The sequence below is a fragment of the Talpa europaea genome (assembly GCF_964194135.1).
Source record: "Talpa europaea genome assembly, chromosome: 7".
Taxonomy (NCBI): domain Eukaryota; kingdom Metazoa; phylum Chordata; class Mammalia; order Eulipotyphla; family Talpidae; genus Talpa; species Talpa europaea.
In genome coordinates this window covers 99,484,830-99,544,223 of record NC_140074.1, presented here as the reverse complement: position 1 = coordinate 99,544,223, position 59,394 = coordinate 99,484,830, and the positions used below count along the sequence as shown (strand labels likewise).

The 59,394-nt window shown below is 52.5% G+C and overlaps 4 protein-coding genes across 6 annotated transcripts in view; 2 read left to right on the top strand and 2 right to left on the bottom strand.

Moving 5' to 3' along the window:
* B9D1 (B9 domain containing 1) overlaps nt 1–8,805 on the bottom strand; it is a gene marked incomplete at both ends in the record, with an annotated part of 11,977 nt that extends 3,172 nt beyond the window's left edge. Inside the window, 5 exons of one of the 2 annotated variants that reach the window (XM_084236854.1) lie at nt 1,082–1,144; nt 2,257–2,353; nt 4,574–4,685; nt 7,552–7,620; nt 8,743–8,805. In XM_084236854.1, the coding sequence (XP_084092980.1) occupies nt 1,082–1,144; nt 2,257–2,353; nt 4,574–4,685; nt 7,552–7,620; nt 8,743–8,805 (404 nt within the window). The remainder of the gene's footprint in view (nt 1–1,081; nt 1,145–2,256; nt 2,354–4,573; nt 4,686–7,551; nt 7,621–8,742) is intronic. The other variant, XM_084236855.1, reaches the window with a different exon arrangement.
* A 12,681-nt stretch (nt 8,806–21,486) lies between these two features.
* On the top strand, nt 21,487–25,774 carry MAPK7 (mitogen-activated protein kinase 7; the record flags this gene model as incomplete). 2 transcript variants are annotated; one of them, XM_084237673.1, is made up of 6 exons in its annotated part: nt 21,487–21,718; nt 22,333–22,498; nt 23,106–24,184; nt 24,286–24,968; nt 25,344–25,477; nt 25,621–25,774. In XM_084237673.1, 6 exons carry the CDS (start codon nt 21,487–21,489, stop codon nt 25,772–25,774), a joined length of 2,448 nt encoding a protein of 815 aa, XP_084093799.1. The 2 variants fall into 2 exon arrangements, with proteins under 2 accessions (XP_084093799.1, XP_084093800.1); XM_084237674.1 differs by lacking the exons at nt 21,487–21,718; nt 22,333–22,498 and having other exon boundaries at nt 23,110–24,085.
* A 1,205-nt stretch (nt 25,775–26,979) lies between these two features.
* On the bottom strand, nt 26,980–29,483 carry MFAP4 (microfibril associated protein 4; the record flags this gene model as incomplete). The annotated part of the gene is made up of 6 exons (XM_084237549.1): nt 26,980–27,227; nt 27,596–27,778; nt 27,858–27,954; nt 28,437–28,591; nt 28,881–28,959; nt 29,442–29,483. 6 exons carry the CDS (start codon nt 29,481–29,483, stop codon nt 26,980–26,982), a joined length of 804 nt encoding a protein of 267 aa, XP_084093675.1.
* Nucleotides 29,484–52,545: 23,062 nt separating this feature from the next.
* Nucleotides 52,546–57,513, top strand: RNF112 (ring finger protein 112; the record flags this gene model as incomplete). Its single annotated transcript, XM_084238516.1, has 15 exons — nt 52,546–52,722; nt 52,831–52,977; nt 53,160–53,200; nt 53,914–54,199; nt 54,362–54,568; nt 54,690–54,818; nt 55,003–55,107; nt 55,477–55,527; nt 55,820–55,876; nt 55,956–56,030; nt 56,165–56,282; nt 56,439–56,605; nt 56,691–56,744; nt 56,881–56,955; nt 57,043–57,513. The coding sequence occupies exons 2-15, from the start codon at nt 52,924–52,926 to the stop codon at nt 57,511–57,513; spliced, it is 1,890 nt and encodes a 629-aa protein (XP_084094642.1). The 5' UTR covers nt 52,546–52,722; nt 52,831–52,923.
* Between the last annotated feature and the right edge of the window lie 1,881 nt (nt 57,514–59,394).

The following is a 59,394-nucleotide window of genomic DNA, read 5'->3' as shown; positions in this document are numbered from 1 at the left end:
CCTCAGAGAGCTCGGGTGGAGCTGTGGGGTGTGAAGCAGCGCGAACATTCCGACCAGACTTCAGTGTCCATCACTGTCACTGCCCCTTGCTTCCCCGCAAGCCACCGAGGTGGGTATCATCCCCTCTAGCTTACTCGAGCCCAGGGCGTCATGGCAGCCTCCTAGAGTAGCTTCTAGGGGCAGTGGCACCCAGAGTGTCCCCTCACTAGGCCTCAGAGCTCAGGTCTGACGCCGTCCCTCCACCCAGCAGGGCTCTGGTCAGGTCTCACCCCTCACACTGGCCAGGCTTGCAAGGGGCAGCTCGCCAGCTGCTGACTGGGACCCAGGTCGTCCTCCATGTCTCCCTCTTCCCAGCTTTGAAGGGAGGGCTCAGGGCTCATCCCTGGCTGACCTGTGAGGGAGCAGCAGCGGCTTACCGATCGTCTGAGCTGACTGGGATTTATCCTCCAATCCTGAGTCAGACAGCTGCGCCAGCACTGGCCCTTCAAGCTCCTATTCCAGCTCAGTCTCCCCCATCTGTCCATGAGTACTCCTGCCCACCTGACATCTCCCCACCACATTCCCGTTGCTCATCACCTATGCACCGCACCCCCCTCCTGGCTCCCAACATGCAGCTCATGCTCTCCTCAGGGTCTCACACATACTTTTCCTGCACCTGGGTCAGTCTCCTCTCAGATCCCCCACACTGGGTCCTTAGCTCCATTCTACTCTCTTCTCAGATGCCACCTCTGAGGCTCCTGCATGTGAAGTCACCTAGTAACGGACAGGATCAAGAACATTTTCTCATCTGATACGAGCTTTTCTTCCTCTCCGTTTGACACAAAGACTTTTAACAGGACAGGGTAAAACTACATGGCCTTATGCTTCTGGAACAGAGGCTGAGGGGGAGCCAGGACCCTCAGCAGCCCCACAGGACCTGTTTCCATTTGTCCCCAAGACTCAGGGAAGCTTAAAGATCCGGCAAGGTTACCTGGCACAGTAACTGTGTGGGGCGGTGGGGTGGGGGAGTGTGGTGTCCCTTCCGCCACTCCCTCTACCCAAGTCAGGAGGAGGACCTGGGGGTTGGAAATAGAAAACTTACCTCGTAAACTGCTGCAGTTTAGATGTAGATTCTGGGACAAACATGGGGATGGTCTTTTTGTGCCTAAAACAAATGCCACAGACAGAGGTGCTGAGTAAGAGAAGTGATAGAATGTTCTGAGTCTCAAGTGGGCAGAAACACAGATCAGGTTGGTGCCAATCAGAGCCAAGGCCAATCAGTCCAACCTGTACTGACCACCACTGTGCCCAGACTCGGCGCTCAGCTCAGGGAGCAGGCAGTGGACACCCAGGCTGAGTACCGTCAGAGTCTTGTTTATCTGAAGGGTCAGAGGATGCTGAGGATTGCCAAAAATCAAACCTGGGTCCCATTCCCACTGCCCTTCAGACAGGCCATTTTTCTCCAGCTGTCCAAATGCCCGCCATCTCTGAGGCCTACTTTGGATACCTTCCTCCAGGAGGCTCCTGACAACTCCCAGACCTTATCCCTGTTGTGGTCACCTGCCCTAGGCTGGTCCTTGGAGCCTGGGGTCCAGCCCTTCACTCCCTGGATCTCTCTCTCCACCATCCCCTTGAACTCCCATCTGGCACTTTCTGTTTCCATGAAAAAAACTCAGAGCACTCCATACACCTGCTTCCTTCTCCTTCCTTCACCTTCTCCAGACAATCTCCTAGGTGTTTAAGGCCAGCTGACCCTGACCCTCCCCTGTGCCTCAGAACACCCCATGTCTATACCCAGTCACTATGCTAGACAAGAGAAAATGTGTCTCTCCATCTGTATCTGCTACTCTGGGAGCTTCTGAGACGAGACCATGTGGCCATACCTGCACCTGAACATCCGTGTGCTCCGATGCCAGCACAGAAGGGGCATCGACGAGAGCTCACAGGATGGGCAGGGACAGGGGAGCAGGCAGAGAAATGAAGGCATGAGCTCTGCAGTGGGCCAGATCCCTCTCAAGAGCACTGAGATGATCTCTGGTAGGCCCCCCAACACTCTTGTACCCAACCTGGTGTTTGGTAGTAACATCAGCCTCACCCATGTGGGTTTCCTCCCACATTCAGGCTGCACCCCGACACATTCCCAGCCTAAGTCCAAGTTGGAAGAAGAGATGAAGTCTGTGCCAGGAAGAGCCCTGCTGAGGTGCCCTGGTTCCCAGGCCAACAAGGCCCAGCGAGGACAGACTGTGGCCCAGGGACAAGTTTAGAGCCAGAACCTACCGGCCGGGTGAGAAAGGAACGTGTACTGCCCCATATCCTCGGACCACATCATTCCCGAACACATCCGGTCCATACACGCTGAGCACAATCTGGGGCCCTTGGGGAGGATAAAGCAGGAGGTTAGCATTTGGGGAAATTTGGAGAAAGGGGGTGGGCAGAGAGCAAAGAGGACAGTACTCAAAGCCTGGAATAGTGGGCAGGAGCTGACATGGGACCTCCCGCTGTAACTCAGGCTTCTGCAGACCCAGAATCCAAGGTGGGGGTTGGAGGAGCTGTTGGACAGGGAGCCACAGAGTCTGCCATTTGCAAGCACAGAACATGCCTCTGACCCAGCTGTGGACAGAACAAAGGGCCACTCTTGGGAGTGAGTTTCCTTCTGGGGAAAGTGGTCAGAAGATCAGTGTATATTGCAAGGACTCAGGCCAGAGAGGGGGTTCATTGGGGGTGGGGGTTCATGACTGTGGGAGAGGTCAGAGAGAGAGCAGAGACCTGCCATGCTCATGCTTCTCCTTCTAAGACATGGACGAAGACACCTCCTCCCGTCAACATTGAGGCACACCAGCTTTCTCCAGTACATTCATTGTCTGGATGTAGAGATCACCACCCACAGGACAGGGGATGAGGGGTGAGGTGGGGAGGCCCAGGTGGCCAGGCTCTGATCCCACTCCCCCTGGGCCTGCCTGAGCACCCCCTCATTGTGCCCTTGGGTTCCACATCTCTAAGACACTAGACAGTGCCTGGCAGTGTTGGGGGACAGATCTATACCCTTCTTGTCACTGCTCCCAACGGAAACCACTATTTTGATTTTATGAAACCACTTTTCTTTAAGCTTCACCATCAAAGAATGCATCCCAAACATGCTACTTTGTAGATAGTCTTTATCAGATTAAGGGAGTTTCCTTGTATTCTCAGTCTGCTGAGTGTCGTGAGTGGATGTTGAATTTTACCATGTTTTCATTTATGAGATGATCATGACTTCTTCTTTTGGATGTGGTGAATCACACCGATTGATTTTAGACGTTATACAAGCTTGGAATTTCTGGAACAAACACTACTTGCTGATGATGTACATTATCCTTTTCATATCCTGCCAGAACCAGCTTGTGAAAATTTTGTTTGGACAGCTGCAAACAAGCTCAAGGTCTGCAATGTTCTGGAGCCGAGCTGCAGCCATGGGGCTGGCCTGCCTCTGCTGCTCCCTGCTCCCCGGGCACAGCTTTCTGAGGTGCCAGCCTAGGGGGCAGGGGCTTTCATGATTCTTGTACCGCTAGCCCAGAAAGGCTGTCGAAGTCTGACTCAGCCTCTCAATCATCCCTACTGGACTCAGCATATACTCCCAGGGTGATGTGGTTGGGTCACATCTCTGGATTTGTTTTTCTCCTGGATCTTAGTCTGGTAAAATGCCACGACTTTGCTAGCTCTCTGATGCCTTCAAGTAAATTGCTTTTTAAATATTTTATTCACCTCTCCCATCTGTCCTCAGCAAGAAGAGGCCCAGAAAGGGTTCCAAGCAGCCCCTGTTTCAGACCTTCTGCACCCAGGAAGCCTGAGCCCAGACCATATGCAGGAAGACCCTGATTAAGAAATGTGATGGACCTGAAACCAAACTCGTACTTACAGATGTACAGCTAAAGGCAAATGATATCACTTTTTGAGTCTCAGTTTCCTAATACGGAAAAAGATGTGGAGAGGACTCTATCTGCCAGATAGGATTAGGAAGCTTGGATAAGTTACATAGGGAGAGTACTCATAGCTCCTGTGGTGCTAGCCCCAGGCTTTTGCATAACTCGGTGCTTACTAAGTGAGAGTGAACAACTAGAACAGCTAATAACTGCCAGACAAAGCTTGGGGGAAAGCTCAGAGGTAAGATGTGGGAAGGGCATCCAGGTAGAAGGAACAGCATGAGTCAAGGTTCAGAAGAGGAGACTTGCTTAGGCCAGGCGGCTTGGATTCTGGAGGGGAACACTAGATGGGAAGTTGAGAGACATCAGGCCAAACTGCTGTAGCCCCAGCTACCAGGCTCTATCCTTTCCAGGTGTAGAACTATCTGGGGTTTCAGGTGGGGTCTCACTTGATCCACTGACCCTCCATAAAGTCACCTACACAGCACAGGGGCGGACTTAGGTCAGTGCGGAGGAGGAAAATGCGAAGGGAAATGTCAGGTGGAAGGAGAATACATTACAAGTCTGGTGTGGGGCCCTAGTGTGCAGTGAACCTCTAAGTGGAGATTGAAGTGTGGATGATGGTGGGCAGAACGAGGTGGAGACTGTCCCGGCTGCCTCCCCATCCCCCAGCCCAGGAGGCCATGCGGACTCACAGCCATAGGGGTTAGTGCTTTTGAAGGTGACGTCAATGGGGAAGTTCCACACCAGTGCCTGCCGCACATCTTGGCTCTTGGATGTGATCTGGGAGATGCCTTCCTCCAGACCCTGTGAGCACAATGACAGTGACAGCGAGTGTCCAGGCTCCAAAATGCCAAGCCCCTACTTACCTGGGTAGACAGTTGGGAGGGCTGTTTTCTTAACTACCTCTGCTAAGACACTAACTTCTAGACAATGGGAACCATTAGGTCTTAACATTTAATTCCACCAAAGCTTGATAACCTTGAGAGCCTCTGCCTGTCCCCTCACCATGTTGATGGAAATGGTTGCAACAGTCTGTTATTCTCTCTCCATGTCTACCAAGATCATCCCCATGGCAGTCATCTAGAGGTTATTTTCTCTATTACAAAGCATCACTGACTCCTGTTCCTCTTACCATCAACCCATCCTTTGCTACCCTTTAGAGCAAAGCACCTTGACAGCTTTGTAGATACTCATGATTCCAATTCCTTCTCCTTCTTTCATAAACCTACTTTTCTCTGATTTCTGGCCCCTACCCTACCAAAGTGTTTGGTCAAGTAACATCAATGCCCCTGGTATTTTATAGCGATGGTCACTTCTCTCTCCTTACTGTACTTGGCCCACCAGCAGCATCTGACAGAGAGGGTCACTTCCTGAAATCTCCTCCGCTTGGTTTCTGGGAACCCCCTCATATCTGTGGGTCTCTCCTTCTGTTCCATTACTCCTGTGTGCTTCCTCCTTCATGTGGGAGCATCCTGGGGCATTTTCCATCTCAGCAGTCTCAGGACATTCCACATGTATCCCCAAACTCATGTCTCTGGCCCGGTCCTTACCTCTGAACTACAGCTGTCCCACAGCTGATGCCTCAGCTCCATCTGACACCTCGTGGAACCTCGACCCTCATACATGCCAGGCTGAGTTGGGGAGTTTGCCTAAACTCTGCTATAGCCAGTTTTCTCACTGAACAACTTTAGCTAAAAAGCTTGGCATTAGGGCCTCCCTGGTGGCGCAAGGGGTTAAGCACCGCACTATGAAGCAATCCACAGCCTCTGCAGCATGATTTTGATCCCTGGCTGGCCAGGGAGAAACCCACATGGTGAAGCAGACCTCTCTTGTCTTGCCCGCTGCTCCCCTCAGCAGTGTATTTCATCAGTCTGCCTGTTCTGTTCCCCGCTCTGTCTCTGGTGGATCCTCTCACCTGCCACTGCATCTCTGTGCCCCAGCTCTTGTATGCATAAATAAATAAATCTTAAAAAAAAAAAAAGCTTGGCCTTATTCTTAACTACTCCTTTTCTCATGCCCCAGGTATGCCCGGCAAGAAAAACTGTTGGCTTTTTTCAAAATGAACTTAAAATTCAACTGCCTTTCAGTACACCCCCCTGTTGCACCTGGACCATGCCACCTGTTTGCTGTAATAGTACAGGGTCTCCTTACTTTGGCCCTTGCCCCTCCCCCCACGGTATACTATGAACACAGAAGCCAGAAGGCTATTTTACTTTATTTTTTTAAAGATTTATTTATTTATTTATACAAGCACTGGGTACAGTCAGAAGCACGGAAGGGTGAGAGAATTCACCAGAGCCAGAGCGGGGAGCAGAACAGGCAGACTGACGAAGTACACGGCTGAGGGGAGCAGTGGGCATGGCAGGAGAGGTCTGCGCGCCATGCGGGACCCTCGTGGGTGGCCAGGGATCGAACCGGCCCTGCAGAGGCTGCGGGCAGCTTCACAGCCCAGCGCTCAACCACTGCGCTGGAGAGGCCCCAGAAGGCTACTTTAAACACCTAAGTCAAATCTTTCAAAAATGCTCTGAGGGGGTCTAGTCCCATCCTGGGTAAAGGTAAGTAAGATCTACCCCATCTCCCCCTTCCCTGCTTTTCCCTTGCTCACTCTGTTCCCAGGCCACATGAAGTGGCCACATGGCCTCCTAGATGTTCTGCCAACATGCCAAGTACACTCCTACCTCAGGACCTTTGCACGCTCTGTTTCTTCTGCCTAGAAAGTTCTTCCTACAGACTACCACATGGCTTGTTCCCTCACTTCCCACAGGTCTTTACTCAAAAGTTACCTTCTCAGTGAGGCCATCCCTGGCCACCTTATCTAGATTGCAGCCTCTCTCTTGTCCTTCACCCTCCCCTTCCTAAGTTAACTTTCTCCTCAGCATGCATTACTAGCTAACACACTAGAACATTATTACTCATTGTGTGTCTCCCCAACAAGAATGTGCACTCCAGGCAGACAGGGACTTTTGTCTGGCTTGGTTCACCACTGGATCTCCAAGATCCAGAAGACATGTAATGTAATAAGCAGCTATTCAATCAATGGGTGCCCAAAAAATAAGTATTGTCATCTCAATCATAAAGATGAGGATGCAAGCTCAGAGAAGTTAAGTAAGTTAGGCCTCCATTTCTTCAACTTCTACAAAGATTAAACAAGTACACTGCAAACAGTAAAGTGTAGAGTAGGCCCAAGGTGTCATCAAATTCCCTCTCCTGGTAGAGTCAGGCTGCCCCTTGAGAGGTTGTGGAAGGAAGGGTCCTGTCTGTCTTTTTGACTCTCCAAAATTTTCTCCATGGGCTGGGGAGACGCCAAACAATGAAGGAACTAGCCCGGAGTGTCTGCAACTTCTCTGGGGCCTGCCTGCTTGGCCTGCACTGACCACACATTCCTCTGCTGCCCTGTGCAAGCTGAGGGGTAGGTGCAGCCTGTGGGGGGTGGGGAAAGGGGGCGAGGGAGTGGGGATGGGTTAAGGCAACCGACTTGGCAGCATTCTCCCTCTGCTCCAACTTTACCAGTAAGAAAATCATGTTTGCCTCCCCTCCGCCCTCCACCCAAACTTGGTATATATTTCTCTGTGAGTTTTAAACTGGGAGGGAAGAGTTGTGATAGACACCTCCAGAAACCCCAGCAGTCAGGAGGCTTTGAGTAAGGGGGGCCTAAGAGAGGTCAGCTTACCGCCGTGGGAGCCCAGTCCTGGCCGTACACAAAGCAGTACTTGCAGTAGAGATCATCATACTCGGGAAACTGTGGAAACAAGCACAGGGAGTCTGTTGATGTGTTGAGGCCAGCATGTTGGTCAGGCAGGTAAAGACAACAGGAATTCTGAACATGAGGCACTAGGGATGGGGCTGAAGAGACAGCTAGGGTAGTGGGCATGGAGTTCAGTAGACGGGCTGGGGACTGACATGAGAGTCAGAGGGAGAGTCCAAGGCTGGGCTGCACACTTTGCTCAGGCCCTGCCTTCTATCTGACAAACCTTCCCATTCCTTCATCTGGCAAACTCCTGCTCAACCTTCGAAACTCATCCTTTAGGGAATCGTCCCTAACTTCCAGAGTAAGGGGCCATTACTTGGTTTCTTCAGCCCCTCGTGCTTCCCTCCATCCAAGTACTGACTGCCTGCACATGTTTATTTCTGTCAAAACCCATTAGACTTAGAAAAGGGAACAGGTTTGATGCCTTTCTGTGTCCCAAGCACCTGACAGAGGGAGGCAATAATAAGAAAACAGTGCTGACGTGATGGCTGAGGCATACACACACACACACACACACACACACACACGTGATACACACACACATTACTTAATGTATATACATATACATTACAAGATACATATATATTTTCTAATGTATCGGGGGATGGAGAGTAGCATTCCCTTCCAACTCATAGACACACTCTCCCTGAATCATTCTGGCCACCACCATCGCTGGATCCAGTCAATCCAATCATCATTCTTACCCAAGTTTAAGGATCTGGGGGTTTAGAGAGCAGAGTACTCACTGCGCACAGGACATGGCCTGGACCCAATCACTTTAGGATGAAGCCGGTCACCAGCATTAAGCTCCCGGCCATGACTCAACCAAGTGCACATTCCAAGCCCGGGGCCACAGTCTTGACCAAGTGTAGCGACCCCGATATTAGTTTAAACTCTAGAGGTCTGTTTCCACACCGGCAAGTCGAGGCTAGAACATTCCCAGCAACCTCACGCTAAGCCTCTCGAATGCTGGTCGCCCTCTCCCGCCCAACCGAGGGCCAGAGCCCCAAGGAATGACAAGCTTCTCCAAGGCCAACACCGCAGCATGGGAGATTGTGGGACGGGCCCCGGAGGACTCTGAGGCCAGCGGCGGTGGGATCCACGCTCGCTCACCTGGGCGCTCTCTACCTGTCCGTTAACCATGAGTAGGAAGACGCTGGGGCTCGCGGCCGCCATGGCAGACGAGGGGGAGCGGGTAACCCACCCAAATTGCGCGCACCGTGAATAGGAGGCTCTGCGGTTGCCCTGGAAACAGACGGCGTGGCGCGAGGGACACATTTCAGGGACGTGGGCTCTTCGCGAAGGCGAGGGCCGGAGAGCCGCGCTGCGCAAGTGCAGTCGGGGCCGCTGCCGTGAGGGGCGGGGCCGGAGACGCGGCTCGGCGGCCCCTCCCTGCTCCGGGGACACAGCGGCCCTCCGCGCCAGGCCGAGGCGGAAGTGTGGGCCCTTGGGGTACAGCCCGGCCCCATCGCCCGATCCTGATTCGGTTACACCCTCCAGGAGTGTTTATCCACTCGAACTCGGACTCACCCGGCTCCAACACGCGGAGGTGCCGCCCTGACCCTGGCCCGCCGGCGGCCAAGCGGTGCAAATGGCCCTCGGCCACAAGATGTCGCTGTGGCGCCGTCGGGAGGCCGGGGCAGGGGGCGCGCAAGGAGGAGCCGGCGGGGCGCTGGCAGGGGTTAAAGCCCTGAGGCCAGGCGCGCAGGACAGGGTCGGGGCCGTCTGGTCTCTGGAAAGCCGCTCCCTCTCTGCGTCCCATCAGAGGACATGCGCCCTTGTGGTTTTTGAGACCCTCGCCCCCCTCTTTATTAGACACACTTGGTAGGCACTTCAAGAATCCTCACATCCAAGCCTTTGCTCTTCAAATATGAAGCTGGGAAATGGAGGTCCAACTGAGCAGCACCTGGCATCCCAGTCACCCAGCTGTTGGGGGAGGAGTGAGCCAGAGCCCACGGCTCTGTCAGGACTCCGTGACTCCCTGGTCACCCCAGTAGTTCATTTCTATTAACTTCTATTAACACATTGATCCATTCATTCCGCTTAGCACTCCCCATGGTTTATATTTGCACGTTTTTTATTGTCATAAATCAGGCTAGTGCTCTCCTCCCCTCTGCCCCCCAGACTCCAGGGGGCCAGGTGCATCTTTAGCACTGGTAACAGTTCGTTGGAAGAAGGAATAGTTGAATACATGTCCATAACACAAAGGAGGAAGCAGGGTCGGAGAGAAGAGGCGATCCAGACAACCTCAGGTAAGTAGCCGAGCCAGGATTCAGATCTAGAACCCCACAGACTAGACCTTCACTGCTTTCTCTACCTGGTTCTAGGTCTGGCTAAAGGGTGCTGTTTGGCTTTGGTGTTGAAGATGGTATCAAAGACCTTTTCCCAGATTCAGAAAAGGAAGCCTTGGCCTTGGTGTTGAAGGTGGTATTAAAGACCTTTTCCCGGATCCAGAAAATGAAGGGGTACACAGGTGTGTAAACTTCAGGGAGGCCAGGTCCCAAACAGGGACCCCAGGTCATCACACCCTTCAGCAGCCAGCGGCTGGCTTGCAAACAGACCAGGGGGGTGCCATCAGATACCTGTGCAGGAGAGGGAAGGAAGGGTCACAGCCATCCCAGACACAGGGACCTCCCCATCCCCAGATGAACAAAGACCTAATTAGGGGAGGGGGGTTATGGACACCCAGGCTTGCCAGGGTTGCCAGGTCTGACTGAGATGGCAGAAGGGTGGGGGCTTGAGCACAACAATCTGAGCTTGTGGAAACTGCTTATCTCCCTAGGGCCTGGTCATACTCCCTCTCACACCCTTCTTTCCAGTGAAAAGAAAGGTGTTGGGAGGACATAGGACATAGGAGGGGTGTCTTCTTAAGGGGCAGGAGGCCCAGGGGTGGCTACCAGGGGCACAGATAAATCAGTTACCTGGGTGTTATAGAGTGGGAGACCTCGGGTAGGGTGGGAGAGTGTCCAGGCCTTGCTCTACCAAGTCTGCTGGCGTTAGGAGGGATTGTGGAGGAAGGAGTACCTCAAGCTTGCTTAGGGCTGGCTAGAATCCTCACCACCAGTTCAGGTGGGCCCGCTGGGGGCCTGGCACACTGGGAGCCCTTAGGCAGGCTGACCTTCAGGTCAGGACAGTCAGGTTGAGTACGAAAGGTGTCTTTGCAGGTGCTGAGGTGCAGTGGTTTCAGCAGGACATGGTGCAGCTCTCGAGGTGGGATGTAAGGATCTGAACGGGGGTGGGAGGCGGACCCTCAGCCCAGGTGGCACCCAATAGGTCAGTGCACATCTGAAATTGGTTGTTAACTTACTGCAAAACTTCCCTGCCTGCCCAAGTCCTGTGGCCCCAACACTACCGGGTTTCTGACTTCCCCCAGCACTCTTTATCCTTACCTCCCTGTTAGCACAGTTCCATCTTTTTGAATGCACTTAAGTCTGAGACATACTGAGCTGTGGGAGGAGCTGGGGAGAGTACTCTGTGCCAGTCATAGGGCTGGGAGGAGCTGAAGGCTGATTCAGACATACCAGGTAGTTGGTGCCCACTCTCTACCCTGAAAGCCCATGTCCCTGATACTGACCAGTGGCTGGTGGGATCCACGTTCGCCAGGCCCGAGGCGGAAGTGTGGGCTGTTCTCTGAGAGCTGGATTGTTCTCTGAGACCCAGGGACTCCAGAGCCGTGAGCTCCACTCTGGCTCTCGCCTTACCCAGGACAATGCTCCCTCTGCAACCATCCCAAGTTTCTGTTCCCATGCTTACCAAAGTCAGGCTCAAACCCTTGGGCCCAGCAGAGCTGCCATGGGAAAAGCGGTTTGGGCTGGGTGGCCAGAGGGACAGGCTGCACAGCACTGCTGAGAGGTGGTGGGCTTGCCAGCCGTGCCAGGGCCAGGCCACCAGACCCTCCTGGAGACAGAAGCAGCTCCTTTACGCTTGACTTGTTTTTATAAGTGTCCAGTGCCAGTCGATCTGGACCCAGGGTCACAGTGAAGCGGGACAAAGGCCAGCTGTGGAAAGCGGGAGGTGGAGAGGCTGAGGCTTCCCTCCCTGAGCCTATATCACCCTAGGTCCCCTACACCTACCTGCCAAAACAGTTGGCTCCTGTGAGCACCCACTCTTGGGAGACGAGGGCCCCCTCGCAGCGGTACCGGGTGTCCATGAAGATGCTTGCCTGCCAAGGCCACGTGGCTGGCGCCTTCTTGCTATAGGCCTCAGCCAGCTTGGGCCCTGTACATCAGGATTGAAGTTTCAGAGCTCAGTTCTGGGTCCCGTTTCATAGATGCCATCCTGTCATCTCTTTCCAGGCCCTGGCTAGCCTCTGCAGCCCCAGCTCCCAACCCTTACCTCTCCAGCTTGAATCCCACCTGCAGGGACACCTGGATGACCTGGAGAAAGCTACTCAACCTCTCATGACCCAGAAGGTTGTTGTGAAGATTAGAAATGATAGTATAGGGCCTCTCTGGTGGCACAATGGGTTAAGTCTCTTACTATGAAGCTATTGGCAGCCTCTGCAGCATGAGTTTGATCCCCGGCCAGGGAGGTGACCCACATGGCGCAGCAGACCTCTCCTGTCTTGCCCACTGCTCCCCTCACAATGTATTTCAGTCAAGCTGCCTGTTCTGCTCCCCACTCTGTCTCTGGTGAATCCTCTCACCCCCTGTCACACACACACACTTATACCTCTAGCCTACACCCCAGCTCGTGTATGCATACATAAATAAAATAAATCTTAGGGGAAAAAAAAGAAATGATAGTATGTGTCAGATACTTCGATGGAAGCACAATAGATTTATAGCTATTCTTATTAAAAGTAGTTCTTGGGGGGCCTCCCTGGTGACGCAAGGGGTTAAGACGCAGCAATATGAAGCTCTCTGCAGCCATTGCAGCAGGAGTTCGATCCCCAGCTAGGGAGGTGACCCACATGGTGCAGCAGACCTCTCCTGACTCGCCTGCTGCTCCCCTCAGCAGTGTGCTTAAGTCAGTCTGCCTCTTCTTTTCCCTACTCTGTCTCTGGTGAATCCTCTCACCCCCCATACCTCTGGCCTCTACCCCAGTTCTTGTATGTATAAATAAATAAATCTTTTTTAAAAAAAGAGTAGTTCTTGGAATACTCATGTTTGACCATGCTTCTAGGTTTGACCATGCTACTCCCTGTACCAAGATATGATCCCTTCCCTTCTCTGCCTGGAGAACTCATGTTCAGCCTTCACAGCCCACCTAGGTGAAGTCTTCCATGGAATTCCTCTCTCTAACCCCCCACAACCTGTACCCTGGGAAGATTCCCTCCCCTTTCTGCCCAGAAGCTCACTATAGGTGCATGTCCAGCTCTGCTTACTTTTATTTTAAGACAGAGAACTGGGCCTCCTTCAGCTGCCTGCCCTGTTAATCTGGTGGACACTCAGGATCTTCAAAGATCAGGCCTCATCCACATGGAGCTCCTCCCTACAGGTAGACACCCCCACTGCCTTCACCTTCTCTGTCCTGCCTCAGGTTCCTGTTATTTGAATCCAAGATAGTTATTAATTTTAAGAGAACCTAGACTTTCAATTCTCAAGGGTTGGGTGGCCCCCTTCTGCAGCAGCTCCGTCACTTGCCCCGTTTCCCAGGCCTCCTACCCTCAGCAGCTCCTTACCAAAGAGCAGCAGTAGCAGCAGGGACAACATTTGTAGAGCAGGCCTGGATCTCATCCCTATGGGTCTGGCCTCCTCCCTTCCACCCAGGAAATTTAACCTCTCCATGTTCCCTCCCCACCACTCCCTTAGCCCACGTCACCAGACAAAGGGGAACTGAACTGGGGAAGAGGAAGCTGGTAGGGCCTGCTCCCGGGCACATGGCAGGAGACAGGGGTCCTGCTGACAGAACTTGGCCCGTTCTGGCTACAGGGGATTCCTAGCCATGCTCTGCCTCCTGTCTCAGGTTAGGGGCAAGAAGGGAAGCCAGCCAAAACATCAGTAAATATAATCCTACCTATGTCTTTTTATATCCCCCAAAGCTCTGCAGCACCACATTACAGGAGGTGGAAGTTAATAAGTCTTTCATGAGGGACAAAACTACAAAGCTCAGAGATGGATAGGGTCTCACCAAAGTTGCACAGCACGTGGGGAATGTAGCTGGATTGGCTAGTTCATGGGAGGAGTAGCCTCCAGGGTGGGAATAGAAGGAATAAGCACCTGGGATAGGATTCTCATAGATTTATTGAATTATTGAATTGCTCCAGCCAAGTGTAAAACATGAACACCAAGGTCAAGAGAGCCAGCTACTGAGGCTAGAGTTATCACTCACTCAGCATGTCTTTTTTGAGTACCTATTGTGTTCTAGGCACTGTGCTAGGTGTTTGGGGTAAAGTTGAAAACAAGACAGACACACCCTCGTGGAGTTGACTGTGATGGGAAAGACAAACAAACAAACAGATATCCAAAATAATTGCAATAGCGATAAGTGCTCTGAAGAAAAGAATGAAGCAGGGAAAAGGGCTAGATTGTGGGAGGGTGATTGTAGATGGTGCATGAGGAAGGCCTCATTGAGGAGACTGAGGCAAGTTCCAAAAGAAGTGGAGGAGGGAATCATGCAAGGAATAGGGCTGAGCTCTTCTAGACAAAGAGAACAGTAGGTGCAAAGGTCCTGAGGCAGAATATGCCAGTGAAATGGAGAGGCAGACTGGAACTTGCTCACACTGGCTTGCCTTGACTCATAAGAGATGATTGTGTACAACTCTGCCATGGTGATATAATTTGGGTAGCTTAAAACCAGCCACAAAGGGAGTTTTTACACCATGGAAATTGACAAAGGCTAAAATTAAACCTTTGATTTTTTTTATAATTTTTTTTTTTCAGAGAGCCATTTTTATTAGCTGAGGGTATGAGATAGGTTTAGAGAGTTCACCAGGCCCAGATCTCCCAGGGACTCAGAGGGGCTAGTGGTTTTGAGCTGAGGAGGGATGTGAATAGACTTGACAGGATCTCTCTGGCTACCTTGAGGGGAAGAAACTGTGGAGTGACCACCACAGCAGAGGTGGTCATTGGGCAGGGTTGCCAGATTTAGCAAATGAAGATACAGGATGCATGCGATATTTGTGCGTAGCTAAAGAATTATCCTAAAATAACTGAGCGTCCTTATTTTATCTGGCAACTCTACCAGTAGGTGCCAGGTGAGAGAAGGGGGAGGCCCACAAGTGCTTCTGTTTTTGCCCACACAGTCCCTGGGAGGGAGTCTCCCTCTGGCCCTTCCCTCCTGGGGTGATCAAGCAGGGTCCCTACCTACCCTTACCCTAGCCCACACCCCAACTACCCCGGCACCTGTGCACACTCCACAGACAATTCCTTAGCCTTTTCTAACATGTGAGAGCGGATGCGGGCAGGCGGCAGACCACTGTTGGTGAAAGTGATGATCTCACAGGAAACGAGACAAAGCTGGAGTTGCCGCCACACCCTGGATTCAGCCTCAGGCCTCAGGGAAGTTGGTCTCTTCAACAACTGCCTTATACTCCCCCCCCGCCCCCCCCCCCGTCCCCCCAATTTCCCTTCCATTCTTCATGCACAGGGCTCTGTGGGCCTGAGTGATGGACTTTATTCCATGAGATGGGGTTGCTAATTGGGGACACTATCTGATCTGTGTTAGTTTTTTTAAAATCTATGCTTTTCAACAGGGCATTCTGGCTGCTGTGAAAAAAATACATTGTAGGAGTAAGAGATGAAGTCAAGAAAGAGGCAACTGTGACAACCCTGGTGAGAAATGATGCCCTGCCTCAGGACCTTTGCCCTGACTGTTCCCTCTACCTAGAATGTTCTTCCCTCAAGTCTCCACAAGACTCATCGCTCTCTTTTTTCGAGTACTTGCTCCAGTGTCACCTATCAGTACTTCCCACCTCTGTCCCCTGCTTTATTTTTCTACATGGTCTTATCATCTTCTGAGACACTGTATAATTGAGTTGCTGTCTCCCAACCAATATCTGACTTGCTCAAGGACAGAGCTTTTTTTTTTTTTTAAAGATTGATTTATTTATGCATACAAGAACTGGGGTACAGGCCAGAGGTGTGGGGAGGGGGGTGAGAGGATTCACCAGAGGCAGAGTGGGGAACAGAACAGACAGATTGACTGAAATACACTGCTGAGGGGAACAGCAGGCGAGACAGGAGAGGTCTGCTGTGCCATGTGGGTCACCTCCCAGACCGGGGATTGAAATTGTGCAGCAGTGACTGCGGGTAGCTTCATAGTGCTGCGTCTTAACCCCTTGCACCACCAGGGAGGCCCAAGGACAGAGTTTTGCAACTGTTTTGTTCACTGCCAAATCCCCTGCACCTGGAATGGCGCCTGGCATGTCTTAGAGGCTCAGTAATGGTGTTTGAATGACTAAAGTTTTGATTTAGAGGTTGGTAGAAGACATGGTAGACGAGTGAGGGAGAGGGAGGTCTGACAGTGGCCCCGGGCACTTGGCTAGGAAGGAGGTGCCCTTTGCTGAGATTACATCCCCGATGACATCCATCCTGTGCCAGTGTCCCTAGTAGACCCAGGATCTCTCAAAGTACAGAGAGCAGCACAGGCAGCATGGGCAGGCTGGGGTGTGCAATTCTAGGATGGGCAATGGCAGCCTCAGCATGTTTGCTTTGCCACTGTGTTCTTTTGGGACCACAAAGGACGGCAGAGGCCACCCCTGCCCTGCCTGTTCATGGTCTGCCTGGGTGTGCTGCCTGAGGGAAGCAGGAGTGAAGAAAAGTGCTGAGAAACCACAAATGGCCCCAAGTTGGAGGCATCTGGCCATGAGGTCAGTCACCCACCCAGGCCTCTGGAAGCCAGGGACAACCACTTCCCAGCCAGCTTCCTGCTGACGCCCCACCAAAACCACACTCGACCCGGCGGGAGTGCTGGGATGTAAACACTGCTAGCTGGACCCAGGCCCGGCTCTGCCCCATCCTGTGCCTCATGGACACGTGTGCCCCACTCTCAAGCCACACGGCCTTGCTGATGGGCTCTGGGCAGTGGTCCCCTTCTGGCTCCCTCAATTTGGAGTTTATTAGCTGTGTGCCTTGCAGCTGGCCTTGCCTCTGTGGGTTAAGCATTACCCACCCAGTCTCCTGCGTGTAAGGCACTTTCAGACAGAGTTTGTTCCTTCTTATTTCCCTCATGGCCCAGGGAGCTGGAGGCAGCTTGTCCTTGACCATTTTGGGCTCTGACCACTGTGGAGGAAGGAAGTTGTGTGTGCGTCTGTGTGTGTATGTTCCCAAAGTGTGTGTCTCAACAGTTTGTGTGTGTCCCTGTGTCTGTTGTTCCTGCATGTGTATGGCCCTGTGTATGCATCTATGCAAGTATCTGTGCATGTTTGAGTAAAGCCCCATGTGACTGTAGCGATGTAAGAGTAGTCTGTGTGTCCCTGCTTTTCCACGTGTGCAGAGCAGTGTCCCCATATATTTTGTGCTTCCCTGCATGGGTGTGAGCAGGTCGTGTTACTGGGAACGTGAGTGCTTCATGGTAACTGCCAGTGTGACTGTGTGTGCCTGTTGGGCTTGGCAGTGCTGGCTGGAAACGGGAGTGGCAGGCCGAAGCTGCCACTGGCACCTATAATGACCACACTGCAATGACTACCCTGACCACACTGTCACTAGAAGACACTGGGCTCTGGGTCAAGTGAGACCTTGGCTCCTACCACCTTTTGGAAAGAACCCAGGAGCCCCCAGGGCTGGAGGAGACAAGGGTGGTCTGTAGTATAGACACCGTGGACCCTGCATGGGGGAATCCAGCCCTCTTCCCAATGCCCCAGACCACCAGCCTGCAGGCCTCCTTAAAAGAGGGCTTATCTTGATCTTGGGCACAAGGACACTACCCACCTGCCCTCTTAACCAGTATATCTGGCTTTAGTTCCTGTTGCCTGTGAGCTTCCTCCTCAGTATGTCTTCCACTTGATTCTTTCTAACCCTATTTGGAGGACAGTAATGTGCCCATCTAGGCACTTGATTTCTGAGTCTCCTTGCAGCTTGGGGTACAGCTTAGCAATTTTGTCTAAGGAGAAATAAGTGCAATTATGCTGGGAGCCACCAGGAAGATGTTTGCCCTTGTGGTGACAAGGGAACAAATAGCTCCATGTCCTTTTCTCTCCGTTATTATCCTGTCTGGAACATGAATATGATGGCTGGAGTGCAGCAGCCATCTTGCAGTCATGAGCTAAGACAGGCAAAATGTCATAAAGATAATGACAAAGTAGAAAAATAGAGCTGTAGTCCCTGACAAGCATTATAGAACAGCTTAATTGAGGTCAACAAAGTTCTTTGGATTTATTACAATGAGAGACATATAAATTATTGTGTGTTTAGGCCTGGTTGGTGGGTTTCTATTACTTTCAGCATTATGCAGTCTTAACCGATAATCCCAAATTGGGGGCTGGAAGGATTGACAGCTTTTTCTTGCCTTGCACTTGGTGGGCTCCTCCCTCCCCGCTGCTCAGGGTCCCACCCACTCCTAGCCCCTGCTATTTGCATGGTTAACAATAAGATCATGTTCAAATTAGGCCCAGAACCAGTTATCATTTAGTCCAACTTCCCATTTTCAATCTTGGGGAGACTCCTTGCATGACAGGGGGTGCGATCACCATTTTAATATATACGGGGAGACTGAAGCTCAATAAGGGCTGAGGCTTGTTGAAGGTTGTAACCTGAAGGAATTACAGCTCAGCCCTTAGCTCTGTGTTGGGATCTAAGGACTCACAGAGGGAGTTCTTGCTCTCCTTTTCCTCCTACAACCTGTCCCACTGGTGCCTTAAATGTCTGAGTTGAGAACAATGTCTTCTGTGACTTCATCTGTTTAACTGGCCCCCTTTGGGGAGCCAGTCTGATAGGAGCAGGATCAGGGGGGCTAGCTGAGGAAAGTGGGGAAGGATCCAGGAAAGGGGCCCTCACAATTGACAATTGCCTGCCCTCACAAGATTGGCCCCTGGAGCTGTGATTTGGCCACTAGGGCTTTCTCCCTGGATGCCCTAGCCACTCACTGGGTGACTGAACCATATTAGTCAGAGAGGTAAGTCTGTGCAAATAATGGGAACTGTTACAGATGTCCCCCACATACCTCCCACTGAGTCCACTTTTTCATTGGTAAATGGAACTCCCTCTCAAAATGTGGTGAAGGAGAAATGTGTAAGATGTAAGATGTTGCTTAAACACCTTCAGGTTGCGGGGGGTGGGGGGGAAGGAGGGGCATTCAGGAAGGAATTCCCAGTTAGTAATCTCAGCACCTCTGAAGGGCCAGTTCATTTCTGGAATCCATAAAACAACTCAACCAGGTAGGCTTGAATATCCCACTTTACAGTGAGGACATTGAGATCAGTGTTGTTTAGTCCCGGCTCCCTCCAAGGCCCTGGGCTTGTGTAGTTAGGTCTCTGCCAACCCCTCAGGCCCCATCTCTGTGTGTGACCCCTCCCCACCACTTCCCTCTGGACGTATCATACTCTGCTAACATCGGCCCCTTGCACATACTGTTTCCTCTGCTTATACCCCTTCTCTCCATGCTCCTGGCCTCTTCGCCTGTTTGCAGATGCTTGTCCTCTAGCTCCCAACTTAGATGTCCCTTGTGACTTCCCAGGCTGGTCTGAGCCTATCCTCACTCCCCATGCCCAAGAACCAGCCCCATGATGCTATCAGAGGAAAGCAGATCCCTGGATAGTAGTGAGAGAGTGGGCTGGGACTGTGCATTCACAGGTATGACCCAACACATAGCACCGATGTGGTGTTAGAAATACTGTGATATGATAGTGGTGTGAGAGTAAAGGAGACATGGTAGGGTCTGTTTCTGTTGACTGAACTAAATTTATAGTTCAATCTTAAGTGAAGAGGCCTATATAATCATATTGTAAGTGTCTAAAGTCTAGCTAGCTATCCATTTGTCCTGGGGCTGATCTGATACTACTAAATATATTTTTCCTTATGTTAAATTTTTTTTTAAATGCAGTATCTATTTTCTATTTTAATGTATGAAGCCCAATGTCTTGAAATCCAATGCCGAAAAAAAAGGGGGTAAGAGTTAGCAAAAAATTTCATGTCATTATTAGAAAAGAAAGGACTTCTAAGGGGGTGGTAATTTTTTTTTTCTTCACCTGGATTCAATACATTGCAAGATAAGTTTGTGAGACTTGAGCTTTACATACGTGGAACTTTCTGTATGTTTTAATGGAAAAAACAAAAACACAAGTGTGGGGTATATAGGCAAAAATCTTAAAAAAACTTAGGTTTCCCAAATTCGTTTCTGGATGGAGCAACTTTGGCCATCACGTTGCTACTTCAGAACAAACCCTTAAGCCGGCACTCAGTCTGCTACTCACTGGGTTCCATCCTCAGCTCCCCGGGGCATTCACCCGTCATTATCAGGGCAAAGGAAGACCAGCAGGGCCTGTGTTCCCCGGCTTCCCGGCCTCCATACCACTGCCTGCTTCCCCAGCACCAGACCTCCAGGACAGTCGTCTCCGGAGCCCCCGACTCCAGGAACGTTTCCTTTACAGCCCTGCCTCGAGATCCCCGGTGGAAACCTTTCCTCCCGGCCCACACTGCTCATTATCATATTGGGTCCTAGAGGAACGGGGCTCGAGAAATATTTGCTATATGAACGATCAGGTTCTGGCCTGGGCCAGGGCACCAATGCGGGCTCTGCCCTCTCTGGACTCAGCTAAAGCTCGGATCCGCGGAGTCAGAGCCGAACGGCCTCGGCCGCTGCCCACCTCAGTCCCGCCACAGCCCAAAGCTCAAGGGCGGCGGGACCGGCGGGACACACCACCGCGCGGAGGAAACAGAGGCGAAGCTAGCACGCCGCGGGACGAGGGGAGGAATGCCGGAAAACCACGCAGAGCTCCGCCACCGGAAGTCAGTCAGTGGCGGCTGCAGGCTGGACGCTCTGGCATCCCGGAGGACCCGGATCTCTGTGGTTAGACTGAGGGCTTGTCCTAGACCTGGGATGATGAATTCGCAGAGCTGGGGTCCGGGGACCGATCGGGAAAGTGGAGGACACAATCCCCGCAGCCATGGGGACGAGTGAGGAAGCGCGACCATAAAGGGATTTTATGAGCCTGCCGCCAAGGGAACAGTCCCGGGCATCCCGGCTCCGCCAACTTCCCGGGACTGTGGCGGGGATGCGTGCACGTGCGCGCGCACGCACGGGGGCTCGGCTTTCCATTCACTCGGCGCCTGGGCTACCAGCGCGCATGCGTCAGGGGAGGCGCCGGGCCGCGAGCTTACCCTAGCCTAGCGCCCGAGCGCCTTTTGGGCGGCGCCCTTAGGCGAGCAGAACAGAGGGACGCGCGCTTGGAGGCGTGGCTTTCTCAAAGTGTGGACTAGGATTGGACGTAGCAAAAAGAAGGGGTGGGAACCTCTGCGGAGATCGTCCAGTGATTGGCTGGAGCCCGCGGGGAGCGTGGTCTTGGGAGGCGGGGCGGGAGGGCCGGCGGGGCCGGGCGCGACGCTGAGGTGGTGGCGGCGGCCTTGAACAAGTGAGCGGCCGGCTCTCGGAGTTCCGTTCCCCCGGTGCCCGGAGCCCGCGGGGCGTCGGGGGTCTCCAAAAGCACTTAGGCGGCGTCGGGGTGAGGCGCCATTCGGTGAGTGTGGACCGAGGAAGGCGAAGTGCCCCGCCCCTCCCTTTCTTCCTGGACCGCGCCTCTCCGCACCTCCCCCACCTCCGACCCCGCGCTCTCGCCCGGACCCGAGCTCGGGGCCGGAGCCCCGGTGGGGCACGTCCGCTCCGTGCCGGCCGTTCTCTCCAGCCCCCCCACCCAGCCTCCGTCGGCTGAAGGAACTTGGATAGCCCAGGTCCTGCTCCCCAGCCTGCAGAGGGGAAATTGAGGCCGGGGCGGGGCCGGGTGGGTCATTCATTTCTCACCAGCGTCTCTGCACAGACGCCATGGCCGAGCCTCTGAAGGAAGAAGATGGTGAGGACGGCTCCGGGGAGCCCCCAGGGCCGGTGAAGGTGGAGCCCACCAACACCGCTGCCTCTGTAGCAGCCAAGAACCTTGCCTTGCTCAAAGCCCGCTCCTTCGATGTGACCTTTGACGTGGGCGACGAGTACGAGATCATCGAAACCATAGGCAACGGGGCCTATGGGGTGGTGTCCTCGGCGCGCCGCCGCCTCACGGGTGAGCTTCCCTCTGGATCCCTCTCAGACGTGGAAACCGTCTCAAAAGAGCCAGGGAGGAATGCTGGAATGTGAATTCCGCCTGTAGGTCAGGTACCCTCTGGGTGCCAGGCTCGATGTTGGACACAGTTCTTTGTAACTCTGGCATGATGGTTTTGCCATCACATCAGCCAGCTTCCTTCCTCCTTAGAAAAATGACCACCCCGGTTAGACGGGAATGGAGGTCCTGCCTTTGGTTTCTGAAATAAGTGTGTTCTGGAGCTAGAGACTGACACAAAGGATTGATGGTAGGATAACTGGGTTTTAGATGAAGAATGTAGGAAGGTAGAATCAACTCAGACATTAGAATCTAGACTTTACCACTAGCTGTGCACCAACAAGTTATTGAGCTAAGTTTCCTCATCTCTAATTTTTAGCATTAGTAGCTGCCTCAGGATAGATGTAAAAGGAAAATCTGATAATATATGTAGAGGACTTAGCGCAGGGTTGGCACATAGTATTCAGTTTATAGTAGCTGATACTTGGCGTCCAAGAAGGGAGGTGTTGAACAGGGCCTGGTGTCACCATGCAGCTACCCCAGGACTTTATGGTATCTGCCTCCTCCCTGCTTCCTAGGCCAGCAGGTGGCCATTAAGAAGATCCCTAATGCTTTTGATGTGGTGACCAATGCCAAGCGGACCCTCCGGGAACTGAAGATACTCAAACACTTTAAACATGACAACATCATCGCCATCAAGGACATCCTGAGGCCCACTGTGCCCTATGGGGAGTTCAAGTCTGTGTAAGGAGCAGGGATGGGAGAGGGCAGCAGAGCAGTCTGGGGCTGTATTGCTAAAGTTCTAGAAGGCCAATTGAATTTAATGTAAGGCAGGCTTGGAAGATTCCCATGATTCTGGGACCAGTGTTCCATTGGGGCTTTCCCAGGGACAATTAATTCCTCAAGAAGAGTACATATACTACAGTTTTATAGAATCTCAGTATCTAGGATTTATACTGTAATTGCACCCTCTATTCTCATAGCTGAAATCACTAACCATTCGCAAAACACTTCCTACAGAAAACAGACAAGGCTTTGCAGTCTCCTCATAGTCCTTTAAATAGTTACTACCATACAACGGAAATGTCCCCAAAACTTCAGCCTATTGGTCAGTCCTGGGTTTATTCCAACCACATCTTTTCTCCAATGGGAAAACTAAATCTGGAGAGGAAAGTGATTTAATGTCACTTAAGTTCTTGGAGGAGTTGTAGAGACTCTAGAATCTTCACCCCATGCTGCGGGCCCTACAGAGTGAGGGTAGCACCTTACCTGTCTGGAGCTGGGAGGGGAATGGTGAGGGGGCTGAAACGTGGGTGGACTAGCCCACACTTTCCCCCCCTGCCCCTTGCAGCTATGTGGTCCTGGACCTGATGGAGAGCGACCTGCACCAGATCATCCACTCGTCACAGCCGCTCACGCTGGAGCACGTGCGCTACTTTCTGTACCAGCTGCTGCGGGGCCTCAAGTACATGCACTCAGCTCAGGTCATCCACCGCGACCTCAAGCCCTCCAACTTGTTGGTAAATGAGAACTGTGAGCTCAAGATTGGTGACTTTGGCATGGCTCGTGGCCTGTGTACCTCTCCCGCTGAGCACCAGTACTTCATGACTGAGTACGTGGCCACGCGCTGGTACCGTGCCCCGGAGCTCATGCTCTCACTGCATGAGTACACACAGGCTATTGACCTGTGGTCCGTAGGCTGCATCTTTGGCGAGATGTTGGCCCGGCGCCAGCTCTTCCCCGGCAAGAACTATGTGCACCAACTGCAACTGATTATGATGGTGCTGGGTACTCCATCACCTGCTGTGATTCAGGCTGTTGGGGCTGAGAGGGTGCGGGCTTATATCCAGAGCCTACCACCCCGCCAGCCTGTACCTTGGGAGACAGTGTACCCAGGTGCTGACCGCCAGGCCCTCTCACTGCTGGGGCGCATGCTGCGTTTCGAGCCCAGTGCCCGCATCTCAGCAGCTGCTGCCCTTCGCCACCCTTTCCTAGCCAAGTACCATGACCCTGATGATGAGCCTGACTGTGCCCCACCCTTTGACTTTGCCTTTGACCGAGAAGCCCTCACCCGGGAACGAATCAAGGAAGCTATTGTGGCCGAGATTGAGGACTTTCATGCACGGCGTGAGGGCATCCGCCAGCAGATCCGTTTCCAGCCTTCCCTACAACCTGTAGCCAGTGAACCTGGTTGTCCCGATGTTGAGATGCCCAGTCCCTGGGCTCCTAGCGGGGACTGTGCTATGGAATCACCTCCGCCAGCCCCACCACCATGCTCTGGCCCTGCACTGGACACCATTGATCTGACCCTGCAGCCACCGCCACCCACCAGTGAACCAGCACCTCCGAAGAAGGAGGGTGCCATCTCAGACAACACCAAAGCTGCCCTCAAAGCTGCCCTACTCAAGTCTTTGCGGAGCCGGCTCAGAGGTGTCTTGTGGAGGCAGTAGCTGGCTGGGGAGTGGGGTGGGGGTCCCGGGCTTGTCCAAGGCTGCAGACTCTTACCTTCTCCCTTGCCCAACTTCCTACAGATGGCCCCAGTGCCCCCCTGGAAGCTCCTGAGCCTAGGAAACCTGTGACAGCCCAGGAGCGCCAGCGGGAGCGGGAGGAGAAGCGAAGGAGGCGACAGGAACGAGCCAAGGAGCGGGAGAAGCGGCGACAGGAGCGGGAGCGCAAGGAGCGAGGGACCGGGACCTCTGGAGGTCCTTCCACCGATCCCCTGGCTGGACTGGTGCTTAGTGACAATGACCGTAGTCTGCTGGAACGCTGGACTCGCATGGCCCAGCCTCCAGCCTCCACCCCGGCCACAGCCCCCACCATGGCACCAGCCCACGCCCCAGTACCAACACCCCCTATAACCCAGCCCACCACTTCTCCTGTTGGTCCAGTGTCCCGGCCAGCAGGCCCCCCACCACCACTTGCAGGCTCCACCCCTGGTCCTGCATCACAGCCTGCCTGCCTGCCTCCTGCTCCCCACCCTGCTGGCCCTCCTGGGCCCGTCCCTGGCCCTGCTCCTCTGCAGACTACCACCTCCAGCCTCCTGGCTCCCCAGTCACTTGTGCCACCCACTGGGTTGCCTGGCCCCAGCGGCCCAGGTGTTTTGCCTTACTTCTCATCTGGCCCACCCCCTCCAGACACTGGGGGCCCCCCTCAGCCCTCCACCTCAGAGTCACCCGATGTCAACCTGGTGACCCAGCAGCTGTCCAAGTCACAGGTGAGAGAAGAGGCCCACACCATGAAGACATCTGGATGTGGACTCGGAAAATGGATATGGGAAGTCCTTGTTTGATGGGGATAGGAGAGGCTTTGGTGTATCCTTGTCCCATGACAGCTGAGCATCAGGTGAAGCTTTGAACTGTCCCCTTGGTCATAGGAAGAGTATAATGCCAATGAGGAGATTGTTGGGACATAGTAAGATACTCCCTGGGAAGTGCCCCAGCCAGCACTCAGTGATTGTTGAGGCTGGCCCTCAAATTGTCACCCTGGTGTCCTGGCAGAGCTGCCAGCTGTATCAGGGCAGTGGGTGTCTTGCAGACCTCAATATGCTCCTGGTGGTGCCTGTGTTGTAACCTGTCATCATCTTCTGCAGGTAGAAGACCCCTTGCCTCCTGTGTTCTCCGGCACTCCCAAGGGCAGTGGGGCTGGCTATGGTGTTGGCTTTGATCTGGAGGAATTCCTAAACCAGTCTTTTGACATGGGTGTAGCTGACGGGCCACAGGATGGGTAAGGTGGACCCAACTTCTGGAATGAGGCTGTGGGTGCGGGTTCCTGGTGCAGGAAGCACTTGCCTATGGGATGGGTGAGAAGCCAACCTAAGCTGACGGCGTTTCTCCCCTCTGCTCTCTCCATTTCCCTTCTCCCAGCAGCCAGGCAGACTCAGCCTCACTCTCAGCTTCCCTGCTTGCTGACTGGCTTGAGGGCCACGGGATGAACCCTGCCGACATTGAGTCCTTACAGCGTGAGATACAGATGGACTCCCCAATGCTGCTGGCAGACCTGTCTGATCTTCAGGAGCCCTGAGGCCCACAACTGTGCCTTGCTTCCAGGGGTGGCCCCAGCTCCAAGCCCATGGGAGCATTCTGACTGGAGCCCTAACAGGGAAAGCTTGACTTGGATTATTTCTGCAGGTTCATCTCAGACCCGTCCTGCGGCCTTAAGTAGCCACCTGAGCCACCACCAAACCATGGCAGGATTGGGAATCCCTTACTCCCCAAGCAATCCTTTTCAGTATTGTACTTTTATTATTATTATTATTATTATTATTATTATTTTATTATTAGTCTTTTTGTTAGCAAATTGAGGCCTGTGAAATACAAGGTTTCCTTTAGCACCTGACTCCAGCTCTTTTTGGAGTTCAGGCCAGGGTGCTCTCAGTAGAGGGGCAAGGAAGAACCAGGTCCCCACATTTGGGGGCCAAGCAAATACATGCATGTACAACAGCCAGAGTCAGTTCATTCAGATCCTGAGGTTTATTGAGACCTGCACTTCCCACCTGATCCCAGCCCCACAGAGCTTGCCCTGTATCCCCTTACATGGCCAAACCTCAATCCTGGGGCAGGTGGGATCTCGTATCTAATGCCTACCTTGGATGTGGCTATGTTAGGGTGGCATGCAATAGCTGTGAAATACAGTTACAGTTTTGAGCTTTGGGGGGCCTGAGACAGGCAAGTAGGGGAAGTTGAGTATAACAGAATGGGGCTGGGGGAGTAAGCTGCTCACTAGTGGGGAATAAGTTGGTGTTAAGGAGGCCAAGGATGAAGGTGCTCTGAGACAAGCCAGAGGGAGTGCTCGTGTGTAGCCTGGTATATGTTGTGGGCAGCCTGTATCAGCTCAATCTAACCTGGTAGGATGGCCCCAGAGCAAGCTGTCCACGGTTTAAGGGTGCTGGCCAAGGTGAAGCAGAAAAACCTACAGCCAGTGAGAGCAGCTCCTGGCTCTCAGACTTTGGGATAGGGGAGAGGAAACTGAGTCTGGTGGAGCCTCGCCAAGTGTGGGCTGAGATGGCTAGTCTTTCAGAGAAAACCTGGGAAGCTTTTGGTACCAGAGCCTCAGGTGGAGGGCAGCAGAGGTATGTGATGGGGTCAGCTGGGGCTAGAGCCACAAGGCTCCCTGTGAGAGACAGGTGCTGAGAGGGAAGCAGAACCAATTTATGGGGTGGAGGTAGGGGGAGAGGATGTGCTCATGGAGACCAGGAGCAGCCAGGGAAGGCTGGAGCCTGAGGGATTTCATGCCCGGCGGATTTTCATTTCTGTGCGCTTGAGGGAGTAGTAGAAGCCCTTCCACTGAGCCCAGTTGATGCCATTGGCATAGGAGAGGTGGGAACCACCCAGGTAGAACCCATTGAGGTTGGCGAAGTGGCAGCTGCGGAACCAGAAGGCTCCTGAGGAGAGGGCTGCGCAGTTCTGAACAAAGAGGTCCTGGTCCCGGTCAAAAGTGGAGAACTTCTGGCCACTGTGGTAGGAGAGGGAGTCACCTGCAGAGGGGAGGAGGGAAGAGGCTACTACTGAGGCTGGGAGCTGAGCCAGAGCCAGCAGGGAGAGGGGTGACAGCAGCAAAGGATAACTCTGAGACATGACGATCTGGTGGGATGGGATCCCTCCCTGAGCCAGATGTTGGGTAGCTGTGCTGCAACAGAAAGAAACAGCTGCTTCTCAGAGGGCTGTGTGGAGCAGATGGGGATTTTCCCGGGGCCTGAGGCTCAAGGTGGGTGGGAGCCAGCCATGGCCCTTCCAGGCCCAGAAGGGGAAAGGAGGGGCCTGGAGAGGATTAAGGGTAACTGGGCAGTGCCAGCCCTGCCCACCCCCCACCCCCAACTCCTTAGGCTCTCGAGAGAGGCGATACCTGCCCCGCCGTCCTCAAAGCCTGCCACATAGAGGGTATAGCCGTCCTCCTCAGCGCTGATTGCGTTAGGGGAGATGGAGAAGTCCACGTATTTGGCATAGGCTGTGTTGTTTTCAAAGTCCTCCAAGTCCACCCGCAGCTCGTACTTCTGCTTCAGTGTCAGGAGGTGCATGTTCTGCAGCCCTGCAGAGGAGGGGCAGTTGATGTCAAGGATCTGCCTCTGGGGCCACCCCCAGCCCAGCCCACCTGGCCCTCATCTTACCCAGCCAGTACTCCCCGTCAGCACGGCCAAAGCCCATCTTATAATCGTTCCAGCCCCGGAAGAAACTCACCGAGCCATTGAATCGCTTCTGAAAAATCTGAAGCAGAGAGGATGAGCCTAGAGAATCAGGGTCCCTGGGCAGGGGCCACCCCCCAGACCTGGGCCCTGTGGTGATGATGCATGTTGTGAAAGGACTGAGCCAGGGGCCCTGAACAAGGTGCACGCTGGCACCAGGCCCCTCTGTGAGCAGCTGCTGGAGTGCCAGGAGGAAGTTAACAGGGATGCGCTAGAGTTTACATTCCTAGTGTGAGGCCTGGTGCAGGCTGTGTAACCTCGGGCAAGTGACCTCGCCTCTGGTAACTATATAAGGTCTTTTCCTCCCAGAATTGTGAGAATTACATGTGCTAACCTACCATAAGTACCTTGAGTTAAGAGTTGGCAGCAGCTTGCAAAGGATCTGTGAGTTTTGTTTCCCCGTTTTAGAGATGAGGAAACGGGTTTATAGATGTGAGTCTTGGTCGCAAGACTGAGACTAGAACCAGTCCTCTGCCCTCGCCCTCCTCCCTGCCCCCCACTTACTGTCCACTTTCCACCCTCCGTGGTCATGTCACAGAAGACAGGGACGGGCACGCTGGGGCCCGAGGGGTAGATGAGGTACACGCCATCTGCCTGATATCCCTGTGCGTAGATGTCATCGCAGTCTAGGGGCTGCTGCAGGCAAGACTTCTCCAGAGCTGGGGGCAGGGCAGGGAGATTTAGGAGAGGGGCTAAGGAATTATGGGCTCCTCAGCATGCCACAGTTTACCTCAGTAACTGGGAGCAAGGTACTTTGTCACAAGAAATGGCACGATTTCTTCGAAATGGGCATGCGCCAAGACCATCCCATCCACCTGCCCCGTTGTATAAAGGAGGAAACCAAATCCCGAAAACCGGGACTCCGCCCTGAGGCCTGACTCCCAGAAGTGATGGCTCATAACAGCTTCTCACCCATTCAGGCTGCAGTTGCAATGTGGGACTGCTTACCATCGCCCCGGATCCCGGAGGCCTGGGGAGCACAGGGCGGAGTGGAGAGAAGCAGGAGCAGCGGCAGGGCCAGGAGGGCCTAGCAAGGACAGGAAGACCGTTACTTCACTGCAGCCTCTCCCCAGCCCCAGAGATGCACTTCCACGCCACACAGACCACCCCCTGCAACACCCCTTGCCTGCTCTTTGGCACCTCTTTCCCCTCCCAAATGACCCCACTCTCCAGGATAGGCTCAGCACCCTCGCTAGTGGCTTGAGAGTTTCAGCTGCATCACAGGAACCCCTGTGCCTTCATAGCCTCCTCTCTGGTAAGGATCCTCTCCATAGAGTGCGCTTAATTCCCCAGTGCTGAGTCCCCTGGCCCAGGCCCGGTACCTTCATGCTGTCAGTTCAGCTCTGAGCTGCTGGGTGTCTGCTGCCCCAGACTGCGCCCCAGACTGCAACCGCCCAGAGTTATGTGCTGGGCCCCGGCCAGCGCCCAGGCCCCACCCCCTGTAACTGCAGAACCCCCACTCCACCTCCCAGCCACAGAACCAGTATCGCCTTACCCCATCAGGAGGGCCCAGGGAGTGGGGCCTGTGCCAGGGAGCCACCTGTGTCTCATTAGGCCTGTCAGGGGCAAAGCTCTGCAGACATTAACTCCCTGCTGGCTCACACTGCCCCTTGGATCCCTTTTAACAACACCCTCTGGACTTGGGGGCCTCCTGGCACCCCCAACCCATCCCCTGCTTCATGATGCCCGCCACCCGCTCCCCACTCCAGGAGATATCTGCTTATTTTCTCTCCCTCCTTCCCTGGCCTGTGTTTCATCAGCCACGGGGGAAGGCTGAGGGGTGGTGGTGTAGGTATGTCTGGGTTCTGAAGCAGGGAGGCCCGTTCTGGGGGAGCAGACAACTGGTGAACAGCTTCAGAGTTCCTGATGTGGGAGCCTGACGGGCTGTGGGGGACAGGGGCAGTGGGGGCCAGACTGTCTCCTGGCAGGGCCAGGACATTGCTGAGCCATGAGCACAGTCTGCAGGCGTCCAACTGCTGTCTGCCCCAGCTCCAGCCAGGGCCCCTCTCCAGCCCCCATCACTGCCCCCCTCACTTTGGCCCCTTCCCCCCCGCCCCAAAGACTTCCCTGGCCCATTTTTCTGGCTCTCACGCCCTAGCATAGGGCCTCTTCTGTTTTTCCTCACCTCATCTCTCCTTTCTTCCAAACCCTTCACTTCAGTCCCCACCCCACCTCCAACTCCCCCTTACGCTCTTCTCAATCAGGGTTTCCTTTCTGCAGCCCTGAAAGCTCTCCAATTTATTTCTTGCCCATATTGAGCAGAGGTCTTGCTCTGTCTGCCTCCCAACCATCCCTGAGACACAGCAGCTCCTGTCTCCTGGGTCCCAGCCTCCCAGAGCCCTCTCACCAGGGTTCTCATTTTTCCAGTCTCTCTATGGGGCTCCCTGGTGCTGGTCTCTCCCTTCCTGTCCCTCCTCTGTATAGACTGACCAGAGCAATCTTTCTAGATAGCAACTCTGACTGTCATCACCTGCTTAAAGCCTGCAGGGGCTACTACTGCCTACCGACTCAGGGTAGAGCCTAAATATCTCACCTTGGATTTGGACTTTCAGTCTGGCTTCAGCCTACCTTAAGGACCTTATCCCTATTGCTTGTGACACATAAAGTACAATGTGGCCACCCCAGACCTCTCACCATGGATTCCCCATACCTTTGCCTGCACTGTTCCCTACGGTTCCCACCTGTCAGTCTCCGCTCCTTGGGCAGGGTCTGTGCCTGTCCTGTCCTGTATGCTCAGAGCCCTGGCACGTGATTTCATTCACAGGTCACATAGCTTCAGAGCACCTACTTTGTGCTGCCTGCTGGGGATATAATATCTGCCCCCAAGAAGTGGCAAACACAGGCATTAGACAGTTTATTGTAAATGTAATGTGTTATGAAAGAACCTTTTGTCAAATGGATGAACAAATGAGACAAAGCAGCTCCCCTCTCTTCACAAGCCCCTGGACGAGCCCAGCCCACCTCCTGGGCTTGGTGCTACTAGTAAGAGTTGCTTCTCTTCATAGTTGTGTCATGTTCTGGAGTTTTTGGAGCCACGCTGCCTGTTTGGGTGCCCTTGGGCAAGTTACTTAGTCTCTCTGCCTTGGTTTCCTCTGTAAAATGAGGATAGAAACAGCATCTGTTTCAAAAGGGTGTACCTATTTCAAAGGATTAACACACAGCAAATGCAAAGCACAAGACCATAATTAGTAAACTATCATCTTCATAAACATAATTGCTCTTACATGAATGGATTGTCTTCAACGTAATTTTTATTTTCACGGAAGAGAGAGGTTCCTGCCTCTTGATATCCACTCTTCCCTTAGTCCTGAGTAGTGACTTTTAGTTGGGTTCATTGTCTAGTCTAACTTAGACATGCCAGAGTTTTTACTAAAAAGATAAAAACAAGTTTTGTAAAGATGGGCAACTGTTCCCTTTTCTTTCTGCCCTCTGTTCTGCTGCTGGACATGATGGCTGGAGCTCCAGCTGCCACTTTGGGCAATGAGGATGAGGCCACCTCAGGTGATGGTGGAGGGGTGATCAGGAAGGAACTGGATCGCTTATGACATTGTGGATCAGGTTCAAGGCCAGTCTGAGGCTGCCTTTCTCTAGTGCTCTTTGATGTGGAAGAGAAAGAAATTTCTATCTAGTTTAAACTTGGGTTTTATTCTGTTACACACAGCTGAATCTAATCCTAATACATCTCTCCTTTCAGCAAATACCAGCTAATTTTAGCACAGTCTACAAAAAGTAAAAGAATGAAAAATCAGTCGTCAAAACAAACAATAAAACATGTTCTGAGTCAAGAATCAAAGGCTTTTGCAGAATACAATAAACAAACATTGGAACAAAAGGGACTATTAAGCAATGAGGTAAATAAAATACGAAAATAAAAATTACGTATTTTACATATTTTACCTATTCGTTTTTTTTAAAAAACTTCATGTACGTGGGTTTGGCAAAGCAGGCACTGTGTTTTCTGGATGTGGTTGGGAATTAGCTTAACTCTTTAGGGAAAGAAATTTGGAAATACTTAACCAAGAGTCAGTATCTGTCTTTGAAGACATTGCCTGAAGGGAATACTCCAACACATTGAAAAAGTTACATGTATTACTGAACGTATTTGTTGATTGCCCACCATGGGAAATCTCCTCCCATGTTTGGGGAGTTCCCCTCCTGACTGGGACTTGGGGTCTTGTTTCCCCAGGCCTCATAGTTTGCTTGAAAACACATGACCTTCATTTAGCTGATCAAATGCACTGCCCTGGCCTTCATTTTGAGAGACTGATTTGAGAAAGAGGAGCACAAAGAATCTGGTCTTGGAGTGCTGCTAACCCCAATGACGACCAGGTTCTGACTGGTTTGTGGGGGCTTTGGAAGTGCAGCTGAGTCACCCTGGTTCTACCTCCAGCTTGGGCTTGCGAAGCCCTGAGCTTGGGGTGCAGCCCTCCTGATGAGGTTTGCTCTGCCCGGTATCTGAGAAAGATCCCTGACTTGGATCTGAAGAATGTTCTCTCAGGTTTCCTTCACTCCCTGCAGGGGACAACTCGGATTGACTTTGTTGGGAGGTGTTCAAGGCCTCCAGGGAGTGCTGGGAGGTTTGCTGAAGCTCAGTTAGGGTGGGTGGGAGCTGAGGCCACGCCAAGGCTCTGGGCCACAGACCCTAGGCCGTGGTTTTGTGCGGACCATTTGTCAGGGTGATGCTCCTTATTGTACAGGCCCACGGAGTTGTCTGCTCAGAAGCCAGATTCCAGGAGGGGGGAACATCCATCCCTTTGTCCTTGCTTGCCTCACACGCCCACCCCTTTGGCATCTGTCTCTCTATTCCACTCTCCATACTGTTCTGTGTCTAGGGCATTACTGGGTTTCCATGGCCCCTGGCTTCTGGCTTGATTTGACTGCTGGGAAGCACTGGCAGGGCATGGAAGAAGAGAGAGCTTGGGGGCTTGGCTGTGCCCTCTTCCTCCCCATACCCCTTAGGCCTGTGGTGGTAAGATTCCCACCAGTGCCAGTTCCAGGGCCTTCAACATCCCATGCTGATTTCCTAATGCCCACATCCAAGTAAATAGCCCCTTCATGAAATTCTCTTAAAAACAAAATAAAGCAAAACAGCTGAGTCTGCCTTTGTTTCCTGCCAGGACCCTGATTGACACAAGGTCTCACTTTGATTTTATAAAAGCCCAGCAGCCTGTGGGATGGAACATTTTCAGTTGTCGGACAATAGCTAAGGACCCAACCCCCACATTCTCTCGGTAGGTGCTCCACACTCCTCTGAAGGATTGACCAAATAGCCCCTATATTATCACCCCACCTTCAGCTTGTGCCAGAGAAGGCTTAGCAGGGGAAACTAGAAAGGGAACTCCTAGAAATAGCAATTGAGGAGGAAAGAAGGTGTGTCCCCCCCCAAGTCAGGCTAAGTGAGGGGGAGCCAGAAGGAGATCTCTGGCTGAGCTGCAAAAGCAGGCCCCACCTTGAGGCTGCTACTATAGCAGAGTGGGGCGCCATTTGGAAGGCAGGCATGAAAACTGGGGCCTTGTGAGAGGCAGGGGTCTGCATGGGCCCTGGCAGGGTGAGGATGGGGTGACCCTGGCTGGGGCCCAGTGGGTACATTAGAATATCAGGTCAAATAGGATTAGGGCCCACCCTAGTGACCTCATTTTAATTTAGTGTTCCATTGTGAGGTACCTGACTTTCAGGGGACACATCCAGCCAGTAGTGAGCACCTCCTAGGGCACTTTGGGTACACTGTAAGCCCTGCACAGGCAGCCGCGGGCAGACACAACTTCAGCCCTCCTGGCGGAAACATAAAAATAAAATGAAGTGATGACAAGATGCAAAACAAAGCAAGGTTGATGGGTGGGGTGGGGGAGAAGGAATTCAAGAAGAGAAGTGGCTGACACTGAGCCCCAGGCCCCACCAACATCTGTCATGGTGGGTGGGGAGGAGGGCTGGGGGAGCGCATTCCCTCACAGCCTATATTTTCCTTCTTTATCAAGAAGGAAGTTCAGGAGGATTTGGTGTGTCTCCCCGCTTTTTTTGTAGTTTGGGGAAAGTGCAGTTGATGGAGCTCAGGATGTGGCCTAGAGGCGAGCTAGGTTGGAGATGGGCAGCATATTGAATGCAAAGCCGAGAAAGGCCTTTGGGATTAGCTGTTGCGTTACTTCAGCTCCTTGTTTACTACTGGGATTGAAGCAACCTTGGTGCCATCTTTTATTTTGATGTGTGGATGCTGCAGAGTAAGGGGAAAATACACAGGTGAAAGCCTTTTGTTTTTTAAACAGTCACACAAATGCATGTGCTTAGTTGGGAAAAAGGGGACTGAGCTGGACTTAATCGAGCTGAAAAGCCTTTATTGAGAAGCAGCAGTCCCCACTGTCTCTGCTCTGAGGAGTTCTGGGGTGGGGAACCTTCTCTCCTTCATTGTGTGGCCACTGGGGGGCCCTTCTCACTGGAGGCTGTGTCCTCTTTCTGAGAAAAATCTTCTCTACAACCTCTTCTTTACCTGTTTTCTTCCCCTCCATTTTCTCTGCTTTCTTTCTGATCATTTTATTAGTTAGATGTTGGACCTCCCAATTCGATCCTTTATTTGTTCTTGTAGTGTCTCAGATATTTTCCAGATGTTTTTAATGTGTGTTTTTAATTCTATTATCCGGAGCACACCCTTAATGTCCAACACTCCAAGTTACTTAAAAAATAACCTATCACATTTTTATTTTCCAAAATTTCTCCTTCTTAGAAGGTTTTATTAGGTATAATTTACATGTCCTAAAATCACCTACTCTTGTTGTACAATTCAACTATTGTTCCTTTATTAAAAAAATAAAATGGTTTACAAAAGTTGGCTAGGATGTGGTGAAAAAGGAACTCTCCTACAATGCTGGTGGGAGTGCAAGCTGGTCCAACCACTATGGAAAGCTGTGTGGAGATTCCTCAGTCTACTAAAAATGGAGCTACCATATGATCCAGCAATTCTACTCCTAGGGATCTACCCAAAGGACACAAAAACACTGATTCAAAAGAACACCTGTACACCTATGTTTATTGCAGCACTATTTACAATAGGTAAAACCTGGAAACAACCCAAATGCCCTAAAATACATGACTGGATCAAGAACAGTGTTATGTATACACAATGGAATTTTACTCAGCAATCAAAAAAGATAAACTCATGCCATTCGCAGCAACGTGGATGGAGCTAGAAGGAATTATGCTCAGTGAAATAAGCCAGAAGGAAAAAGAAAAATATCAGATGGTTTCACTTATAGCAGGAATATAGGGGAACCAAATAAGACACCAGTGTAAAAAAATAATAACAGTACAAAACACAACAAAGCAAAAACGGACAATTATAACTCAGAGACATCCTGCAGGGGAGGAGGAGGGAGAGGGATCAGAGGGAGGGAGGGAGGAGCAGGGGTATTGTGGTGATGGTGCATAGATGCATTGGTGAAGGAAACTATGGGGGCTACCCTGAGGGGGTGGGGGAGAAGCAAATATTATTTAAAAATGAACAATGATGTAAAAAAATTATTAAAAAAAATTAAAAAACAAAATGTTTTAGAGTGCTTTTAGGTTCAAGCAAAATCAAGGGGAGGATACAGAGATTTTCCATATACCATCTGCCCTCCAGGTAGCCTCCCCCATTATCAACATCCCTTATAAGAGTGGGGCTTTTTTTTTTCTTTTTAGATTTTATTTTTATTTATTATGCATACAAGAACTGGGGTTTAGGCCAGAGGTGTGGGGGGTGAGAGGATTCACCAGAGACAGAGTGAAGAACAGAACAGGCAGATTGACTAAAACACACTGCTGAGAGGAGCAGCGGGACTAGACAGGAGAGGTCTGCTGTGCCATGTGGGTAGCTCCCTGGCCAGGGATGGAACTCAAGCTGCAGTGGCTGCTGATAGCTTGATAGCGCTGTGACTTAATCCCTGTGCCACCAGGGAGGCCTCAGAGTGGGACATTTATTACTACATTGACACATCCTTATCACCCAGAGTCCGTGGTTTACATTAGGGTTCACTCCTGGTGTTGTGTGGGTTTGGATAAACGTGTAATGACTTGCATCCACCATTAAAATATCATGTAGAACAGTTTTCTGGTCTTAAAAATCCTCTGTGCTTCACTGATTCTTCCCATCCTCCCTCCTAACCCCTGGTGATGATCTTCTTACTGTCTCCACAGTTTTGTCTTTTCCAGAATATCATGTAATTGGAACCACATCATGTGCAGCCTTTTCAGACTAACTTCTTTCACTCTGCAGTGTGCATGTAAGTTTCCACCATGTGTTTTTATGGCTAGTCACTCATTACCATCCATTGTCTGAATGTACTGGACATTATCCATTTACCGACGAAAGATCTTCTTGATTGGTTCTAAGTCTTTGCGATTATGAATAAAGCAGTTGTACGTAGCTGAATGCTAAGGAGGGTGCCTGCTGGACCACATGGTAAGAGTGGGTTTAGTTTTGTAAGAAACTGCCCACCTGTCTCCCCAAGCGACCGCACCATTCTGCATTCCCACCAGCAATGAGTGAGAGTTCCTGTTGTCCCACATCCTGGCCAGTATTCAGGGGAGTCAGCGTTGGGGATCTGTGCCATGGTAACAGGTGAGTTGTTTTGCTGTTTTCATTCATTTGCGGTCCTCCCGTGATGCCTGAAGTGGTGAATCTGCCGTCTGTAGCTCGTCACTGGTCAGATGTCTGTTTAGGTCTTCTGCCCAGTTTTTAAATTGGGTTGTTTTCTTGTTGTTGAGTGTATTAGCTCTTTTTAATTTTTTTTTTTCTTGGCTTTGCTTTGTTTGTGACTGCATATCTCCTTTGAGGATACCAATTGTCAGCTATGAATTTTTCTTGCTTCCTGCATTGTCTCTAATTCCTCCTTTTTGTTTGTCATCTTGGTCATGCTCTTGTCTGTTTCCTTCAAATGCCCACTGCTGATTTGTTCCAGTTTGGGAGGAGGCTCTGGAACACAAACCCACTCAGAGCCATATTGGCCCCGGTGGGGCTGGGGGGCTGGCCTCACTGCGTTTGAAGCATCAGAAGTGTGTTCTGACCCACAGAACGAGAAAACCTGAGTCGTAGTGTTATAGGACAGGGAGAGGGGCAGCCCAAACCCCGCAAACCTGCCTATTCTAAATGGGTTCTGCCATCCGCCGCATCAACACAAAACATAGGAGACTTTAATGGGAAGGAACTTTAATAAAACTAGCAAACAATACAGGTAAGGCAAAGAGTCTAGTTTCTAAGTGAAGCACCCAAAGTTACCCGTCCCCTCGTGGGTAAAAGTCCATCCAAATGGGATTGGCCCAGAGCAAGACCCCAAAGCCTGCCATGAGTCTAAAGCACCTTCCAGTGGGGACCCACAGCAAAGGGTCAGAAACAATCAGACAAGCCCAGAAGGAAAAGAGCAAAATCAACATCAAGATAAAAGCTGCCATGGTCACCTCCCCACGGGTCTCACCCACATCTGTGTCACCCAGTCCACGACCAAAAGACAAGCGCAGTTTCTTCACGTGTCTCTAGGCTCCATGCGCCTCCTCCAGGGCTCCTGGCTCCATCCTGCTTCCTTCCTCAGTCTCTTTTTCAGCTTCTCCTCTTCCTGCTCAGCTCCACCCTCCCTTGGGTGGGGCAGGGAACCTCCCCCTTTCCTGGGGACCACCCTGTTACACTAGCACAGGTGGAGGGAGCTTGTTGTATCCACACAACAAATAAAACTCAGAGATCTGCAGAGTGGGGTGACTTGAGCATTTACAACTTTTTCACTTTCACTTTTGTCCTTTTTGTGGATTTTGGAAGGAAGAGAAAAAAAGATGGGAGACGAATCTACCAGATTTACTCCCCCCTGATTGTTTACACACTTCTAAATGATTTTTTTGTTATAGGTACAATCTCTTGCCTTTGATAAATAAGGAAACTGAGGCCCAGAGAGGTAGGAGAACCATAATAATTTTTTTAAAAAAGATTTATTTATGTATACAAGAACTGGGGTGTAGGCCAGAGATGCGGGGGTGAGAGGATTCACCAGAGACAGAGTGGGGAGCAGAAAAGGCAGATCTACTGAGATACACTGCTGAGGGGAGCAGTGGGCGAGACAGGAGAGGTCTGCCAGGCCATGTGGGTCAGCACCCTGGCCGGGATCGATCTCATGTTGAAATGGCTGGTGATAGCTTCATAGCACTGTGTCTTAACCACTGCCCCACTAGGGAGGCCCAGAACCATAGTTTTTCTTTCCCCACATACATGACCCCAATGGGACAGGAGAACAGCAGGGCCTTGGGACACATGCAGGAGTTGGGTGGGCCACACACAGAAAAGGCATGGTTGGAGGGAAATTTTTTTGTCTTTCTAAATTTGAAGTGTCTTGAATTTCTCCTGGAGCTCTTTGGTAAAAGCTGTAGAGCGGAAGAGCATGGCTGTAGGAATCCTGGGTGCAAATCCCAAGTATCATTCCCATTGATAAATAGGTAAAGGACCAGTGGGTACAGAATTCCATTTCTACCAAGTTTTATCATCATTCTTAACACTGTATAAGTCCACACACAGGCATGCATATTCTCCTGCACTAAATCTGTGGAATACCTGTCACACATCAGTTACCAGGTAGATAGCAGCATGACAGCACCGAAAGGTGTAGGCCCCATTCAGTGCTTGTGATGCTGAAGTTTAGGGAGACAGAATGATACAAATATTTCTGCACATCCTATCCCCATACATTCATTTTACTGAGCCCAGACAAGTATCCACAGCCATACACCAAGGAAGAAAACAGAGGGAGTGGACTTCCCCCATGCAGCTGGTTAGGATTTGGGAACAGACAACAAGCCGGGCACATTGGTCATGCATATGACTTGCTGGGTGGTGGTGATGAGAGTCAGGAGGGGGAAAGGAAATGTGCACATGGAATTGATGGAAAGGAACTGAAATCTGGTCTCACTTGGGCCAGCACAGGCTCAGCGAGAAGGTAAGATGAGAGTAAAGCAAAAGTCAGCCAACTTGTCTGTGAAGGGTCACATGTTGAATATTTTCGGCTTTGTGAGCTGTGTAAACTCTGTCGAAAATTTTCAGCTCTGCCATTGTGGTGCAAAAGCAGTCATGGACAATCCATAAACACACGAGTGTGGCTGGGTTCCCGAGAACTTCACTGATGAACATGGGCTGACTTGGTCCACCCCAGGAATAAAGACCTAATGGAACTGAGGAAGGGGACCCTGAGGATCTGTGAGTAAAAAAAGCTCAACCAATGGCCACAGCACAAGCAAAGGCCCTGAGGTAGAACGTGCCAATATGGCTGAGAGACCGTGAGCTGGTGGGGTGGCTGAAGCAGAGGGGGCAACAGTAGGAATGTAATAGAAGTACATCCTGAAAGTTCTTATAAAGCTGAGCCACAGTCAAGGTGTATTAGCCTGATGTTACTATTTTTCTTTTACTGAGTATAACAATCATATAGGAAAGGGGGGTGCATTAAGTGTGTCACTTGATGTATTTTCACGTGGGTAAACACCTAGACCAAGATAGAATATTCTCAGTCCTTCCAAGTCTGTGTGTTCACCCGAGGCAGCCTCTATTCCCACTTCTCTCATTTACCTTAGTTTCGCGTGTTCTTGAACTTCCTATAAATGGAATAATTCAGTACGTATTTTTTGTATCTGGTTTCCTTTCTTGATACAGTAGCTTCTTCTTTTCTTTTTTATCCTCTGCAATAAAAAATAGTGGTCTTCAAAGTGTCATCTGGGGTTCTCTGAGGGTCTACGAGACCCTTTCAGGGTGTCTGAGAGATCAGATAATTTTCACAATAATACTGAAGGATTGTCTTTTAACTCTGTTTTTCTCATGAGTGCACAGTGGAGTTTTCCAGAGGCTGCTCAGTTTGGCATCTCAAGAGACTAAATGAGGAAGCAGACAAGAGAAAACAGCTGCTTCTGATTAAATCAGATAAGAAAGAGATTTGCAAAAATGTAAAATTAATGCCATTCTTCTCACTATTTTTTTGTGTTGGGAAATATGGCTATTTTTATATTATTTATGTAAACATGTAGTGATTTATTATTGTTGTTTTAAACAAATTGATAAATACATTTTTTAAATGTTAGATTTAATTTCTAACCTAGTAACTGTCAGTTGATATGACCCACATAAATGATAGCTCTGGTCCTTCATAATTACTAAGAGGGCAAAGGAATCCTGAGACCAACATGTTTGAGAACTGCAGCTTTACAGTATTTATTCATTCAGAAGCAATAGTTGATTTCCCATTCTCTGGTTGGGAGGCATTTGGATTGTTTCCAGTTGGGTTATTGTGAATAGGCTGCTGAGAACACTCATGGATCTGGCGTCTGTGGACAAATGTCCTCACTCTTCTCAGGTATTTGGGATACTGGGCCACAAGAAGCGGTGGTTCACTTCTGGAGAAACAGCTGCACACTCTCTACAGAGGTTGTACTGGCTCACACCTCTGCACCAGAGTCAACCTGATGTTGTAAGTCAAAATGTTACAGGGCAACCCTGCTCTAAAACGGGTTGCCTGACTGTAGGTCCTCACTCGCGTGCTTAAAGGGAACTTACACTGCTGGCACACACTAAAGGTTAACAAAGGTTTATTTATAAGGGAAGGGGAATGAAGAAATGTACAACTCAGGGAGAAAAGAGGGAGATAAATTCATAAATGCGTTCTACCTGATCCGCTGACCTGGAATCCCAAGTGACTGGCTGAGACCAAATCTGCCTGGCCAAGAGCATGAGCCAAGTGCCCCAGACCTCACTAACATGGCTGGTTTTTATTTACAAACAGAGGTCGCAACTTCCCTTTGGGGATCATGGGATTTGTTGTTCCCTGTGTCTTGATGGAGTGGGGGTGGCATCTACAAAGCCTGTATGGAATTTGCTCAGGACATCCTTTCACCCTAACAAAATGCTTACTGATTACAAGGAATTTGGGGTACACTCTGATGCCACCGAAGAGGACATCTCAACATACACTGATGCTTTCTTAAATGGGGGATTTTAAGTGGGGGATTAACCCCTTGTCCTACCAATACACACAGTGTGGCCCATCTTACCAGCAGGCCGAAAAGGTCACAAGCAGCTGCAGAGGGTAAGATCCAGGGTGTGACCCCTGAGGAGATGCATGCTGGGAGAGAGAGAGGGGACTCCTGGAGGGACAGAAGGTCACCCTGAGGGAAGGAAATCAAAAGAGACCTGAAGAATACTTCAGGTCTTAAGTACTTAAGAGTGGGCCAGCCACAGGAGCTGGGTGGCACTTTAGGCTGAGGGAGGCCCTCAGGGTTGTGTTTGCTATGGCTGAGAAGCAGCAGGAGGCCATGTGCTTGAAGTAGAGGGAGCATGGAGTGGAGGAGGTGAGGGAGGGAGCAGGCCTGTGGCCATGGGCAGGCCTCGCAGGGGTAGCCACGAGAAATGCAGCCCCTCCTAAGGGCAGCGGACAGGACAGTGATTGGGGAGTTTTAGAGAGAAGGCACATGCTTTTTTTACATTTTTACTTGTTTTTAAGTGAGACTTTTAATAAAAGATAATTGTGGAGTCACATGGGGTGGTGCGAGAGACCCAGTGTATCTTGTACCCAGTTCCCCCCAGTGGGAACATCTTATGAAATTAGAGTTCAGTCTTCAGCTGGGATAGTGACCTTGGTGCCAAGACGCAGAAGATTCCATCCCTGCAGGGCCCCTGACTCCTTTTCATAGCACTGCTCCTTTCTCCTCCCCACCACCTCCTGCATTGCTGGCAGCCTTCAATCTCTCTCCACTTCCATGACTGTCATTTCAAGAGGGCTGTGTAAGTGGAATCATATCACATACAACCTTGAAGCTGACTTTTTTTTTTTTTTCAATTCAACATCCTTCTCTGGAGAGTCCTGGGACAGCTGTGTATGCGGCTCATTTGTTCCCCTTTGCATCTGGGGTGGATGTCCCCTTTGTTTCATTTCCCATTGCAGGGCATCTGGGTTGATTCCAATTTGGGGTTATTTTACCTAAAGTGGCTATAAACATCTGTGTGTAGATTTTTGTGTCAACCTCATTCTTTATTTCTCCAGGATACCTGGCCAGGAGTGCCATCGCTGGAATGTATGGTACTTGCATGTTGTTGTTTTTTTTAAGATTTATTTATTTATGCGTACAAGAACTGGGGTGCAGTCCAGAGGTGTGGGTGTGTGAGAGGATTCAGCAGAGACAGAGTGGGGAGCAGAACAGGCAGATCTACTGAAATACACTGCTGAGGGGAGCAGCGGGTGAGACAGGTGAGGTCTGCTGTGCTATGTGGGTAGCTCCCTGGCTGGGGACTGAACTTATGATGCAGAGGCTGCGGGATAGCTTCATAGTGCTGTGTCTTAACCCCTTGTGCCACCAGGGAGGACCTGCATGTTTCGTTTTTTAAGAAACCTCTCTACTGTTTTGCAGAGTGCCGGACCATCTTACTTTCCCTCCAGGAACACATACATGATCTGTCTCTCCACATCCTCGCCAGCATTGGGTAAGGTTGTTATTTTTAAATTGAGCCATTCTGATAAGTATGTAATGATAACTTACTGTGATTTTAATTTGAATTTCCCTAGTGGCTAAAGATGTTGAGGATCTTTTCATGTGCTTATTTGCCACTCTTCTATCTTCACTGAAAGTCAGCTGTTCCTATCTTTTGCCTATGTTGTAATTAAAAGGTTTGCTTTTCACTGCTGTTTTGAGAGATCTTTGTATAGCCTAGATAGTAATCCCTTGTCAGAAGTTTTTGTTTGCAAACGTTTTCTCCCATTCTATGACTTGTCTTTTCATCGAAGTAATAAGGCTCCTCTGCTTCTCTGGCCCACAATCTGAGACAATGAGAAAAAGAGAAAGTTCAGGGAACGTATCACTGTTGTTCCCCACTTCCCTTGGCCCTCAGCCTGTCTGCCTTCTTCCTTCCATCTTTCAGAATCTTCTTTTATATCTCCAGGAGGTTTATTTGTGCTCCCCACAGGAATCGTAAAAAGCACATCTATTCTGTCTTCCAGCAGGTGAAGTACCTTAAAAAGTTATATGAGGCATAACTTACATGCAGTGAAGTGGGCCCGGATACCTGGCCACCCAGATGAAACATTCTTAGCATCCTGGTCCTGGGAAGGACTTTTTCATTTATATAATTAAAAATCCAACTGGGGGCCTCCCTGGTGGCCTAGGGGTTAAGTCTCAGCGCTTTCACCAGTAAGGCCTGAGTTTGATCCCTGGCCAGGGAGCTGACCCACATGGCATAGCTGACCTCTCCTGTCTTGCCTGCTGCTCTCCTCAGCGGTGGTTTTCAGTCTATCTGCCTGTTCTGCTCCCTGTTCTATCTCTGGTGAATCCTCTCACCCCCACTCCACAGTTCTACACAAAAATAAATAAATAAATAAGTGAATAAATAAAGTGTAAGGACATATGCTTTTATTTTTTTTAATTTTTTTTATAGAGGCATGTTTTATTTATTTATTTATTCATTTGTTTGTTTATACAAGCACTGGGTACAGTCAGAAGCGCGGGAGGGTGAGAGAATTCACCAGAGCCAGAGCGGGGAGCAGAGCAGGCAGAAGGACCGAAGTACACTGCTGAGGGGAGCAGCGGGCGGCAGGAGAGGTCTGCGCGCCATGTGGGACCCTCCTCTGGTGGCCGGGGAGCAGCCGGGGATCTAACCGGCGCTGCAGAGGCTGCGGGCAGCTTCGCAACCCAGCGCTCAACCGCTGTGCCACCGGGGAGGCCCAGGACATATGCTTTTAAAAAAATCCAACTGGCTCTGGGGTAGAGGGTGGACTGGTGAGAGGAAGGGAGGTGCTAGTGGCCCTGGATTCTCAGGCCTGTGGACATCTGTTCCTGCTGTGGGTGCTGGGTGGGGTGGCCCAGGCTCTGTGGATCACTCCCAAGTCCGCTCGGTCTCTTGGCTGACCATGTTCCCCCTTTGGCCTCTGGACTTCCACTGGGGCCTAGTAGCCCGGGCCGTCTGCTGTGTGCGTGTTGGCGGGATGGGCGTGGTTGTGCGAATCTCCTGCTCCAGCCACTGCCTCCAGACTCATTGTCAGAAAACAGAAGCAAATTACAGTCTTTGGACACTCTCCTTCTTGACCTTTGGAGTCGCCTGTTAATTTCCTGTTACATAACCTTGCTTCACAGTACTTGGCCTTCATTTCATCAAAAATAGGCTGCATGAGGACTGCTAAGGGTGTGACTGCTGCGGCTGCCTTGCTCCCCAGCCCTCAGTTTCCTACTCTGCAAAATGGAGTCAATATTCCCACCCTTGGGGAAAGGCAGAGAGAACCAGAGATTCTTTTGTATAAAGGGATCAGCAAATATCAGAGCCCAGGAATATGAGTGATCATTATTACCAGTGAAATAAATGAACTGCAAGTGGTACTTCACCTGTTGGGCTGCCTCACGCCTACTCTCTAAGGGCCCACCTTGTAGGAATGGGTGAGGTCTTGGGAGAGGCAGGCCTAAAAACCAGGCTAGGCAGGGATGGTGCATGTGGAGATATCTGGGCCCAGGGCAGTGAGTGCACCAGATTTGTCTCCAAGGCCAATGGCTAGCAATTGTTGAGCACAGACTGCATGTGGCCTCTCTGCAGTACTTATTATTATTAAGTACTCCGGCCCAAGAGTACTTATTATCTCCTGTTTAATTACTAAACTGAGTTTGGGTAAGGGCAGTGACTGGGTCCAGAGCTAGTAGGAACCTATTGGAACTGAGAGCTGTTTGATGGCCAAGCCGGGTACTGCCCAGTGTCTCCCCATAACCTTATTGGTCTGGTCCGCACCGGCCAGCTGGCCAATGAGGGTCCACATACAGTGGCCTGGGCGCCAGGGCCCCTGCTCTGTTCAGCCTGGCTTTCCTCCTGTGTCCAGCTGCCTCTCACTTTGAAGGGGTGAGGAGGAAGGCACATCCAGGTGGGTAGCCTGTGGTGCTAAGTTTGTTCCACAGGGGCCATTGGCCACATCTGTCAGCTTCCTGGCTGGGGTGGCATAGGAGTGAGAGAGTGGTGATACAGAGGAGGGGAAGGGTCTGGAGACAAACAGAGATTCTGATTTGGGGGGAAAGATGATGCACCAAGGCTGGATCGGCTGCCAGCAGCCTAGGACCCCACCAGTCAGTCAGTGTCCCTCCAGAAAGGCACTGATGGAACTCTCCAGCCTCACCAGTCACTTCCTTCTTCCCCTCCTGCTGTCCCCCACATCAGCTAGTGCCCTCCAACCTGTACATCTGGCTTGGTTGGTCCTGTCTCTGAAGCTCACCTTCTTGTGTCCCCCACTTTTGAATCTTAAGTCACTACTGTTTTCAACACAGTCGGCAAATGTTTGCTAGGCCACTGGGCCTGATTGTTTTAACTTTAAAAGCTTCAATATAAGAAACTGGTGTGGACATTGGGGAAGTCATTTAATCTCTCCAAGCCACAGTTTCCTCATCCATAGAATGAAGGAGGAAGGGAGTTAATACCCATTTCAGGGACTGTGAGGGTAACTAGAGGGGTTCCCGTCTCTGGGTGCCTCCTGCTCCCCCTCCCACCCTCACAGTGGGACCTCCCAGCATCTCCCCTTTTCTGATCACCAATGGCTAGAGTGAGAACCCAAGCATTCTACTAAAAACTCCTCTCTTCTTTCCCATCACCCCCTTTTATTTTTAGGGCACAGAGTCTCATGTTCTTAGCCTGATAGCCAGAGCTTTCTAGCCCCTATTCTCCTCACCTTGTCTACAGTCACATGCTGGGTGTCCACTTGGGCCTGCTGTGGATTGCACTGTGTCCCCTCAAAAATCCCTGTGTTGAAGTCCTAACCCTAGAATGAGGCTGTATTTGGAGAGAAGATCTTTGAAGAAGTGATTAAGTTAAAACGAGGTCCTCAGGGTGGGCCCTAACTCAGCACGACTGGGGTCCTTATAAGAATTGGGGACTAGGACTTAGACATGTGCAGAGGGGAGACCACGTGAAGACAGGGGAGAGAGCCCTTGTGAGCCTTGGAGAGAGGCCAGAAGAAACAAGCTTGCGGACCCTTGGACTTCAGCCTCCAGGCCCGTGAGAGAATAACTTTCTGGGGTGGGAGTCCCAGGTCTGTGGGACTTTGGTGTGGCATCCCATGCAAAATGAATATGGGGCCGCTCCAGGCCAGTTCCAAGGGCCTCAAATTTAGACTTTAGTTTCCATCACCAAAAGGAATTCTTTGTTGTTAAAAATGTCCATTGTAGCCTCCCCGGTGGCGCAGCGGTTGAGCGCTGGGTTGCGAAGCTGCCCGTGGCCTCTGCGGCGCCAGTTCGATCCCCGGCTGCTCCCCGGCCACCGGAGGAGGGTCCCACATGGCGCGCAGACCTCTCCTGCCGCCCGCTGCTCCCCTCAGCAGTGTACTTCGGTCCTTCTGCCTGCTCTGCTCCCCGCTCTGGCTCTGGTGAATTCTCTCGCCCTCCCGTGCTTCTGACTGTACCCAGCGCTTATATAAATAAATAAATCTTAAAAAAAAAAAAATGTCCATTGTAAACTTTAAAAAATGTGCCTCAGCTTCTATCACCCTGTTTTGGCTTGACATCATTTATTACTAGTCCAGGGTTTCAGACCGGAAGGGGCTCCCAGCCTGCGGCAGGCTCCCCCCTCTGCCTGCAGCCCCCATCCCACCCCCCTGCCTCCTCTCCCGCAACTTCTCTCCATGTCCACGTGAAGTGCTGATCCTAGTGGGTCTGCCGGCCCTGCACACTGCCTACACCGCCTCCGGCGTTGCTGCCAGAGTGAGCCCAGAGCTGAGTTGGCTGCAGCAGCGTGAAAGAAGCAATCACAGCCCTGATTTTCATCTGAAATGGACTCTGTCCCTGGTGCTCAGCCATCAACAACAAACTGACCCGAGTAACCCAGGGTTTATAATGTCTAGTTATTTTAATCAGCCATTTAATTACAACTGGACATTTAGGATCCTTTAAGTCTTTCCCCTTAATAGTAACTTTTAAAAAGTCTTCTGTTTTTGGCAACATGGCAGATGGGTAACAAAAACTCCAGAGTGGGGGCCTCCCTGGTGGCGCAGGCGGTTGAGCGCAGCACTGTGAAGCTGTCCGCAGCCTCTGCAGTGCCGGTTCGATCCCCGCTGGCCACGGAGCAACCCACATGGTGCAGCAGACCTCTCCTGCCTCACCCGCTGCTCCCCTCAGCCGTGTATTTTAATCAGTCTGCCTGTTGTGTTCCCCACTCTCTCTCTGGTGAATCCTCTCACCCTCCTACACATCTGGCCTGTACCCCAGTTCTTACATAAATAAATAAATCTAAAAAAAAAAACCCAAAACTCCAGCGGGAATTAAAAATGTTGAGTAGACTGAGAAAGACCCTTCAGCTTTCATAGCTGAAACTGGCAAAGATCAGCAGTGGTGAGCAAGTGCTTCGTAGGTGAGGATCCCCTTGAACATACTCACCCTGGTGGGCGGGGGCAGACCAGGAACACCCCTCACAGTCCTGCTTGCTACAGCAAGACGCTGGGACCCTCTAGATGTGCTCCAGAGAAGACTGGTTGGAGGACTAGTCAGTCGTCTTCCAGAGGTAGTGACGGTTCAGGGAGAGAGCCGACCACTGTGCCTCCTACTTAAAACCATGGTTGGTTCCCACTGTGATGCAAGTGAAGTCTCAGATCTGCCATTCTGGGCACCCACTCCCTCTTGTGTCTGTGCAGCCTCATCTCCTCATAGGCCTCTGCTCTGCCTGACTCCAGTCCTGAACCTCTATTCCAGCCATACTCACACTGGCCTTGGCTGTGCCATTCCTTGTACCTGGAATGTGTCCCCTCTCCCCAGTACCTTTCACCAGGAGGTTAATTCCCACTCATCTTGCAAGACTGGGCCTACATGCCCCTGGTACGTAGACTGAGACTGGGTGAGCCTGGGTGAGGGACATCCTCTGGGCTCCCATAGCTCCTTGGGTTTTGCAGCTCTGGCTGGGCTGAGGACCAGGAGCCTACCTTCTTGTTTGAGCCATAGTCTTTGAGCATCTTGGGGGCAGAAGCCCCATCTTGCAACTTACAGTCCCTGCATCTAGTTCCCCACTGGTTACATAGGAGGCATTTCCAAAATATTTGAAGGAATGAGAGAGAGGATAGGGAAAGTTTCCCTCCAGGAAATCTGAGCCAATGTGGACCTGGATGAGAATGGTGAGGGCACTCAGGCTGGGGGAGCATGAAGGGCAAAGATGTGAGGGTGGGAATGTTGGGGGACACTCTGACTTTGGTAAAACACAAAGTGGGGGCAGTGAAGGGCACACAGGGCCAGAGTTGGGATGTCTGATTCCTCCTTCCAGGGCTGTGCTAGAAGATATCCTCAGCTTTCCGAGCCTCAGTTTCCCTGTTCAAGGAATGGGACTAATAGTCACTGTTGTCATGAGCTCATGTGCCAACATAGTATGGAGCTTACAATGCTGCACACATGTTGAATGGTTGTTTCATTATTATGAACCATTATTTCAGGAAGCCTGGGATTGAGCTGATGGTGGGCAACTTTGAAAAGGAAGCTGGGGAGCCTGGACTTTCCTCGAGCTGTTGACTTTAGCAGCAATGGGAAGTCCCTGGAAGCTGGCAAGTAGGATTAGGGAGGAGCCAGATAAAGGGTCATGGTCATGAGCAGCCACACGTGGATCTGGCCCCTTTAGCATCTGACCTGTCTCCTCCTGGCTGTAGAGCTCAGGGACTGGCCTCAGTTCACCCCAGTTCTGAACTCTAATAACCACGGCCACTGTGGATGGGGAGACATAGCTTGGTTTGTCAGGAGCCCGACTGCTGACAGCAGCTCTCCCCAGTCACCAGGGTTCAGGCATCTGGGCTGCAGTGCAGGACGGGCCTTTCAGTCCTAGGGCCTGTCTAGGGCAGGGCTGGGCTGCCTGAGACAAGAGGGGACAGATGGCCCGAGGGAGAGACTGCCCAGGAAGTCAAACCTTGCTTTCTCTCCACAAAAGCAGGGATTCCATACATATTCGACCTTATTCCACACTGCACTCAGCCTTATTTTGACCTTTATTTGCTATTAGCTAGCCAGGCCTGGTTCATGGATTCTTCCTTGTCCCTGAGTCCTTTAAATGGGCGGGCACCATGGGGAACCTGTGTGGTGTCTTCACCCAAGGTAGAAAACAAGGAGCCAGGCAGAGCAGGGTCTTTTTTTTTTTTTAAAGATTTATTTATTTATGCATACAAGAGCTGGGGTACAGGCCAGAGATGCGGGCATGAGAGGATTCACCAGAGACAGAGTGGGGAACAGAACAGGCAGATTGACTGAAACTGCTGAAGGGAGCAGCGGGCAAGACAGGAGAGGTCTGCTGCACCATGTGGGTTTCTCCCTGGCCAGCTGGGGATCGAACTCGTGCTGCAGAAGCTGCGGATTGCTTCATAGTGCAGTGCTTAACTCCTTGCGCCATCAGGACAGGCCTCCTTCCTTTGCAAGGCTGAGCAGCAGGCCCTGCCCTTTGACCTTTGGGAAGCTTCCTTACACATCAGGGTAAATATGTCAAAACAAATGTTACCCACAGCCCACACAGAATTGAGTCTTTTTACCATGAATATTTTGAAAAGGATTTGCTTACATTTGCATTTTGATGAGAACAAATTATTTGCTATTGTGTATGAACACATGTTGTTTTGGGCACCACTGGCTTCCCAGACCCTAACCCAGTGCTCAGCACTTAGTAGGTGCCCTATAAACACATGTTGAGTATGTAGCACTCATGTGATTTGAATCTGACTCCACAGATAGTGATGTGAGTGGAGTTTCCCAGCTGATATGATGCGAGGGGCGGCAGACACTGGACTGAGCAGGCGTGGATTCTGATTTTGAAGTTTTCTCTGTAGTCTGGAGATGCTCATTTCCCCGTGAGTTTTCAAGCATCCTCAGAGACTGTACAAGTGCTCACAGGCCCAGATACCAGCAGAGCCTTTTGAGAGCAAATGAGCAAGGCCTGGGCCTTTTCCACGAGCTGGAGCTCTCGTCTGAGAAGCACAGCGTTTCTTCCACCCTCACTTCTATATGGCTAGTCCCCAGAGTGGCTCTCATAGGTGACCTCTCTCAGGCTCCCAGGGTTGGGTGAGGTCTCCACCCTGCCACCTCCAGCCCTGCCCTTCTCATCTGTTGTCTGTGTGGCAGCCCCAGTGACCAAAGCCGGTTGTGGTTGAGGGCCAGCCCTCAGAAGGGCATGGTGCCCATGTCTGTGCTCTGCGGTCACCATCTGGAGCCTCTTATTAGTTTCAGCTTTCAATTTGTGTTTGGTAAGAGAAGACTGTTGGGAAGTGGGGTATGTGCTGGGTCTTGAGCTCCCACTCAACAGAGCCCCTCCAGTGACTTCCATATGCCCTCCTCCCTTGCACCTGAGCTCCAGGGACACAACCTCCCACTGCCTCCCCAGAATGGTTTCTTGCTGCCCAGTCCCACCTCATGGCACCCCCACCATTCAGAAGCCTGAACATAGGCTCATGGAGAATTGGGGAACCACAGATTGGCCCATGGCCTCTTGGGGTGGGACAGGTGAGCGGCAGCTTTTCCCTCCTGGGGCTAAAACTCAACTCACTACCAATCTAAGTACTGAGCACACCCCAGTGCAAGGGTAGCATCCCTTGGGGTCACCTGTTGGCCATGGTGGAGGCGGTGGGCCCGTGGGCAGGGGGCTGACCTTCTCACCTCTGGCAAAGGCTCTGCAATTTCATTTTGCACTAAGTTTGCAAATTACCTAGCTGTCCCTAAGTGTGATGTTTCTATGACTCCTGCCTGCACTGCAGGGGGTGGTGGTGGGGGCTGATATTTACTGATGAAACTGAGTCCCCTCCTTTGAAGATCCCACATGAATAGGACTTTTGCACTGAAATTCCTTCTGGTTTGCTCTTCTACCCCCATGGGGATTGCCCTGCTACCCCAGATGGGGTATGTTTCCTCATTGACCCATGTCCCCCCAAGAGGGGAACTTGGGAGCAAAGGGTCTTCCATTCCCAGGGACACCTTAAGGGCCAGGTGCCCAGGACTGTGGCTCACGCTACCTGCTTTCCCATCACTTTGCCTGGTGATAAGAAAACAGGTCCCTGGGGTGTCCCTGGTGGCCTAGGGTTTAAGTCTCAAGATAATCACCTCTATGGCCTGAGTTCCATCCCCAGCCAGGAAGCTGACCCACATGGCACAGCAGAGCTCTCCTGCCTCGCCTGCTGCTCCCCTCAGCTATTTCAGTAGCTCTGCCTGTTCTGCTCCACACTCTGTCTCTGGTGAGTCCTCTCACCCCTGCACCTCTGCCCTACACCCTAGTTCTTCTGCACAAAAATAAAAAAAAGGAAGGGAAGAAAATAGGCCCTCCCTCAGAGCTTAGCAACTGACCAGGGTCTCCTGCTAGGGCCAAGGAGGGTACAGTGCTTCCGCCTGACTCCAGTGCTTGGTGTCTCACCTGCATCTCTCTGTGAGGGAGTCAAACACTTCATTTGAAAAAAACCCTACTCTGTGGCTAAGAAGAGCAGAGGATGCCATTCAGGCTGCCTCTCTCCTGAGTGAGGCTTCACTGCCAACACATGGGGGGTTTGAGTCCACTGTGCTGTTTCTCTGGCTTGATTCAGCCCTACGAACAGAGGCCCTCCGTGCAAAAGACCAGGGTGCACAGATGCAATCCCAGTTGCAGGGGCATCCCTGCCCACTGAGAAGTTCAAAGTCTCAACTGTACTGCTCCAGGATACAGCAACAGCATGGCCGCCACCCTGCTGTTCCCTACCTAGCTCCTAGGGTTTAAAAATACCTCTGTCTGGACAAGTGACTTCTGTACATGATTGTAACCCTCAGAGCTTGGAGAGGGAGGGGATGCAACCAGGACCCCTGTCTCACATGGTCAGCGGGAATAGAGCAGAATTAGCATGGCTCTTAGCCTAGGCCACTTGGAGCCCACCACAAGTCACGGGCCACCAGTCCCAGGCCCCCGAGGGCAGATCCTGTCCAGTCCGGTGGGTAAGGTAGGAGGCTCCAAGGAGGGTGGCATATGAGCTGGGCCCTCGAGGGGTGGGAGGGGGGTCTCTCAGGAGGCATGCAAAGAACCCTGCTGCAGGCAGAGGGAGCTCTGGGGAGCATCATGCAGAGGCAGAGAAGGGTGGGGGAGAGGGAAGGTTGGGGAGGAAGGTGCAGGCCTGTAGATGCAGATCAGGCAGATCAGGCAGTTTGATCTGATGGTTGGGAGGAGCCATGAAAGGTGTTTGAACAGCATGGGGTCTGCTGTGCTGGGGGAGTTTGTGCTGGCCATGTACTGGGGCCTAATGGGGGAGCCCAGTCAAGGGGCAGTTAGAAGGTCCAGAGGTGACTGTCACAAGTTTGAGGCAGAGTAAAGGCCATTGGAAAGGGAAGCCAGTCAGAGGGGCCAAATGTGGGGAGGGGAGAGGGGAAGAGAGTGGTGAGGGGAGTGGGGAGGAGAGTGGGGAGGGGAGGGACCCTTGGGTTCTGGGACTTGAGGTATTCCGCCCCTTGCAATATGGCAGCATTATCCACTCCCAATGCCCCCAACCCCACACACAGTAGGCGCTCACTAGTCATTCGATGAATGGGGGCGGGCTCTCTGTCTCGTGCTCGCTCCCTTTTCCCACTCATCTGCCTGCCTGGTGGCCCTGAAGGACCACTCTTGGGCCAGCAGGGACAGTTCCTGCCCACGGTGCCATCTTTGCCGGTGCACCCATATGCTTCTCTCTCCATCCCCCCTCCCCCTCCCTGTCCTTATCTTTCCCTTCCGTCTCCATGGCGACTCACCACCCCAGCTTGCCTGCATCCCAGCCTCTGCCAGGGATTCTGAGCTTGGCTCCATCCCTCCCTCCTCCTGAGCCTCGGTTCCCGCAGTCCTGTCTCCTCCCCCTGGGTGAGTCTGGAGGCAGCTCTCTCTTTCTGACTGTCACATTTATTTTCCAGCTCTGACAGGGTCGGCTCCTCTGGGGAGACCATCCCCTTTGCCACCCGCCACCTGCAGCAGCTTCCCGCAGAAAAGCCATCCTTACCGCCACCCGCAGGTCTCCCGGGCCAGGCTCTCTGCTTCGGACCCTGTCCCCCAGCCCAGCTGCTCATGCCGAGGTCAGCCTTGTCAGTGATTTCCTTCTGTCACCGGCTTGGCAAACAGGCAAGTCTTCAATCCTGAGATCCAGGAGGGCGGGTTGGGGCGTGGGGGAAGGGGCCACCGGGGACAGGGGGGATGGGTCTGAGGAGGGAGCGTGAAGGGCCACTGGAACCCATAATGAAGAGTCTGGATTCTCTTCTAAATACCCCTTTTTTGTGCCCCCTCCCCTAATTTTCTCTTCCAAGGAGAGAAAACAGAGATTCATGGGAAACAGCAGCAACAGTTGGTAAGCGGCAGGCGAGCCCTCGGGATTGGTGCAGTGGGTCAGTCGGCTGGCCCAGAAACTCCGAGGCCTGGCGGGGCTGGAGGGCTGTCCAGGGAGGAAGCTCCAGGCTGGCTCCGTGGAGGAGGGACTCCAGCTTGGAGCAGGAGAGCAGAGGGAAGCGTCTAAGAGCCAGAGCCATCTGCCCCCCCAACCAGGAGGCTCCCACCTTTTCTTTATGGCCCCCACAGCATGGGCATGTTTTAGCTGCTGCAGGGAGGTTGTAGAGGGGATCACTCCTTCGGGGGTCCTGCAGAAGTCAGCAGTTCCTTTAGGGGGCCCCTGCAGCAGAAGGCTGTGAGAAAGGGTCTTTTGGCATTTTTGCCAAGCACTGGGCAGAGTGTCTGACCACCCCAATGGCCCCAGGAGACAGGTCTGCCAACATTTCCACTTGGACAATTAGGAAATGGAGGTTCAGCCCAGGGAAAAAACTTGTCTGCGTTGTATGACTGCCCTGTGGCCGACCCAGGGTTCCTTCCAGGGGGTCTCCCTCTCCAGCGGGCTGTCTTATCGCTGCTCACTGCCCGACTCTGGGTCTGCAGGTGCTGGGGTGCAAGTCAGTGAAGAATGGGCAGAGCTTGGCTTCCCTGGGAGCAGCTTACACCCACCCCCAACGCCTGAGCCGTATCCCTTTGCCCCAAGCAAGGTGCTCTCCAATGGCCCACTCTGTCCCCCAGGTCCCACACACCATTCCCCAAGTTGGAGCTGGGCCTGGGGTCCAGGCCCACAGCGCCCCGGGAGCTTCCCTCCTGCTCCATCTGCCTGGAGCGGCTGCGGGAGCCCATCTCGCTGGACTGTGGCCATGACTTCTGCGCTCGGTGCTTCAGCACACACCGCATCCTCGGCTGCGAGCTGCCCTGCTGCCCTGAGTGCCGGAAGATTTGCAAGCAGAAGAAGGGCCTCCGGGGTCTGGGGGAGAAGATGAAGCTGCTGCCACAGAGACCACTGCCCCCTGTGCTGCAGGTGGGGCCTCACTTCAGGGCTCTGGGTTCCCTCCAAGGGGCAGGTAGCTGTGGCCCATTCTGTAATAGCGGGGTGGCTGTGGAGGTCAGGGCTGGATGCACTCCAGACTTGGGGACCACAACTCCCACAGAACCCAGAGAACCCCTCTTTCTCCTGACTCAGGAGACCTGTGCTGTGAGGGCTGAACCACTGCTCCTGGTACGAATCAATGCCTCCGGAGGCCTCATCCTGAGGATGGGGGCCATCAACCGCTGCCTCAAGCACCCCCTGGCCAGGGACACCCCTGTCTGCCTCCTTGCTGTTCTGGGGGAACAGCACTCAGGGAAGACCTTCCTCCTCAACCAGTTGCTCCGGGGTCTGCCAGGCATGGTGAGGGTGGGGCTGAGGCAGGGTGGTGGGGTGGTGGGTGCAGGGTAGGGGAGCCAGCCTGGCTTGGGGAGGGGAGGAGTGGCTGGCTGGACCTATGGGTGCTCTCTTTTTCTGCCTGCAGGAATCTGGCGAGGGTGCCTGGGCCAGAGGAGGGGAGAACCTGCAGGGGTTCAGATGGGGTGCCAACAGCCTCACAAGGGGCATCTGGATGTGGAGCCACCCTTTCCTGCTGGGGAAGGAGGGGAGGAAGGTGAGGGGAGAAAGAGCAGAGGAGGCCAAGACTGGGTCAGGGAGGGGGCGGTAGAGAGAACAGAGATGGACAAAGAGGGGGCAATGGAGAAGGAAGCTTTGGGGTGGGCAGAGAGGGTTGGGGGAAGCGCTGGAGGCACACGGCAGGCCTGACCCCTCACTGTGTCCTCCACCCCCCTGCACAGGTGGCCGTGTTCCTGGTGGACACCGGGGACACCATGAGCCCCGAGCTGAGCAGGGAAACAAGGACCAAGCTCTGTGCTCTGAGCATGATGTTGAGCTCCTACCAGGTGAGTGGCCCTCGGGGCTGGAGGAGCTGCTAGGAACAGTCACCATACCTCACAGACCTTTGTGCTGGGATCTCCACAGTTTGTGAGGGTGCCCTTGCCAAGGGGAGATGCCCCTAGTCAATAAAGATAGGGTCATAGTTGTTCTAAGGTGGGTAGAAGGTCCTGGGAACAGCTGGAGATGTGCAGGACCGTTCTCCAGCCCGACATTCATCCCCCAAGGCCCGCCAGCCCACCTGCTGTGGGGGCCCCTGCTGGTGGCTCCCAGCCAGACCCTACACTTGGCCTGCAGCCCTCGCCTCACTGGGGTCTGCCCAGCAACTTTTTGCCTCCGCAGACCCTCTTCTACCTTGTTTTCCTCCTTGCTCACAGATCCTTAACACCTCTCAGGAGCTGAAGGACACGGACCTGGAATACCTAGAGGTGAGGAGACATCTGATCTTGGGGGTGCCACCCCCTGCCTGCCCTGACCATAAGGCCAGGGGGCTGGACCAGCTGGATTCAGGTGCCTTCCAGTTCTGGCCTAAGATTTCATAACCTGGAGCTGAGTGGTGGGTTTGATGGAGGCGTGTGAACCTCAGGATGCCTATTTTGGGGAGCGGCAGGAGATCCTGGAGCTGGGAGCATGGTTCCCACATGGGGGGGAGTGGGGAGGGGCATGGAGAGGCATTGCCCTTGGAGTGACCACCTGTGACCCTCTGTGCTCTGCTCCTAGATGTTTGTCCATGTGGCTGAGGTGATGGGCAGGCATTATGGGATGGTGCCAATCCAGGTGAGACACGGTTTCTGGACTTGTCATCCCCAGACCCCGACACCCCTGGTTGCTGGTGTCAGGATCCCTTCTTTTCCAGCACCTGGATCTCTTAGTTCGTGACTCATCCCCCGCTAGCAAGGCAGGGCAGGGACACGTGGGTGACATCATCCAGGTGAGTGGCACCACATGCTGCGATGGGGAGTGGGTGGGCGGGGAAGAAGTTGAGGGGAGCCCGGGGTCCTGTAGGTGGCTAAGCATGGAAGGCTGGCTCCTCTGGCTCAGAGTTCTCCTCCATGCATCTCTCAGAAATCCTCCAGCAAATACCCCAAGGTTCAGGAGCTGCTCCAAGGGAAGCGAGCCCGCTGCTACCTCCTGCCGGCTCCCGGGAGGCGGTGGGCCAGCAAGAGCCCTGGGGGCCTGGGCGGTGAGTCCCCAGGGGCAAAGGCACCCCAGCTTGCCCCCAGCGACCGGAGCCCCCATGCTGTGGCCAGCTTCTCCCAACCTCTGACACCCTTTCTCCTCCCAAAGCCCGGGCCTGCTCAACCCCTGGCCTCCTCAGCATGAGGAATCTCTTCCTCAGACACAGATGATGATTTTCGCCATCTTCATGCCTACATCGCGGATGTGCTGAGTGCAGCCCCCCAGTACGCCAAGAGTCGCTGCCAGGGGTACTGGAGTGAGGGGCGCCCCGCAGCCAGGGGGGACAGACGCCTGCTCACAGGGCAACAGTTAGCTCAGGAGATCAAGGTGGGGAAACCAGCTGGCCCGGGGAACCCTGAGAGCCTGGCTGAGGCCCTGCCCCCCTTAACCCCTTCCCACGATGTCCCTGCAGAACCTCTCGGGCTGGATGGGGAGGACCGGGCCCGGTTTCGCCTCTCCGGAGGAGGTACGGAGCTCCCTGGGAGGATCCAGGGGCCTGGGAGGGAGGCGGGTCGGTTTTTACCCTGGGATGGAGACAAAGAACCAGGCAGCACCGGGCCCAGGAGGAAGGAGGGAGGCAGCCTGGGTTTTCCCATGGACAGATGGCGGCCCAGCTGCACGACCTGAGGACTGTGGAAGCTGCCAAGAAGGAATTTGAGGAGTATGTGCGGCAGCAGGTGACCTGGGGCCAGGGAGGGAGGCCAAGTGCTGGGAGGGAGGTTCTGGGCTCGAGCAAGCATGCGTGTCTCTCCTCCCTGTCCCAGGATGTGGCCACCAAGCGCATATTCTCTGCACTCCGGGTCCTGCCCGACACCATGAGGAATCTGCTTTCCACCCAGAAGGACGCCATCCTGGCTCGCCACGGTGTGGCGTTGCTGTGCAAGGGGAGAGAGCAGACCTTGGAGGCCCTGGAGGCTGAGCTGCAGGCCGAGGCCAAGGTCTTCATGGACTCCTATACCATGCGCTTTTGTGGCCACCTGGCTGCTGTGGGGGGTGCTGTGGGGGCCGGCCTCATGGGCCTGGCCGGTGGTGTGGTGGGTGCGGGCATGGCAGCAGCAGCACTGGCTGCAGAGGCTGGGATGGTGGCAGCTGGCGCTGCGGTGGGGGCCACGGGGGCCGCAGTGGTAGGGGGAGGTGTGGGTGCTGGGTTGGCGGCTACAGTGGGCTGCATGGAGAAGGAGGAGGATGAGAGGGTCCAGGAAGGGGACAGACAGCCCCTTCTCCAGGAAGAGTAATAGAGCCCAGGAGACACTAGAGGGAGGGGGAGATGTGAGTAGGAGGGAAGGAAGTAGGGGAGGGGTGGGGCTGGGGTGTTCTGAAGGCAACCCCTGAACTACACTGCCCTAGTTCATCTGGGTGCCAGGCTGAGCTAGAGAATCAAGGTAGCCCCAGGAACATGGGGAAGCCTCCTGGGGCTGGAAGACAGGATTTGGGAGCAGTGAATAGAGCTTAGGGCCTGTTTCTGTTTGCTACCTTCTCAAATCAACTTGACCCCAGGGCCTACCACCAAGAGTGAGGCCCCACCTTCCCCACCCTCCCCACCCTGGCTTATTTCTCCAGGATTGTAGGAAGGCTGAGTAGGTACCATTCTGGAAGTCTCCCCTTGGTGGACAGAGCCTGTCCTTTCACAGATGTGGGCAGGCCGGGACAAGTGACTTTGCTATTCAGGGGGCAGCACTGATGAGGAACTGGAAGAAAAAGAAAGGGGTACCCCAGGGACAATCCAAAGAGGCTGGGTGTGGTGGACTGCGGTCTAACCCCCAGCAGAGAAACTTGCTCCTGTGACTTTTTCCAAAGCTGCCCAGCAGAACAGGGGCGGCTGCCCCATCTACTGCAGCCCCAGGACATCCACCGTGCACCTCTCATGGGGGGTCAGTAGGTGGCCCCTCTTGGGTGTGCTCTTTGTCAGGCCTGGTCAGAGAGCTCATGTTCTCTGGGGAAGGCCATCCCAGCAATGGGTTAAATGCCAAAGAACAACACCTTTAATCGCATTCTGAGTTAAAGCAGACAGTGCTCATAACAGATTCTGTGAAAGTTTTACAAGGGATGACAAGGGAACAAATATCTCCTTTCTCACCGGAGCCTCTGAGAAGATCACTCGGTTCCCATTTAGCAGGAGACCTGGGTACAGGCCCCCATAGGGGCCTGAGGGCAGATTGCCCCTTCCAGGGGCACAGGAAAGTCCTGCTAGGAAGACTTCTAGGCTATTAAGCTGTAAAGGATTAATGAGCACATTGTATGAGAAATAAAACCTGTGTGCTTGAATATCAGCTTCCCAGTAAGTTATTGAAACAGTTCTTGAATGTGGCCCCGAGGGGGCTTTGGGGAGGTGAACCAAGGGGTTCCATTATGGGGACCTGTGGACTGGATGAAGATGAGACTTCAATTTAAGAGATCTGGCAACTGGAGTCTTGGCCCTCTGCCTAGTCTCTCCTGCCTGAGATGATCCTGTGAACAGATTGTCACCTGGCGTCTGTCCTGGCAGGAGGAGAGACTGGAGGCATGGATGGGGAGATGCTGGCAAAGCCATGGAGGGAAGAGCAGCCTGGGAGCACCCCTGCAGGCTCAGCCAGCTGGGCCTCCACCTGCTGCTTCTTTTCCACCCCACACCCCCATCTCAGAATTACAGGAACAGTCACTGTGTCCAGCTGCATTTATGCACATAAACCCAGAGAGGCAAGTTTCAGCTCATGTTCCCCAACTGACTGAAGCCAGAAACAGAGTGGCCCCAAATTCCTGATCTTCAGCTGGTTCCCCCCAGACATTGGAAGGGATTTTGTTAAACGGATGGATGAGCAGCAGACACTGCAGTCAGCAAGCTGGAGACAAAATACATGATGCAGAGAAATCCTAACTCGGGTGTGGATGTGAGCCACAGAAATCCTAGCCCCCATGGCATTGTACCATGGGGGTGGGGAGACAGGGTCCAGACTTCGTGGGTGTTTCTGAAAGTATTTCTCCAAGTCCTTCCACTGTCATCTGGAGAACACATGAACTACAGGCGTTGGGACTGGCAGGCGCAGGACTTGGGGGTCTCCGAGGACTTACTGAGGGAGGGTGTTGTCTAGCTGGAACCCCACCCAGCTGGAAGGAACTGCAGCAACCTATTCTCCCTG